This window comes from Polypterus senegalus, chromosome 8 (genome assembly GCF_016835505.1).
Source record: "Polypterus senegalus isolate Bchr_013 chromosome 8, ASM1683550v1, whole genome shotgun sequence".
NCBI lineage: Eukaryota > Metazoa > Chordata > Cladistia > Polypteriformes > Polypteridae > Polypterus > Polypterus senegalus.
Window position 1 is genome coordinate 61,704,780 of NC_053161.1, and position 72,089 is coordinate 61,776,868.

The 72,089-nt window shown below is 38.6% G+C and overlaps 1 protein-coding gene across 1 annotated transcript; it reads right to left on the minus strand.

The window, feature by feature from the left end:
• Positions 1 to 16,935: 16,935 nt before the first annotated feature.
• Positions 16,936 to 57,342, minus strand: LOC120533982 (prosaposin receptor GPR37-like). Its single transcript, XM_039761158.1, has 2 exons — positions 55,496 to 57,342; positions 16,936 to 18,639 (listed from the first exon to the last, which is right to left on the minus strand). Exons 1-2 carry the CDS (start codon positions 56,429 to 56,431, stop codon positions 17,824 to 17,826), a joined length of 1,752 nt encoding a protein of 583 aa, XP_039617092.1. The 5' UTR covers positions 56,432 to 57,342; the 3' UTR covers positions 16,936 to 17,823.
• Positions 57,343 to 72,089: the final 14,747 nt, after the last annotated feature.

Here is a 72,089-nt window from a genome sequence, read left to right on the forward strand (position 1 = left end):
GGATATAGTGGGTTGGATAATGAATGGATGAAGTACTGTATACATATAAATTACCGCTCTATTTCCAACCATGTGGCACAAATGGTGACTGTAGAACCAGCATGTAGGTGAACTAACCTATTACGCTGCAGGTCAAAATTTGCGTCACATATTGCATGTCCAATGGGGAAAAATATAAAGTGGCCTTGCGAAAAAAAATGTTTTCTTAAAAATTAAAGCAGAGCTTCACCGCGTGCTCATGTCAGCAGGGGTGCAACTTAAGCACAAGCAGGCAGACACAGACAGTGCCTGTTTGATTTTACGTTTTTTTTTCTAAATGCAAATAAGTGGCACAAAATTCATACGAAATACATTTTTGTAAAAATCCACTATTTGTGCTTATCTGAATACCGTATTCAGATTCGCCTCCACCCCTACATTACAGGATAAGGCAAAACATTTCATGTGGACCTAAACCAGATCCAGAATGTCACATAAAGCTGAACTAACTCACGTTCAAGTTCTTCACTTGCAAATACTTAAAGTTAGAAAAATGAGCTTGTTCAATGAACGCACTTTTTTGAACTAGTTCATGCACAACACTGCAAACAAGTAGTTTAATGCCAATTGCAGGAGAACCGATAAAAACTGCAAGCTTCCAACATCTCAAAACAATTACAACTAGTGTGGTAGCAGCAAGTGGCCCTTCTATGGACAGTGAATTTACCTGATAGAGCCATGTGTAGAGGGGGAAGCCATTGGTCCTTGGAGCAGGTGAGCACTGGTGTGGTGCTACAACTATAATATTGATAATGACAGCAAATTATATCTTTAGAACTAATGATAACATGATTATCATAAGATCAAAATGAATACACAGAGTATTCTTATGTTTTAGTGCACCTGTCTGATTGTGACTATGCGATCAACAAGGAGAAGGGGGATTGGGCTGTGTTGAGCTATGAAACAAATGCCTACTGGCAACAATGAACATAACCACATAGGGCAGAACACAAACGAGAATAAGGGCTTGGGCTTAGCCATCAGAAAACAAAGTGAGAACTCTCGTAGTCTTATCAGGAGTCAGTCCCAAAAAAGAGAGCTCACAGCAGGCAGTCTGGCTTTTTATAACAGGAGGACTGGAAGGGGTGAAGCTAATTTCCCTCACTAGGTGGTTTCTCAGAGCTGCGGGGAGAAAAGGAGACGACACAGTTAGTGACAGCACCTCCTCTCGCCCTGGCGGGTTATCACCTACTTCAAATGAGCCAGCAAGAACATCCTCAGATGCCCATGGGAGACACTGGTCATAATATATAGGCTATAATATATTAGCCATAATATATGGGCTCTAATGCCAAAAAATAGTGTTCACTGCATGGACAGACTTTTACAATCCACATTCTTTTTAATTACTTTAATAGGCTACATATGCAACAAGTTAACAGTACATTTTAAAGGATCAAAAAACAAAAAAAGAGTGCAATGCCAAAGGGTGCTATGGCCGCTGAAAACAAAATGCACCATGACCATGCCTATATGTCTTTATAATACTTAATGTAAAATACCAATTGTGCCTCTTAAAAAAAAAAAAAAAAGATAGCTAAAAGCATGCATCTTCTATTTCCATTTTTTGACCTCCCTGATTAGAAAGGCAAAATAATATTCTGATGTTTGGTTGCTTAGTAACCTGACAGGTTTAGTTCCATCCTCTCCATGGGAGCCATAATGGGATTAAAGAAGCCTACTTCATGGAGATTTTGAAGGCAGGTAAATGGTCTGTATGCCAGCTTCTTTTTTCTTATTACCATCAAGCTGTTCAGTGTTTAGTGAGGTACTGTATTTTGTCCCTTTAGCAACAAGTGGAGATGTTATTTTTATTTTTTTTTTTTTCACTAATTCAAAAAAGTACACTATGCCTTTACACTGAGTTACGATACTGCAGTCAGGTTAAGTGTTTATTAAAAATTATCTTACAATATCTGTAAGATATTTGGGTATGTACTAAATTTACTTATTTGGCAGATAATTTTATCCAAGACGATTTACAAATGGTGATTTTGGTTTTCCAATTTGACCACAGGCAGGTCAAGTGACTTTCTCTTGGTCACAGTGTCAGTAGTAGGATTTGAACCCACAACCTCAGGGTTTTAACCACTGCACACCACACTGCCTACCTCACTCTATTAATTGCAGTATTCCCATAAAATAATGTTTTTTCATACATAAAATTTTCTAACCTGCTTAATCCAATGCATGGCCATCAGGGGCCAGATCATGTCCCTGATGAATTGGCAGCAAGACATGAATCAGCCCTGAATGAGCTGCCTTTGGCAAAATGATCAGATGGAATTATGTGCGTCTAATGTCTTTATAGATCATGTAATGTTTGGGTCTAGGACAAAGTGGGACCATGGACTGTGTAGCAAAGACAAAGAGTGCACTCCAACACAAGAAAAGTCCTCCACTTGAACTCAGAGTCACAACACAATAACTCATAGCATAGCATTGAACTTCATCTTTAAAGACTTGGTATTAAAGCTTTTTTTCCTTTTTCTAAAGTAATGTTTTCTTATTAACATTGGTGAGCTTTTCGATTATCTGTAACAATGGTCTTTCATGACTCTATGCCTTGCGTCTCAGATGGATTTGTTCTTTCCGTGTTTTAAGCTCATCTCTTATAGTTATGCTATCCAAGTACTTTCATTTTCAGTAGGCTCTTTAGAAATTAAGATGATGGTCTTTTTGTTAGAAGTAGAAAATAAGAGGCATGTTCATTTTTTGGCATAGTGAGATTTGTTGAAAGTAAGGAAATATTCATCATGTGCCTTTCGCAGAAAAAACACATTGGAATTTTACTTAATGTAAGGTAGCAAATTGCAATTCAAATACATATATTGTATCCAAAAGCTTGGAATGACATATGAATTTATTGTATGTGCATAATGCATGTTCTTTACTACATATCTCTCCCCGATGGTTAATTAATCCTTTTGCTGTTCTCATAATACAGAAATGTGCCCAAGGGCAGCTTTTTAACTGTCATAGTAATGACAAGGAACGACCCTAGGTCAGGGGTCTCATAAAATCCTTGGCCATCTGATTGTAGTTCAATAGCCATTAAATGAAAAACAGGCTCAGCCACCTGCCTTGGAGTTCTTCGTTTAAAATACATTCCAATGATTCTTCTAACTGCAGTCTTTCTTTAACATTGTAGCTACTGTCTTCTGACTTCCACGGTCAGGCAATGAACAAAGCATGCGCTCCCCAGGCCTAGGTTTCTTTATTATCCTTTAGAGGTGCACGTGATTGAAGTGTAAACTTGTGGAAACATTATCTGGGATCGTGTTCTGTAGAACCCCTTGTAAGAACAATATGCTTGTCGCTCTGCACTTTGTGGAATATCTAAGCACCCTTATGATGGGCAGTGGTTCCTCAGTTGTTCAATACTACTGAAAGTGTTTATGTGAAGACTTCATCACAGTATATGAAAGCCTCCAGGGCAACAAAACTATGTTGAATTTTTAGCTTTAGAGAACTTTTCCAGTTGTCATGGTACTTTTTGACTTAACCAGTATGTATCTATTCTGTCATTTTTACACCAGGGGCCAGTGGTTTTGCTCAAATGTTTATGTAAAGAATATATTGCTTGCTGTTGTTTTTACCCAAGCCTTAGCCATGCAGCCACAGCGCAAGCCAGTGGAGAGGTACACAAAAATCCAGTACCTTTTGTTTCCTTAAAGGTAGCCACAGTAAACCCCAAAAAAAAAAAAAAACAAGAAAGCTGATCTGTATAAGGAATGCATCGAGCACACAACATTGCATTGATGAGGCGGGGTGACATTTTGATCTTCATCAACTCCCAAGAAGGACTGGCTAATGGCATTAAGTTTGAAAAAGCTACCAAGGAAGCCCGTAAACCTTCCACTTTGTATAAAAAAAAAATAAACAAGCAATAAGACTTTCCTGTTTCAAGCAAGTGCAGAGTCCTAGTGTGTAATGAACAGGTATGTGTTGTCACACACGTGCGCATAGGAAGCAGTCAGAGGGCTTACCTGAGGGTACGATGTTGGTCCGATCATCAGAAGGGAAGCCCAGCTAAACCGCCAGTAACTTCCACATCTCATGTCCAGACCACACCCTACTACTAACCGCACAGACCCTCCTCTTCCTACACACCACCTCCTAACCTCTCCTCCCTAGTTTTTGTAACTGTTTGGACTCAGTCCTTTGTGGTTACTCTCTTGAACTTTTTTTGCTGCATGTTTTCATAATATACGGAGTGGATTCCCAAACCTTTTTCTCTTTTCCTATTTACAGAAAACATTTGTTTTTAATTTTTTGCCCATCCTGCAAACTTGTTGGTCAGTGCTTTTACCTGACAGGCTTGGAGCCTTGTGCTCGACTTGTGCAGTGTGAATAGTCTATATGCTCTTTCCATTATTCTGTGCTCTTTTTCTGTGTTATTGTAGCTTGTTTTTCTTTACCCTTAAAACTGCTTGATTCTAAACTTGAGGTGTTTCCCTTTTAATTTAGGCCATTCATACCCAATATATGTTATGGTGGTTACTAGACTCCCAGTTTGCTTAATGTTTAAATCTATATGGCTGTATGTCAGGTGGTATGACAAGGATCTGATGCCAGTTGAGGCAGGCTAGGCAGCAGCATCCCATTGTTTAATTGATTTTTTGTGACACGATTTGTGAGTGATCTTATATGTCTTGTTAGTCATTAGTAAAACAGTGGCAAATATTACTAATTAGGTAAGTTAAAGTTAATGTTGGAGGAGTCTGCATACATAAAGAAGAATTCCAGGTCTTAAATAAATGTGTCATCTATCTGATAAGTTTTTTGAATGGTTGATCCTAAATGTAAAATGTTCCTTTTGATAATAAAGTGCAACTTGCTGCTTATGATTAAAGTTACACTTTTAGGATCTGAGCTTTAGTCTGCACTCACAGCTCACCTTTTAACAAACACCTTTTTAGGTCAATGTCTCCCTTGTTTATGGCCTTTTCTTATTTGTATAATGAGTGCATTAAATATTTAAAACAAGAACAAAAGAAAGGAAAAATGAGAGGGGGTTGGGGTGCATAAATAGGCTGAAGGTAACATAAGCCCCTGAAATGTTATTCTATGCTTGAGATTGCACTAATGGTCTGTTGGTCAGTTTATCATGACATGTGCTTATTTTATTTTTGTCTCCTATTCAGTATAAAACACTCAAAGCTGGCTGAAAATATTATTAACTTTTTCTGGCCCATCAGTAGATAATATGTATACAAACGTAGTAGCACATGCAGTAAAGCAATGAGCATTGTGCAGAGTGCTTTAATACTGCTTTATCATTTTTCTTTTTATAATGCCATTAAACTCTAAATTCCTATCTTTAGTACTATTGAAATTGTCTTTGAACTCAAAAACCTCTCAAAACAAATATTCTCTAATTCATAAGAATCTTATGAATCTTAACCCATCAGCAAACTGCTTTACCTGTTCAATTGCATGTTTAAATATGTGTTAACAAGGAATAAAAATAAAATGACACACTTTGACACTTGATTGCTTTTTCTAATATTCTCTGTTTCAAGTCAGTTCAAATCTAGTAGCCAAGACAATGAAGAACAAGGACGTGTCACGTGGGTCACCTATGCCCAGATGTTTTTCAGCTCGACTGCCTCATTAACACACAGGAGAGTGTGGGGGTAAAACCTTCTGGAGGTTTTCATGTGTGAAATCCCTGGATATTTCATAGCTAAATGGATTGCATTTCATCTGTGCTCCCAGATATGTGTCTCAGAGATGCAAAGTTACTGCTTATGTCATAATCTAGTTTCATTTAAGAGGATTCTACTACATCTCCCTGAAGCATATACATATTTTTCTGATGAAATATATATATTATTTGTTAGGTTTTTTTTCATGCTTGGGTTCTGGAACTGGCCAATATCAACTGTCATGAAAATTCCTGATATGACCAGTTGAAGAGACAAAAACTAAGGGGACCGTCACGATTCTAAAAGAAGCTGCTCAGATTAATTGGTGTTATGGTATGTGCTGAATGCACTGACATTTTATGCACTTCTGGGATAAGTTCTGGCTGCAAGCAAACCCATTTAAAGGTAAACAGAATTGGTAGACCGCCATTCCTCTGTGATAGTTTAAGCAGACACCTTTTACACACACACACACACACACACACTATCTCTTGATTGTATGCAGCTTTCTTTACAAAATCCCTCTTTCCATTCTAGCAGTTGTATCCCTTTTGCCTTCCTTCATCCCTGATTTGACCTTAGCCATTGTTTTAATTAGTACATCCATCCATTTTCTAACCCGCTGAATCCTAATACAGGGTCACGGGGGTCTGCTGGAGCCAATCCCAGCCAACACAGGGCACAAGGCAGGAACCAATCCTGGGCAGGGTGCCAACCCACCACAGGACACACACAAACACACCCACACACACACTAGGGCCAATTTAAAATTGCCAATCCACCTAACCTGCATGTCTTTGGATTGTGGGAGGAAACCGGAGCGCCTGGAGGAAACCCATGCAGACACGGGGAGACCATGCAAACTCCACGCAGGGAGGACCCGGGAAGCGAACCCGGGTCTCCTAACTGCGAGGCAGCAGCGCTACCCACTGTGGATTTTAAGGAGTATTAAATAAATGGGACCTTTGTTCATATTTAAAATGTACATTATATGAAAGATTAGAACAAAATATTTTGATTATTAGATTTTAGATAGCAATAGCAATGTTCGTGCAGTTGACTGCTCTGATTACATTTGGAAAACCAGATATTGCTGCAAATTGTGCTTTGATGTTTGCCAGTTCAGCCACAGTGTAAGGAAATCTTATATATCTGGATAACAAGTGGATAATACCATCCTATAGGGCTGGTATGGCGAGTGATGTTTGTGAAATACTTGATCGGTGAGCCTGTTCACATTGAAAAGCTCCTGTGGCTAAAAACCCGAGAGTGGACTGAACTTACAAAGGAGCAGGTAGAGCACAATTCCTTAAGGTCCCAGTTCAGCACACAGCTCCAACGGGATAGCTCTTAAAAGCCAGTCATCATCATCTATAAATATACGCTCTCTACTAATTCTTCTATTTACAATGTCTTCTAACAATGCTAAAGCAGCTATAGTAGATGCAATAGTTTGGCCATTCAGTATACTATTATATTGTTACTGAATAATTACAATCAAGTGCCTTAAATGTGTGAACAATATGCAATTAATTTCATTATATTTCATAAATCCTGTGTAATGAATGAGGGTCTGACAAAGAAAAGGACAGCACACAGAAACCGTAGCACTGCTTTGATGCTGGTTGCTACCTGTTTGCAAAACCGAGCAGAAACTTGTGTACACATGGTGCGAGCCTGCCATGAAAGTCTGCATGGCTTTATGCCAAGTTTAGTTTTTGTAAATATAGAAGTGAGCGTGGAAACGGGCATATGCATCTCTCTACATGAGGTTCTGTTGATAAAAGTCTTATCTACTCAGCATGCAATATTTGATATATACTGTATATCTTTAAAAGTATTGTACAACAGATATCAAAATACTGGTGAAGACGTTTTATCCAATCATCAGTACATTTACAATATCATGGGTGTCAGGTGTAAAGTGGGAGCTAATTCTGAACAAGGCCTAAGTTCTTCACATACACAATATATGGCTGACAGTATTTGACACCCTTCCAGATTATTGAGCTCCAGTGTTTCAGCCTCACCCTTGGTTAAACAGAAGCATAAAATCAAACACATAGTCATACAATCTCCATTGTCAGACATTGGCCTTAGAAGGGAACATACTGAGAAACTCATTGACATTAAACGTTATAGGAAACCACCTTTTACACAAGTTAGTGACTGGAATTTCTGCCCTGCTAGATCTGCCCTAGTTAAGTGCAAGTTTTGTTATTGTGAAGTGAAAGTGTCCAGGACCAACAACAGCTCAACCACAAAACTCTGGACCATGCAAGCTCACAGAGCAGGACAAGTGAGTGCTGAAGCACATAAAAATTGGCCTATCCTGTGCTGCATCATTCACATCAGAGTTGCAGGCTGACTCTGGAAGCAACATCAGCACAAGAACTGTGCAGGTTTGATTAAATGGGTTTTCATGCCTAAGCAGCTGCATAAGCCTAAGGTCATGTTACAAAATGGCAGTTGTCAGTTGTACTGGTGTGAAGCATGCCATCATTGGACTCTACATCAGTGGAAACGTGTCCACTCGAGTGACGAATCACACTTCATTATCTGGCAGTCTGACGCATGAATCTGTGTTTGGTAGATGCCAGGAGAATGCCACCTTTCGGACTGCACAGCGCCTACTATAAAGCATGGTGGAGGAGGGATAATGGTCTGGAGCTGGTTTTCAGGGTTTGGGTTAGGCTCCTTGGATCCAGTAAAGGGTACTGTTAATACTGTAGAAATACAGGACATTTTAGACAATTATGCTGTTCCAACTTTATTGCAACAGTTTGGGAAATGGACCTGTTCTGTTCCAGCATGACTGTGACCCGGGTACAATGCCAGATCCATGAATGCCTAGTTTGATGAGTTTATTGTGGAGGAGCTCAAGGGGCCTGCAAAAAGACTTGACCTCAACCCTATTTGACACCTTTGGAATGAATTGTGAAAAAGGACTTCTTGACCAAGCTCAGTAGCTGGCCTCACAAATGTTGTTTTGACTGAATGGGTACAAATTCCCACAGACACTCTCTAAAAACTCATGAAAAGCCTTCCCAGAAGAGAGTTAAAGCTGCAAAGTGTGGACAACACCATGTTAATGACCATAGTTTTGGAGTGGTTGTCCAAGAAGCTTGTATAGGTATGATGGTCAGGTATCCACAAACTAATAGCTATACTCAAAATGGGCCAAAAAAGACTAACTCAGTAAATCTAAAGCTAATATCTTGTCACCCTTTGCACTCAGGTCCCAATCCTTGTGGTTCATCGTGTGATGGGTGCGGCAATGCGCATGCTCCCAATATAATGTCTTTGGAACGTGGCAGGAATAAGAGTGAAAATTTTGTCTAATGCCAGATAAAGAAGTTTATGCATCCTAAGGACTGTACAAGTGTAAATGACTGCAAAATCATTCTGTACGGATGGGACGTAATAATGTAGAGGGTGGGTCATTTATATGGATACACCTTAATAAAATGGGAATGGTTGGTGATATTAACTTCCTGTTTGTGGCACATTAGTATATGTGAGGGGGAAAACTTTTCAAGATGGGTGGTGACCATGCTGGCCATTTTGAAGTCGGCCATTTTGGATCCAACTTTTGTTTTTTCATTAGGAAGAGGGTCATGTGACACATCAAACTTATTGGGAATTTCACAAGAAAAACAATGGTGTGCTTGATTTTAACGTAACTTTATTCTTTCATGAGTTATTTACAAGTTTCTGACCACTTATAAAATGTGTTCAATGTGCTGCCCATTGTGTTGGATTGTCAATGCAACCCTCTTCTCCCACTCTTCACACACTGATAGCAACACCGCAGGAGAAATACTAGCACAGGCTTCCAGTATCCAAATTTTACGTGCTGCACATCTCGTATCTTCACAGCATAGACAATAGCCTTAAGATGACACCAAAGATAAAAGTCTAAGGGGGTCAGATCGGGAGACCTTGGGGGCCATTCAACTGGCCCACGACGACCAATCCACTTTCCAGGAAACTGTTCATCTAGGAATGCTCGGACCTGACACCCATAATGTGGTGGTGCACCATCTTGCTGGAAAAACTCAGGGAACGTGCCAGCTTCAGTTCATAAAGAGGGAAACACATCATCATGTAGCAATTTCGCATATCCAGTGGCCTTGAGGTTTCCATTGATGAAGAATGGCCCCACTATCTTTGTACTCCATATACCACACCATGCCATCAATTTTTTTGTTCCAACAGTCTTGGAGTGATCTATCCAATGTGGGTTAGTGTCAGACCAATAGCGGTGGTTTTGTTTGTTAACTTCACCATTCACATAAAAGTTTGCCTCATCACTGAACAAAATCTTCTGCGTAAACTGAGGGTCCTGTTCCAATTTTTGTTTTGCCCATTCTGCAAATTCAGTGCGCGATCTGGGTCATCCTCGTTGAGATGCTGCAGTAGCTGGAGTTTGTAAGGGTGCCATTTGTGAGTAGCTAATATCCGCCGAAGGGATGTTCGACTAATGCCACTCTCCAGTGACATGCGGCGAGTGCTACGCTGTGGGCTCTTGCTGAATGAAGCTAGGACAGCCACTGATGTTTCTTCATTAGTGACAGTTTTCATGCATCCACATTTTGGCAAATTCAACACTGAACCAGTTTCACGAAACTTAGCAAGCAGTTTGCTAACTGTAGCATGGGAGATGGGTGGTCTCGTAGAGTGTCTTGCATTGAAATCTGCTGCAATGTCCCGGTTACTACGTTCACCAGACATCAACACAATTTCTATCCGCTCCTCACGTGTTAATCTCTGCGACATGTCAATGGCTGTAAACAAAGAGAAACTTGTAAATAACTCATGAAAGAATAAAGTTACGTTAAAACCAAGCACACCATTGTTTTTCTTGTGAAATTCCCAATAAGTTTGATGTGTCACATGACCCTCTTCCTATTGAAAAAACAAAAGTTGGATCCAAAATGGCCGACTTCAAAATGGCCACCATGGTCACCACCCATATTGAAAAGTTTTCCCCCTCACATATACTAATGTGCCACAAACAGGAAGTTAATGTAGAACACTGGAAGTGTGGAGAAACTGTGAGGAAATAATGGAAGGCAAATGCTGATCTCTACAACAGTAATCTTTAAAACTGTTTCGCCCTTGGTAAGCAGATTGAGGTACACAATTGATCATATGTTGTTTCATTTACTCATTTACTCTGTTTCTTTGTAAAATGTTAAAACATGTATGTTTATAATTTTTGTTTATAGTTTTCACGGTGCTCGTGACGGTACAACAATGTTAATAAAGGACGTAAACTTTGATGCGGGAATAAAGATAAAGGCACCAGTCTGAGACTCTCTGTGTGTCGATTCAATTAAATCAAGGGCTGCTACAACAAGTTTCTGACCTTTGACAATACCCAGCATATTTGTGAATATTCAAATGGTTACCAGCAGAGTCCAGGGTAAATATCACTTTCAAGCAAAATGGTGCAAAAGTTAACAAAATTCTGAATCGCTTACCTAATCAAAATGTGTTTTTTACAATTTGCATCATAGTTATTATTGTGGCTCTTACAATGATGCATTCGTTTTCTTATCAGTTCTGTGTGAATTAACAGGAAATTACACGCATTGTGGTTAATTGCTGGTGCCTCCTTCAATGAAAATGTATTAGTTTGAATGTGTGAAATATTCCAGTGCTGCAGCAGACAATGATAATATTCCAGAAGCTCTGAACTTTAAGTGGATTCAGCAGTAAATTATGCTGAGTAAATGTCTGCACTGTATAGGGACGTGCCATACAGAGGCTTACTTTGAAATTTAAAGTTGTCTTGTTGTGGTTGCCGGGGAGTCTTTACTCATACTCATGCAAATGACTCCTGCTGTGCTGTGGGTGGATGTCAAACCTAGAAGAGTGCAGTTACTCACAGATGAATGGATCTGCGCAGCAAAAGCCAGAATGGAGTAGGCACCAGATTAGTCATACTTTTAATTAACTTATTTTATATGCATCTAGCTGTATGGGAGACGGCACAGAGACGACATGAGTACTGTTCAAAAGAAAAGAGCACAGTGCAGAATTTTAAGTACACTTGCAACCTTCAAGACAGAACCAGATATCAAAAATGCAGCCCTCTGTTCTCAAAGATTAAAATCATTCCAGACAAACCCACACTGCTCTTTTCTCCTTATGTTTTAATGGTATCTTTAGACAAATTAAAGTCTGACAAAGCTGCATTTCTTGTTTCCTTGCTGCCAGTGCTTCTACAAATGTGTATCTTTTGCTCACATTGAAAGCAATGCCAAGAAAACTTGTTTCTTTTTCACTGATCACATGAAAATAAAAATATAAGAACCGTATTTTTAAATAATATAGCTGTGTCCTTTTAAATGTAGAAACGGTATTATAAAATTGTAACTGTAGAATACTGACAGCATGAAAGCACAGCAATTAGTATTGGTACGGCACAAAATTGGCTTCGTACTGTAGATTTGTGTTTGTTTTCCCTGGGAATCCTGCTTTCTTTGTCCAGTCTGTAGACATGTTTTCAAGTTAATTAGTGAAACTAAATTGCCACAGCTTGTGTGTTTTTGTCTTGGGATGGACTGGAATGTTGCCAGACTGCTGCCTGCCGAAGCTCAGTTAGACTACAGCGCCCCTCTCCTTGAATGTGTATGGGATTAAGTAGTCCAGAATGTAGACTTGTGGAAAGAATTTAAGAATATATTAATAATAATGAATGTGTCGGTTATTCATTCTTGTATTCTTTGGAACAATAAATAATGTCTTTCCTCTAGTTTTTCATACTGCGTTGAATCTGAGGAGGAAGTCGGCAGACTATATTCACAAAAGACACAACTGCAGCTACTTCAGGTACTTCTGGCTATCAAAAGGCAAAATGTGAATATTAGAAACTGTTTCAAAGACTTGCCAAATGAGAATAATTGGACATCTGGTTTCTGGCATATCATTTTCCTCTAAATTACTTCACTAGGTGAAAACTTAGCATTTTACCTCCTACTGTCTTTCATATTTTTGATTATAGAGTGTATAAATGTAAATTGCAGCATTTTTTGGAATATGTTTCATACTGCATGGAAAAATATTGCATGCAAAAAATGTTAAATGCTTTGTTCACCGTCTAATGCCATCCATTTTTTTAACCCACTCAAGTTCAGATTGGGTGTCAAGTTGGGAACCAAACCTGGATGGGACATCAGGCTGTTCCAGTTTATTTTCACTTATGCTATGCTAGTCATTAGATAACATAATCTTTGAGGTGGGTTTGGTTGTTGAGTCATGGCTGGTGGTCTCCTGTGAATTTCACCACCTTACAACCTCTTGGCTGCTCAAACTGTAAAGACTTTTACATAAATCTTTGCTATGTGATACAACTTCCACATGAAGGTAGTGTTTAAGAACTGTAAGAACTCAGTATATGAATGATATCTCTCAGCCCTATTTTAGAGTCTGTCATAGCGGTAGTTAATAGTTTAGATTGGGTTTCATTCATAGACATGGATCCACTTGTACGTGGATTGTAGTCTGATGCAGATTTTGATGATTAAGCATTACTTTTCAACAGTAGCATGTTTTGCTCTTAATAGATACACCAAAGACATTTTATTCCTGTAATATTTAAAATTGGCAGCAATAAGTTTACAAATATTGACATTTTGTTCCCTTTGAACCATCTGGGGTAGTTTCGAATCAAAAGCGACCAATCACAAAACATCATATTGCTCAGCAGACTACTCTAGAAAGGAAAGGGTGTGAAGCAGAGCATGTGTTACATTTGATTAAGAAAAACTAATGTGTTATATTTTAATGAATGAATACATTAATGAATGTTTTTACTTTGAGTAAATAGTAAATAAAATAAACAGTAAGTGTAGCTATATGATAATGGAGGAGGATGCTGTAAAGTGTGCTTGCAGAGAACTTGGAGTTGTAGAAAAGAAGATTCAGCACCTCCTTGCATGCCATAAGAATCTAAAAGATGATAATGCTTGAAGGCGATTCAAAACACTTCTGCTGCCTGTGAGCCGGTGATGCCATGTCTTCAGTTGGGTCAAACCACGAACTGAATTGACTGCAGAAGCACAAGGAGCACAAAACAGCATGCAGTTCACCTGCATCTTCCCAGCCTATTATGTTTGATCCATCTAGCTCTCCACCCATCTTATCTGACTGTCGAGACCAACATGCTACTGCTGACTTTATTGAGCGCAAACTTAAACTTACTGACTAACACCTGCAAGATGTTTGAATCCTCTTTTCCTGGTGCCCATGTTTTTAAAATTGCAAGGAAGGTCTTGCCAGTTCTTCAGTAAGCATCAAACTTAGAGACTGTGGTGCTGCACGCCAGTGTAAATGATATCAAATATTGTCAGTCAGAAATGCCGAAGAAGGACTTTGCATACTCGTTCATGACATCAAGGAGAAGACCCCAGCCACTAAAATCTTCAACTCCGGAACTCTACCAATGATGTGAAAATCTGATGAGGGTTACAGCAGACTTCTCTTCTTGAATGACTGCCTGCAATTCTTCAGTGAGGGACGCAACATGAACTTCATCAACAACTAGGACCTTTTCTAGGAGAGACCACACTTCTACAGCTTGAATGGCCTGTATCCCAGTAGATTCAGAGCTATTATCCATTCCACCAAAATTTATATTTTAATTTAAAGTAAGAAAATATTCCTGACTACTTTCCATTATCCTTGGCAATAGCCATGACCTCGTAGTAAGAATGTAATAAATATGCAATAAGTCTACCTAAAGAGGTGCATTATGTCAAGCCTATAATTACCAGTTATAGATTTGCTAAAGTGCATTTATTAATGTTATTAATCTAATACATATCTCTAGCTGTACTACAGTTTCTGTGCAGTCAGTGTTTTCAAAAATCCTTAAAAAGGTGTTATTTAATGTTAGAGCATTAACAAATAAAACATTTTATATTACTGACAGGAAAAAGGACTGTGAAACGTGGCTCAGTGTTGATGGATCTGCAGAACTCACTGAGGTAATACCGCTAAACTTTTAATTTGACTCAGTCAGTGTGGGAAGGAAAGAAAGCCGTTGGCTTAGCAATTATTTTCTCAAGTATGTGATGCCTGTGTTGCCCGCAGTATGGGAATTTCCTTGAATCTGGATTGATAGTCATGAAATCAAGGAAGGATTAATACAATGAGCACACAACAACAACAACAAAATTGACGCAAATGTGCTAAGTGCATTTTTATTCCAAGTAATAAACAAAGCAGTGTCCAAATTAGTGTGCTGTGCTGTCTTCAATCAATAAATAAATAGATAAATAATCCACATTAAAAAAATAGCGTTCTTTGTGAGAGTAAAATCAGTCAATAAATAAATCACTATATCCACACAAGGGTTACTATCTTTCCCTAAGCCTCAGTGCTTTTCTTCTCCCTGTCTTTGCCCTGCTCACCCATTGGGTCTCCAAAGCAAGGCAGACACACTGGCATGCATGCGCATCAAACAGAGCAGCTTTCATACCAGCCACCTCAGTTGTTCACCTGCTGGGAAGCCCACATCCCAACCTTGTTGTTTTTTCCAACCATTTCCCTTGATTTTACTTCTTTATTCTTTCTTTTTCCATTCTTAAACCCCGACCCCATCTCTCTATCCATTCTCCTTTTATACTTTTGTAGGTGCAGGTGCTTTGCTTAACTGAGCTGAGCTGGAAATTGGTTCTTTTCATAAAATGCAGTTCTATTTGCTATTTTATAGGCTGGTCACTAATCACGACTACTGCGCCTTTTCTTTTTTTTTTCTCGGTACTCCGGGGTGACACTGTATGCCACTGCCCCCTGGCCTAAATATGCAACAGTCACCTGAGATAACATAAAATGAAGAGAGCCCTACAAGCGTTCTGTTAACAGTGCAACAGTACAAGAATGCTGCTAATGGTGGGACATTCATGGACTGTAGAAAGTCTGGGACACTCTGTGCAGTCTTTTTTGCCTTTGAACCCCCGATGTTTTATTTTATCCAATATCACACAAGCTGGGATTTAATATTCATGTCCTCTCTAACCATAATTTGTAATTAAGATGGACATTAAAACTCCCTTCTGTCATAAATAACGATTCTTCAGTTTTAACTTTCTTTTTGTAGCTATGTTTAGTTATCAATATCGTAAAGCACTTTGAGCTACTTTCATAAATGAAAATCTAATCTCTATATATAAAATCCAAAGCCTAAAAGTGCAACGATTTTGTGTGACATTTTTATGTCACGTTTTTTGTCGGGCTTTATTTTAAAACCTACAGTACATATACATGTTTGGTATCATGCTTTTCAGAATTTATCAAACTTTAATGTGATGTTGTTAGATTTTCAGATTCTTATTCTGTTTTTAAATTATAAGCTAAAAAACTATCAAGAACTCACATCCCGCGAGACGAGACTTTGTGCCAAGATATTTAACCATGCCCAGGGCCGGAAATAAAAGAAAAGAGTAGATGACAAAGACAGCTGCTGTACAGGCTTTTAAATGTTCGAAGCACCATGCAAGATGCAGATCACGTGGCACGGCAGCAGCAGCAAGCCAGCAGCTGATTGAGCAAAGAGGAGGTAAAAAAAACTGCATTTGTTTCCCATTGTATCACCGGTTAGGAGGGGGTTTCAGAGGAGCGACCGCGTCTCCTTGGGGTGCGTTCAGCCTCCCTCTTCACAATGCAAGCAGCAGAGATGCGAAGTGGCTGGCACGTAGTGCAGGCCAGGGGGGTTGGCGAGTGAAGCGAGCAGGGGGTGACCCCCTAGTGTTCTATATAAGTAAATGTTGTTGTTGATACACCACACATATATTGAATCCCTTTAAACTAATTTAAAGTCATTCATGAGCAAGTGTCTATCCTAGACACACTAGATGACAGGTAGGAGTAGACCCCATATGGTTGTCATTAACTTCAGGCACATCATTTTTAATTTTCAAATTTCATGGAAGAGCAGTTATATGAAAAGTCTATTTTATCAGGAGGAATTTTGGGGTGCATATAAACAGAAGCAGAGGCACTTCTGAATGACAAATCGATCTGTTAGAACGTGTCATGGATAGGACTCTCTCCGGAAACAATGTGCAAGACATGTGCATTCTATAATAAAGCCAATCTTGTTGAAACTAAGCAGAGCCACTTCATCATTCATCAAATTAAAAATTTCTAGGTAATCAGAAAAACTCACCTTGAATAGATTTTGTTCCAGTTCTAAATGCTATCATAAAGACAAGAAGAGAAACGTTCAGAATTATTTTTCAGATGACTTTATTTCAAATTAAAAAGTCCTGTTCTTGACTTACCCATTTACTTATTTCCATCTGCTACTATAACCACACACTTTTGTGATAGAAATACAACTGGCCCACTTTTAAGCAATTCAGCAAATGTACAGTAAGACTTTACAAAAAAAGAACCAAAATCACAAGAATCTCAAGAGCAAGTCTCAACACATCTTACCAAACTGGAACTGTTCCCCTGAAAGTGCCCTGCTCTGTTTTGACTGCTATTAAAAAGAATTTGCATGTTACTTCCAAATATTTATTGGGAAAAAAAGGCTCACAAAAGGGGAATTAAAAGTACTTCACCATTATCAAAAACATGTTCATTACAGTACAGCCAGTCACTTTTCAATATATTACTTTCAGCACACAGTATTAAATACATAAGGCAATATTTTTGTTTGATTTCTTGTGTGTTTTTGCCAGTGTAACAAATACAAACTTCACAAGTAACATGTGGTGTAACATTATGATTAGCATGTTATAAGACAACTATCGAGAAGTAAACACGTTCATGTTACAGAGACCTGCTTAAATACAGAATGTGTTTCCCCAGCATGAACTCCTAAAATGGGTTTATTCCAGCAGATACTTTAACAAAATATATGTCGCAGTGCCTTAAAGCTGGGCAATAGCTTACCCTTCCACAAGGCCTGCATGTGTACTTAAGGGGTTATTTATTTCTTCAAATGCCACTTTATCTGCATAAAGCAGCTATAAAGAATTATTTGTACAAAAAATGGAATATTTGCATTAAAAAGCACATTGTAACTTATTTGAATATCTGATCCATAAAAAGTGAATTCTCTTCAGTTTTATTTTTTGTAACTGGAAAAAAAAAAGTAGCTGTGACCAATTCAACAATGAGTGCCTGCAGAGGTATAAACAGACATTTCTCGTCTTATTGTGCTGAAAGGAGACAGTTCAAGTTCTGTAGTATACTCGTTGTCATTGTCATCACTCGTCACAGTTGAAGATTTTTTGACGCATTCATCGCAGCAGCAGCAGCAGCACTCCACAAAGGCTCTGCTGAATGGCTTACAAAGGCAAAAAAGGAGAACTGGGGTCACGCCTGACTTGAAGAACAAAAGAAACTGACTAATAAGGTATAGAAGATCCATAGTCTGCTTAGGCACCCCTGTGGACAAGTAGACAGTGACAATGTTGCAGATGTTTTCAGGAATGATACAAAAACCATACAAAATGGTAAGGGCTACCACTGTGCAGTTCATCTGACTTTCCAGCTGAATTTGCTTCTTGTTTCCTCTTGGGCAGGCCTTTTCAGCTTTTCGGATTTTTCGGGCAGTGATTAAGGAGCTGCCAATGGTGAAAAGAGTCGGCAAACAAAAATAGCACCCGAAGTACCACCACAGTCTAGCTCCATCGTAAGTCAGTGCAAGGACATAAATTGTATCAGGCAGGTCAGGAGAAATTTTGACCACACATCTCTCTGCAATAGAACCAGATGGATCGGGGTCTTCTTTAACAAGTTGACGAAGAACAACCTCAGGGAGAGCCAGAAGTAGCGCCCCAATCCATATAACTGCCAGTTTTGCAGTGGTTGAAGTACAATTTTCTATCATTTCATAGTACATCTGCACGTTTGTTGCTGCACGAAATCGATCTATGCAGAGTGCACACAATGTGAACGTTGTAACTCCAAGGGAGGCAACCTGAAATAAAGCACATAATAAAAAAAGCATTATTAAGATATAGATATTACAAATATAAAAGACATTTAGATAAATTGCATAATGTATATATATATACTGCATTTACATATACTATATATACATTTTGCATTACACTTTCCATTGTTTTTGTGTATGTTTTTCTACATAATCTCCATCAATTTCAGCAGCTTACACCAGTGAGGCACAAGTGAATGGATCCTCTTTTTAAAGCAATCTGAATTGGGCGCTTATAGCCACTTTTTCACAGTTTACCAATTTATATGCATGCACATTTTTAACCACCTATGGACGTTTACCCCTAATTTCTTTTCTGATATGATAAATTCAATATTAGCCTGTTTAATGAATTTTGAAAACCAGCAGTATGTGCATTAGCAAGTGGGACATTTTTTAATTAACTACTGGGTAAGTTGCCATCATTTTGTAAATTTTGATATTTCGAGGTTGTGTTCTAGAAATTCCATCCTGGGAAGACTGTGCCTATTCAAAACAGGAAATGGCCCTGGACAGCGTGCCTGTACATTGTTGTAAAGTTCCAAATTTTACTTAAAAATACATACATAAAATGATATGACCACAGTACTAGTAGTTGTATAAGGAGTATTGTTACATGTACACAGTACAGTGATATTCTTGTCTATATGTCTTTTGTCTATTGACTTTAAAATACTGCTTATGGTTTATAAAGCCTTAAATAATCTCGCTCCATCTTATATATCGGAATGCCTGACACGTTATATTCCAAATCGTAACCTTAGATCTTCAAATGAGTGTCTCCTTATAATTCCAAAAGCTAAACTTAAAAGAAGTGGTGAGGCGGCCTTCTGCTGTTATGCACCTAAAATCTGGAATAGCCTGCCAATAGGAATTCGCCAGGCAAATACAGCAGAGCACTTTAAAACACTGCTGAAAACACATTACTTTAACATGGCCTTTTTATAACTTCACTTTAACTTAATACTGATACTCTGTATGTTCAATTCTTCATAATAACTATTCACAGTGGCTCCAAAATCGATACTGACCCCTACTCTCTCTTCTGTTTCTTTTTCCGGTTTCTTTGTGGTGCCACCACCACCTACTCAAAGCATCATGATGCACCAACATTGATGGACTGAAAGCCAGAAGTCTACGTGACCATCATCATCAGGTCCTTCCATGAAAACCCTAAATACAAAGAGGACTGTTTGACTTATGTTAGGTAGATTGCCCAGAGGGGACTGGGCGGTCTCTTGGTCTGGAATCCCTACAGATTTTATTTTTTTCTCCAGCCTTTGGAGTTTTTTTGTTTTTCTGTCCACCCTGGCCATCGGACCTTACTCTTATTCTATGTTAATTAATGTTGACTTATGTTTATTTTTTATTGTGTCTTCTATTTTTCTATTCATTTTGTAAAGCACTTTGAGCTACATTTTTTTTGTATGAATATGTGCTATATAAATAAATGTTGATTGATTGATTGATGTCCAAGCATATGCAACACGTCAGCAGTCTCAACCACCATGATAAAGAAGAATGTAACGAACAACATAATTCCACTTTATTTAATAGAAAACACAAATTAGCCTATAAAATACAATCATGTTTGGAGGACAAATGCCCGAACATGTTCCAGCTTCCCACAATCCTGTGACAGAGCAAGCTAATAGGATTGATCTAATATGTTGATTTTCCTCATGTGGCTGGACTAATTAAAGAAGAAACATAAAGGAGTGGTCAGTAGGTCCATCAGTCCAAACTCATTCCTCCAAGCGCACTTTGGAGTTACCAGTTAAGCCAGCACAATTGTTTTTTGTTTTTTTTATAGGAAAACCAAAATACCCAAAGAAAAAAACCCAGAAAGATAAGTGGAGGATGTGTGGACATCACACTGACAGTGTTAAGCTGGGATTTGAACTAAACCAAAAGTGCCCATCGATCATCGTCTCCTTACTAAAATGGAGATAAAGACAAAAGAGCAGGAAGTACTTAAAAAGAATGAATGACTCAAAAAATGATGCTGTAAAGGATGGACAAACACAAAGATTAAGGAAATTTTAAAACAATTTAAAAGCAGTCATTTAAAGTTAGAATGCAAAAAAGCAGAAGGCAATCCATATATTACATAGAAGCCAATAGATCATGAAATTGGTTGGCCACAAAGTATTTATAGATGATAATTTAAAGGAAAATGTCACTTTTTAATGGGTTAGTTAAACCATGGGGGTTTTCTCTGAAGATACCCTAAATGAAATTTTAATGTCCCTTCCAGTTTCTGCTCTTTTTACTTATCTTTTACTCTTTTTCTAAATAAACAAAATTCTCATGATTCATGTTTTTCCTTTAATTAATCATTGCAGATTTCTTTATAGTTGTAGGCTTAATTTTGTAGGTTTGTATCCAATGGTTTGTTAAGCAGGTGTTTTTTTAAGACCATAAGTATTGTTATTTATATTATTGTTCATCAAGTGACAGTTTGCACATAACTGCTTCATGATGCAGGCCAAATAGCCTATTTTATATGGCATTTATCAACACTGTGGTTCATGACAGCCAGATAAATTTATCCAACAGAAATGAGAAACTGTTCTCTAGCAACGACTGACGTCAAAAGAGAAAAAGATTGTGTTGCATAGTGATACATCACTTCATTTTCTGAAGAGGGTTGCAGCCAAGCAACTTGTGATAAAGTGTGTACACCAATAGATGGCCCCATCTGATTTACCAGTCACCACATCAAATGATTTACTGCTCATACTTGTGTTATTATTTGCCACACTTTCATCTTAGTAGTCAAAAATCAAATTAGCTTTTTTTTTTTAATATTTGATCACTTGTTATAGCTTACTAATGTGTAATCTCCTATGCAAACAGCTATAAATGGCACCACTTGAGTAAGGTATCTTATTAAACTAACAGACATAAGGAATAGTAGTCCTTGTTTATCTCAGTATATGATTTTCTTTATGACAAGAAGTTGAGGGGGGTGTTAAAGGATTCAATATGAAGGCAGACGCCCCACTCTTATTATTACTCCCTTATTCATGATTCACAAATATCTGGATTTCACATTTGAATTCCGTTAGACATTCACTGAAGACATTACTCTTACAGGGCTAGTCACACATTTTGAACTGGGGGCAAATAAACTGATTAGCTTAAGTGACATGGAACTTAATGTCAATACAAGAAAAGGTCTCTCATCTTTATTAACAGCCAGGCAGGAAGGTTAAAGAGGAGGTGAAGGCTGTTAAGCCCCTGGACACCACCATCTGAAGTACTCACTGGAGGTCAACACATCAGTTATGGGCGAAAAAGCTCATTAGGAGCTGTTCTTTCTGAAGTGCATAATGAAGTTCTGAGTGTCACAGAAAGATATAATGGGCAAATAACCATGTAGATGTGTTACATGGAAAGGTATAAGGTAACAATAAAGTAGAAAAATGCTGGCATTACTTTTTTCTTGCAATTGCCAAGGCCCCTTGATGACCAGGGCCACTAGGACATACACCTGGGTCACCCTGAAGGTAGATCTGCCCATGAGTTACAGAGAGACAATTATGTTTTTTATATCTGATTCTATTAATGTGTATCTTTCATTGACATTTTCCATGTAGAGATATCTGGGCCTTTTCATACAAAATGAATAACATTTACAATAATGACAACCAATCTAATGTAGCCTAACAATTATAATCAATTTTTTAATAGGTTTACATGAGGATATCCTTTTTGCCTGTGATCTGTCACTTTAAATTGTGAGAAATGTGTAGCGCCACAGCATTAATTAATTAATTGCCTGCCAGTGTGCGGCTGTTAACTGGCAATCAGATGGCTGGCTGAACAATTGAGGAAAAACACAAAACACAACACAAGATTAGTTGCAAATTAGTTAAACTGGGTACTGACCTTGTTCTGCTGTTCACTGAGACAGCACTTAGACCTAAGGATCATCTCCTCTTAGTACCGTACTGCAAAGTCTCGTCCTGATCTGCTGCTACTACAGCACTATCTCTATAGGATTCACCATTGGCAGATTTTACAACTACTATTTAAAGTTTTTTTTGTTTAGTTTTTGCATATACATTTTTTGCAGTGTGTTCAGTTAGATAGACTACACTATAATTTTCTGGACCGGTTTCTGAAAAATATAAACATTTATGATAACAAAAGTCTCAAAGTCATTACTAATTTTTTTTTATTGAACATTTGACATATATATATATAAAAAAAAATCATGCTGCTGTGATTTAGAGTGTTGGCAAGCTGTGGTGAATTTAATTAACTCTAATTCCATTCTGAAAGTTATCGATCTCTTTCTTTTGTAACATACGTATACAAAAAAAATGCTCTCCTGTAAGGGGTCACTCACATCTCTTCCACTCTTTGGGGTGCTTCACTCTACGGTACGGGTGTTGCGCTTTGTGCATTAGTCTGGCATGACTCATGAACTGTGGGAGTATGCACAGCAGTAACACAATAAAAGGAACCCACTCATCATTTTAGAAATAGCCCCCTCTGCATCACTCTTTTCAAAAAGCCTCTCCACATTATAGTATAATTATAATGCACCCAATTTAGGGGTCGATACAATGCATAAGCAATCACTCATACCTAAATACAGGATGTAAAAGATGGAATCGGACTTGAAAACACAATAACGTTTTCCATTTGGGTATTATATAAAATCTGTTCTATTCTTCTCCATCTTTGGTTTTTTTTTTTGGATTTTGATTACAAAGTTTTGCTCTAAGAAAGTATATTTACTCACCTACAAAAACACAAACCATATTGACATGGTACTTTGCATTCTTTTTATCGGCATTATGCAATTGCACAAATTGTACAAGCAAATATTCAGTAATAGCAAGGAGTCATGGGCATAAATAAAATTCATGAAATTAATGAATAAATGGATATCGTTAAAAATACATAACTACAATTTGCAACTGAAAGCATTGGAATCCACCAAACTAAAAGACTTTACATTCTAACATATCTAGTCAATTAGTTTTAACTTGGAACTGTACTCTTTTCCGTTATTTCCATCTCTGATGCACATCCCCACTGAAGTATGTGATTGTGAATTTCTTGGTGTTTTGCATACTGAGATACTACCCTCCTGTTAATGACTGTCTAATAATTGATGGAGCTCCTTTCATAGTCAACACAGCTTAATGGAAAGTATCTGTAAAGCCATGTTATCACCTGCAGTTCTTGGAAACCCTGTCTTTGCGTCCTACTAATGATCAGCAAGTTCCACAGCAGAAGAAACTATCATTTGAGGCACAGTGTATATATGCTCCAGAAAAATGGTTGCTCATATTCAAAACAATCAATGGGATATTGTTGTTCCCTGAATTGTGAAATTATCATTGTATTTTGGATGTATTTGTGGTTCCTGATGTTAGGTACTTTGACATTTTCCCTAATTAGTTTCATGCAGTATGCATTACTGAAGTGCAGGTACTGGACACCCATGATACATACATTTATACACAAAGTCACAGAAACACAATGGCATTCAAAAATGTTGTAATGATCCTCCTCTAATATCCAGATGTCCATGTTTACATCTGAAACTAATTTATATTTGTCAATTCTGAGTTTCCGTTGGTATTCTAATCATGGAAATCATAGAAACAGCTCCACCCATCTTTCCATTTATTTTTATTAGCTTGCTTTTTGCATTATCGGGTATTACATCCTGGTAACATCAAACAAAAACTATCTCTGGCTGGGGTGCCTGTCTATTCTAGGGCATACTCAAGCTGACAAAATCTCTCATACACGACCAACCTGGAGTTGACTATCAACTTTATCTGCATATTTTGGGATTAGAGAGAAAACCAGAGTACTCAGCTTTCCATTCCAAGCTTTTTAATCTCTTTCCTAATTAACAAATTATATGTAGTTCTCTAGAGGTTTTTGGCTGCAAGTACTGTCAATCACTGGTTTACTGTATTGTACTTCACAGTTTTCTGTTTAGCATACATGAAAAATATAGACCATAATAAAGACGGCGTCATAAAAGAAAGAAGGCATATTGTATGTATTGATAGTTTTGTAATTTCCAAATATGTTTACCATGTATTTTTTCCAAAGTGTTTTTTCTTTTAGAGATATAAAGGAGGCGAATAGAGAGATCTCTTTATTGCCAGATCAGTAAACAACAGACGCAAGTTGAATAAAAACATTAAAGATCCACAAACACAATAAAATATGACTACTTCTAGGTTTAAATTGATGTCTTTAATTAGCCAAGTCTCTAATCTTGGGTAATCTGCATCCCAAATATTTGTAGAGTTCCCATGTTCATTTTATTCATAGGCTACAGCCTATTTCAATATCAGTAGACACATGACATGACTGAGCAGTAATGTTATTGTGATAAGTGGTCCATGGTGCTGTGCTAATTTTAAATAAATAATCGTGTGTGGGGATCCAATCGGGTGCGGATGTGTACAGGCACACTTTGCTCTGTGGCTAACTGGGGCACTTGGCCAATCTCGACGCATACACATGCAGAGGGTGGCGGATGGGTCAGGTGCCTCAATTGTGCATCTGAAGTAACGGCGTCGCACCTGCATCCAATTAGAAACCAGGAAAGATAAAAGGAGCCAGCACAGCAGAAAATGGGGACTGGGATAGAAAAGAAAGAGAGAACAGATGAAGACAATAGTTAAAGAAGAGACAGGGGCAGCCATGCTGAAGATAATGGAAGCAAATGGATGGGAGTGAACCTCTGCGCTGCTGGAGCCTGAGCCTTAAGATGAGAAAGGTACGATCCTCCTGAGTGTTTGCCGGGGAGTAGAATCGGCCAAATATGCAGTGTTCAGATGCTAAGGGACTAGAGGTTTGGCACACCACCCCAGTGTTGACAAGGCCTGGCAAAGGAGACCCAAGCATACTGTAGACGAGAAGGTTGACTGCACTTGTCAGATGGCCATCTCCTTGGTTGCTGGATCCTATACAGGGTAAGCTGAGAAGATGTCGGCATTTAGAAGGCAGCACTGGGACTCGTGAGTTTGTGGTAAAAAGAGCCATCTCTGTGCTTTTAACCTCATTTTTGAAGGATTATTTATTAACTTATTTTAAACTCCACATGCACTTAGGCTTTTTTTGGACTATTTATTTATTGAATACTATTTGACTCACTACACTATTTGTTTGAACATTGATCCTTTTGGATTTTTTTTTTAATAAAAGCACTTATCACCTTTTTGCACCAACCCCTTGCTAATTGTGTGTGTCTTCATTTGACTATCGACGATCTGGGACCGAGAGACAACAGGGAGTGTGGAGCTTACCTGCACCATCACAGTTATAAACAGTAGATTCATTAGTGGGTACATTCATGAATACAAAACCATTCAATAGTGACCAGTCAGCATCAAAGCATGTGAATGGGAAGTGATCAGAAAGCAATATGAACACTGGAAGACGGTATAAACTAAACAAAAAAGACACTATGTTCAAGCTTGCCACTACGCCCAGGCACTAGTCATTAATGTTTATTCAAATTAATATAAAGCCTCACTCAACATAAGGCCACAATAAGGCCAATATTGTGGTTTAGTAGCTTGAATTTACAAGATTAGAAATTCATATCTTTACCTTTGTAACACATGATTATAACCTGCCTTCACTTCAAGTGAATAAACATGTATGCTTGTCAGATACCTGAGTGGACTTTGGGGTGATGTTATATAAAATAAATACTGATCAACCAAGAACATGACATTGCCAGTCTCTTGATCCCAGGAGCCTTAGACAGCTGACAAAATGAATGACCTTATTAACTGAGTAGCTAAAAACTTATCACAAGCCCATCCTCCTTGTTATCAGGTGTCATTTTTCTTCAGTGTCTTCAATCTGACTGCTTCATTAACACTAAGTTTACTGCACTAAAATGTTGTCTTCCTAAAAATTCACACATTTCTCCAATTATGGTCATACTCTTTTTAAGCTGTGCATCATAAGAAACCAGCATGAAATCAGCTTTGAATATTTAATTTATAAACAAAATGAATAGATCAAAATCCAGCAAAACCTGAAAATAGCATACTTTGTTCATTTGAAGATTTGTTCTAAGGCTTATTGTCTAACAGATCATGAAGACCAACAAAGACTTTCCTTATTTCTTAATTCAAATGAAACATTAACAGACTGTCAGAGTTTCAAAATGCTGTGTGTGAAATTCTGACTTGGACCAAAGCAAATGATGACTGAGTCATACAGATGGAGCAACTACACTGGCTTGTCATCTTATATAAACTCTACTGCCACCTTACAAAGCTTTAAATTGCACAACAATACATTGATACTTTGATTAACCGCTCATTCATTTTTGTGGTCCCTACTCTATGCTGCTGCAGCTCAAATGTTTACTTGCAGTGCCAGTTCCCTCTTATTCATTTAAAAACACTTTTCTTGCTTTTGCTATATAGCAAAGGGTTGAATAATTGGGACCTTTTACCCAAATGATAAAATATCCTAGTCTTTTTATTTATTTATTTAATTTTACTAGACTCTCTATATAATTTTTAAGTTGTTTGGTACTTGCAATACCAATAAAAGTCTGGCCCTCTTTTGCAAAAGCAGCAAAAACATTTTTCAATCTGACAACAAAGTAAATATTTAATGAAAGTTACCGTATGTATACATGTTTGTGTATAAAAGTTAAAAAACAATATTATCATGTAAAACAGATTGAGGGGAGATGGAGACCTAACAGAACTTAAAGTATTAGTGAATAGTGCCTGTCAGTATGACCAGAGTGGTAAGACAATGACAATGTGAAACTGAAGCAATCCAGCTGCATCTATTGTTCAAGTGGGTTTTGAAAACTCGTACTGTCATTTTTTTTAAAGCTATTACTTCGTTAGAGAACTTTGGAGGGCCAAAATCTATCTCAACATCAGGTGCAAGGCAGGATCTATAGCTGAACATGATCATCAGCAAATGCAGGGTACACTCACTCACACAGGACCAATTTAGAGACACTGGTTAACCTAATATGAACATCTTTGGGATGTGCAAGCCAATTACAGCAACTTATGCAAATATAGGAAAGCAGCTTCGAAAGCAAAATTCAGGCAGCAACAGGGCCATAATTTAAAGATGGAATCCTATGGAGTTTATACTGAAGCAATTATCACTGTAGCAATGTGCTACCTCATCAGAATAGCACACAATGTATTTTATATTATATATTAATAACTTATGTTAATATATAACAAGCCAATGAGACAATAGTGGGCACTGAACTGGAAACTTTCTGCTAGAAAGTCTAGTGCATTAGCCACTAGAGTGTGCTTTTTATTTCAGCTCTGTCATTAATCACAGAATAATTCACTTTCCTTAGTTTGAACTAATATAACTTTAAGTTTTAATTTTGCTTTTAAGCAGGTTATGTAACAATTTTGATTAATTTTAATGCTCAATCAACATCATCATCTTCCTGCTCTGTATGCTTGCCCACCCACAAACACAACCCTCTTATTTCCGTGAATGCAACATCTTATTCAGAGACTGCTTTATACAGTAAGCACAGAGGTTAATTCAAGCTGTGCTCTTTCTGCTGGGTACATCTGATTTTTTATTCTGTAATGCCAAATCAATTGTATGAATTAAATCATTTCCTATTTCAGTGAAAGAAACTACAGTAACTTTCAGTAATTAAGAGGCAGAGCTGAATAGCAAAGCAAGGGATGTAATGTTTCATCAGTCCAGGACTAGAAATGTCACCATGAATCAAACTGATTCCTAGTGCTTAAAATAACAGAAACTTCAATGTACTACATTAGAAACCTTTTATCTGAGTTGTGAGAATAAAAGGAAATGTTCTACTAGTCACCAAAGACTAGCATTGCTTTAACATATTTATTCCCCTACAGTATACAGTATTCCCGAACATAAAATGCATCCTTCAAGTACTAGAAAAAAAATGATGTACAGCTAAATTTTTAGATTTTTTACCTTAAGATCATGTAATTGCTTCTCATTTTTAGGTTCCAAAGACTGCCCAAATGTGAAATCCCTTAGGATTTTTAAAATCCTGATCAATCTTCTCATCTCCTCCACCTTGAGATGACTTCTGATACGGAAACAGAAAATCCCCTTTCAGCAAGCAGATCTGACATCATAAAAGCCACCCTAATCCTCAAACTGCTGTTGCCACAGAGGCAGTGACAAAAAATATCCCATGCATAGATAGCTTACACATTTGATAGTCCAATCCAATTTTATAGGCAATTATCTTGTTAACTGATTAAAAAACAAACATGTGGCATATTGGAATACTGTATTAGAAAAATCTAGATGGGAACAGCCCAACAAAGGTTGCCTGTCCTATCCACTTTGTTCTTCTAAAATAACATCAAGTCTAGTTTTGAAAGTCCCTGAAGTCCTACTGTCTACCACACTACTTGGTAGCTTATTTCAAGTATATAAAGTTCTCATTGTGAAGAAATATTTCCTAATGTCCGTGTAAAATTTACTCTTAACAAGTTTCCAACTGTATCCCCATGTTCTTGATGAACCCATTTTATAAAAAGTCTCGATCCACTGTACTACTTCCCTTCATAATTTTATACACTTCAATCATGTCATCTCTTAATCTTCTTTTATTTAAACTGAAAAGGGACAAATATTTTAATCTTTCCTCATAATTCATCCCCTGCAGCCCTAGAATCAGCCTAGTCACTCTTCTCTGGACTTTTCCAGGGCTGCTATGTCCATATGTGACTGTTAATAGAGTCTGCTTGTTTTTTCCATTTCTGCATGGGATTTTCTCTGTTATGGACTGCGGACTGTATATGTGATATCATTGAGTCTCTGCTGCTACTGGAACGACAAGAAAGTGGTTGTTTCAGGACAATAATTCACCTTCATCCAACCAGCTTTAAATGTTGCCTCTGATCTCAAGAAGCATGGTCTGTACAGAAAAAAGGCACATGATTTCATATACTATATTAACAGTTAAATAAATAAATAAACTAACATTCTTGTCATGTCGTGGGTGCAGCTCCTAACCTCTCTCTCATGAAATGATTAGCTTTTATCCTCCACACTTGGAGGATTTTTCCTGCACTTTTGTGTACTACTTCCAACCCCAACCTTGCATCTGTTCCTGCTTTATGAGGCCGGGATAAGAACAGAATCCAATAGATTTGAACAGTCATAGTTCACTTTCTTAATCTGTTCTAAACTTCAATGAAGAACAGATTAAATGTAAAATTCAATCAACTCTGCCCCCCAAACTACTACATTGGTCATATTTGTTACAAAAAGCTACTGTATCTAATGTTTAGGTATCTCCTCCCACTGCAAAGTAAATCCCATACAATCTTTGGAAACCTAAGATAATACTAGCATTTCATTTTATTCACTGAGGCCTGTGCTGACCAACTTTGTGGTATCCTCTGGCACCTGATCAGTCACTGTTGTGGAAAGTATCCTATTGTTCAAGTTCCAAAGAAAGTAGGCACCCTTTTACATAATTATTATTGACCTGTGGCCCTTACATCCCACATCAAAAGGCTCGACCTGGACATTAGAAGTCCGCTTGTGAAAGACCACTTGAACCAACTGCAGTCTGCCTATCGGACATAGATTGAAGTGGAGAAGGCAATTATCTCTCTGCTCCACAAGACCATATGGACAAAGCTGGCAGCACTGTGAGGATTTCTCCAGTACTTTCAGCAGCATCCAGCCATCCCTGTTAAACGGTAAGCTCAGAGTTATAAAGGTGGATGAGCCTATTGTGTCCTGAATAATGGACCACCTCTCTGACAAGCTACAGTTTGCAAAGCTCAAGGACTGTGTCTCAGATATGGATGTAAGCAACACTGGTGTTGAAGAAAAAATCATTCTGTCACATTTTCTGTTTAAATATCAGACTGTAAATATAAAACCAGGTCATGTCACTTGCAGAAATTCTCAGATGATTCTGCACCAGTAGGATGTATTGACAAAGGGGATGCGACAGAGTGTAGGACTTCAGTAGAGAACATTTTTTCTTGATGCAAATAAAATTGTCTCCCACTCAACATCAGCAAAACCAAGGAACTGGTTATTGACTTTCCCTGCACCAAACTGCCTCTATGCTTGGTCACTATTCAGGGGGTGGATGTGGTGAGGGTGCATTGTTACAAGTGCTTGGGGGGCCCACATCGATGACAAGTGAACTGGTCTAGTAACACAGAGGAATTTTATAAGAAATGGCAAAGTAGGCTCTTTTTTCTTGGGTGACTACAAGCCATTAATGGATAAATTCAGAATTTTTTAAGTCAAAGTTATTTCTTCACAATCACAATATATATCAGTTTGCCACAAGAAACTGCATTAGAAAGTGAAGCATATTTTATACATTTTAAAAAATAACTATCTCGCTCTTGCATTTTATAATGAAGCTAATGGGTACCAGGGTCAAACTGTGAAGAAAAGCCTTACAACTCACTGAATGCGACCACTTTAAAGTAGCAATTGTTTCAATTTAACATGCCTTTTATCTTTCTGAGGCATGCCTGTGACAACAAAAGTAAACTGGACATAATACATTTTATCACAGATTCTTAGTACTATTTTCCTGAGGTAAGGATACATTTCTTGCTCACTTCTCTGCTTGCATTGGCTGTTGTGCGTGGAGTAAAAACAAAAAACCCTCAATTACATTCTTTGTTATTATTTTACAAAGTCCTCAAAACAAGATTCTGGCGTGGTGAAAAGTACACACATGAGCTTCATCGTACTTTGCACACATAACAATAAATCTGAACTGAACTGATTACACTGCATTGTATTATTAATAAAAGCCTTATATTTTTGAAATAGCTAAGCCGCACTTTCTATGGGGTGCTCTGTACACACTAAATAAAAAAAATACTTTGAAAATGAAAAAGGTTGTGTGCAATAGAGGAGGTTGAAGGTCATAAACCCATTTTCAAATTTTTACATTTTTTTTTCTTGCTGAGTATATGATAATAAAAGAACTGAGGACAGTATTGAGTGAAAACTCACTGAAACTTGTCAATCAATCTGTAAATACACAGAAAAAAATATGCAAACTCCATGCAGAATCTGGCACTGTGAAGCAGGAATGACAGCTCTGCCATACCACTCTACTAATGTTAAAGAGTCTGTGCTAAACCTACTAAACTTCACCCTGATTAAACTTAGATTAACTGGCGTTGGTAAAGTGGCATGTGAGTGTGTGTGTTTGTTTGCCCTGCGGTGGACTGGCACCCTGTCTGAGGATTCCTCCTGCCTTACACCTAATGCTTGCTGGAATAGGATCAAGCTATATACTGTATATTATGTTCAGGTCTTCTCACTTGATTGCATGTTAAGTGTGTGCTCAATATTCTCTTTTACTGAATGAGAAATATGCATTACCAATCCAACAGCAGAAGAAAATATATCTTTGCAAATTAATGAAATTAGCCTTCGTATAGTGAAAGAATATAAGCTGTATCTGTACTATATCTAAGAATAGAGAGAGCAATTCACATCTAGATAGCAACATTTGTTGTCAATAACAGCACTTGGCAATGACACACACCTGGTGTGGCATGCAGCTGGGCGTGGAGCCCAGCCAGGATGTCCAGGAGGACCGGAGGAGGGCTTGTGCCTCCTCCAGACCACGAGGGGGCGACCACTCTGGTTTTGCTGGGGGCCACAGGTGGAGGGCTTGGAAGCCCAACCCTGTAGGGGCCCGTGGCCACCAGAAGGCGGCGCCCCGGTGCCTGAAGAACCCTGAACTTTAGCACTTCCGCCACACCCGGAAGTGCTGGAGGGAAGAGGACTGGGGACACACGGAGGGTTTCCGAGTACGCAGCCGGCACTTCTGCCACAAGGGGGTGTGTCTGTGGAGGGCTGCCGGGAAGCAGCTCGAGCCCATCCGGGTTGCTATATAAGGGGCCGCCTACCTTCATTCAGTAGCAAGAGTCGGGTGGAAAAGGACAGAGCTCGGAGAGAGGAGTGGAGGTGGCCAGAAGGAAGCCATTTGGAGACTGTAAGGCCTGGACTTTGGGGGATCGGTGCTGGAGGCACTGGGTTGCACGGAAATAATTGTAAATAGTACTGTAAATAAAATGAGTGTGTTGGGTGAGAAGCCGTTGTCCGTCTGTCTGTGTCCGAGTCCAGTCCCACAGTGGCGTAGCCAGCAGGATACTCCGTCTGGTACAAGACGAGGACCTGCAGGAAAAAATCAGTCTGTGGACGGATCCCACACACTCGCCGCGGGAGTGGCGCATGCACAACCCCGCGGTAGCGGTTCTCCCCATGGTCCACCGCTGGTCCACAGAATGGCCATGTTCCCCGGGTGCGGTGGGAGGAGAACGGACATTACCGGAGTGCAGGACACACTGCCACGCAGGATGGCCAGGCCAGCATTGCACCACAGAAAGCCACACCGAGACAAGCGTCTCGGAGTGATGGGATCCGGGAGGTAAGTGCCCTGCCCCGCTGTAATTGGCCCTTCGGGGTCGGACTCACCTTTTGTTTCTTCAGGCAGGGACGATCCGGATCCGCGTCCGTGGCAGGAGCCTGCCGGTCCACACGCCATGGGCAGTGCAAAGGCAGGAGCAGGAATCGCAGCAGCTGCGTGGCTGCCTTGAGGCATGCCACCGCACCTGGAAAGGGGGAGACAAGATGGCCACGGACCGGAGGTCCCTTCTTCTGACAGGCACGGGATTGGGCGGTGTGTCTTGTGTGCCCGCCGATGATTGGTTGGAAGCAGGACCAAGGAATATCCGTCCCGTGCCAGAGACAGACCCGATTAGGCCAGAGGGAGAGGCCCGCAGGAGGCAAACGTGTGCAGCTGACGACAGGTAAGCTGAAGGGGAAGGCAGTTGTGTCATCCGAGACACCGCGTGCTGCGGAGGAACGGCGTGATGCTGGAGCCTTTGGCCAGAGGAGGGCGGCGGGGAAGGTGAGTACAGCCCTCCTCGTACAGCATGAGGGAGAATTCGCTGAAATTGGCCGTGATGTTAATGACCGGCAGAAAGTAAGCGATTCTCCGACAGCAGACGCAGCGGTGCAGGCTGTGCGCGGAGCAAGGAGAGTGAGATCGCAGGGGCTGGCAGGACAAGGGCTGATGAGTGCCCTGGGTCCTAGCGCCCTAGTCGGGTGGAAGAGGACGGAACTCGGAGAGAGGAGTGGAGGCAGCCAGAAGGAAGGCATTTGGAGACTGTGAGGCCTGGATTTTGGGGAATTGGTGCTGGAGGCACTGGGTTGCACGGAAATAATTGTAAATAGTACTGTAAATAAAATGAGTGTGTTGGGTGAGAAGCCGTTGTCTATCTATCTTTATCCAGGTCCAGTTCCACACTGGTCATGAAAGGCAAGGACGCCTCACTGCAGCAAGGACAGTCTGCAGAAAAAGATGAGTGGCAAAGTAAAGAGCACAGCCAATCTGTTTAAAATGGCTGAATCTCACAATTACTTGCCTTTTGATTTTTCACTTCTTTAAAAAACATGGATACATTGCTTGGTAAATATGTATGTAAGGTTAAGACACACATCAATACTCAGTATCATTTTTGGCTTGAAAAAACAACGTATTCAGCAAGTTTACAGGATTTTCTTTATAATAGGACCTCAATACTCATTGGCTCTATTGTAAAATACAAAACTGGGCTAGCTATTTTTAAAAAAAATTTGAATATGCAATTTCATCCTGGAAACTAATATATACCATGATTGTGAATTAATACCTTTGACTTTAAAAAATACTAAAATTATAGGAGTCTTACAGTGTGAGATTTATTTCATTTGTCCCGACACTTGGCATCTCTTGTTAGTAACCAGTTCGTCAATATCAGGCTTGAAATCTTATGCAGTTGCAACTTTTATGAGGGATGGAAGGTGCTCGGCAGTAAGTCTTGAGTGATGTGGGGTTTTTGTAGCTTCTAATTAACGAAAACAATTGCTCACAAAGGTAAGTGCTTCCAAACACGTACAGTACTCTCGATGCCAACTTATGGATCTGCACATACGAGGGTGGCAGGTAAGCATACAAGCCTTGCACACCAACTTCATTGTATTTTGCCATCAGAATAGAATCTGACTGCAGTTCAATCAATTCCATTTGGATATTCTCAGGCGCATTCTCAACGTTGTAAGAGTATGGTGACGTAAACAGCACAAAGTCCTGTTCGTGTGAACTGAAATCGTGAAAACGCTCACTGAATTTATTGCTCAGTAATACACATGTTGGAAAACAAATCCTCCAAAAATCAAATTTTACTTTAATAAGTTTACTTCAAAGTTAATATTGTAAAATAAGCCAATATGCAAAAGCCCCCTGACCTACACTAATTATACAAACTCAAAATCACAAAAATCTGTTCATAAACAACTCCCCAACTTCTAGCGTCCACTTCAGATCTTCAGCTGTAGTCTGCACTTACTGTTCATTACAATACTAGCACAAAATTACATAAAAATATAACAAAAAAACATGAAAATATGCGAGCTATTACTACTCGTGATGGTCAGTTCTGCCCAGTGGCCAGTCTCAGCAGCCCAGCCAGTAGTGTAGCCCAGTGGTCCACAACCTTTTTGACACCAAGGACCGCTTTACTAGAAGCAAATTTTTCCAGGGACTGGTGGGTTGCTGGAGGTTGGAGTTTGTGGGGTGATTATGGGAGGGTTCGTAGGGCAGTTTTATACACAATTTACATTACATTTCTATTATTATTATGTTATAATATAGTAATAGAAATTATACAGCTTACCATAATGCAGAATCAGTGAGAGCCCTGAGCTTGTTTTCCTGCAACCAGACGATCCCATCTGGGGAGGATGGAAGACAGTGACACGCGAAGTGTGTTGCTTATGTTCAGTCTACTCTGTAATCTCGTTTTGGTAGCTGTCACTGCAGAAAACGTGCATTACAAAGATAGGATGTTGGAAATTGAAGCAGCTTCAATAGCTTCTTTCGCGTTAGTTTAATCTTCTCCTATCTACAAGTTATGCTGATGAGAATTTTTCTCAGCATTTCCTTGCGATAATACACTTTCAGGGTGCGAATGATGCCCAAATCCAATGGCTGAAGCACTGTCGTGCAATTGGGTGGGAGGAATTCAACGTGAACATTATCTAAATGCGTAAGCATGTTGTGGTCAGCACAGTTATCCTTTTCTTTTTCATATTGTGAGGTTTCTGAACTCTTTTGGGATCTGGGATCCCCCCACCCAACAGGAACGACACTCTGAAGTGCATCCCGAAGCGCTATTGCCACATGTGAGATTGTCCAAGTCCCAAGAGAGTTTAAAAACCTCATATTTTCTTGAATGAGTGCCGCATTAATTGGAATGTTTCTTGAACAGGCATCACTGCAACCACATAAAAACAGCTTTTTCAGCGTCTTCTAATGCAGCAGTTCGCATACGTTTGCAACCCGAGATTTTTCTTCTTTTTTGTATATAACAAGTATGCTGTTTCTATAGAAGGGTGACTGAGTTAAATTCCAATGGATGTTTTTCAAATGTTGACGAGCAATAAGGAAAAGATATCACTTAAAACCACACAAAACAAAAACAGCAAAAAAATAGTACGAGGAATGTTTGAAGAAAGAACATTTTTTTACAGTATTTCTGTTTTGTGCAAATGTCCACAACTGAGCTGTGACCACAGAACTAACTGCTCTGTGGATGATTCATTCAAGCATTTCATGGTCACTTCTTTGTAATGAAAATATCTGCTGCTGAATGTACTTCGTAGTAACGAGATTTCTGTGGACTCGTGTCATATGGGGAAACTGTCAGAAACATAAAAATACTTTGTTATAATACTCTCTCACCACGGTCTCTCTCCTCTTTCTGCGCCGCTGCAAAGCCCCGCCCGCCTAGCATTCTGAAAAGTGTCCTCAGTGATGGGGGCAGCCTTTTTGCTGTAGCCCTTCACTGAGTGAGTCTCCGTTGCTGGCAGTTCTCTCACAGCCCGGTAGTGGGCTGCGGACCGCAGCCTAGCACTTCAGTTGCAACTTCGCAGCTGCAACTATACTAGCAGATGACGTTTCCAGTACCGTAATGCCATGGGAAAACGTGTTTTTGTCAGAAGGCACAAGTAAGAAAAGTCAATTAGTAGTGCAGAAGATGCAGAATGATTCAGTCACAAATGATAGTAATCATTTTGTACAAGTTTAGTGCTAACTAGGATCTGTCATACAGGCCGTACAGATTTCTGTTGCGGGCCGAATGCGGCCCGGGGGCCGCGTGTTTGACATGCCTGCTTTATATGTATCATCATTCTGTGAGAGCTAGTTTGATTTTCTGCACTTTAGTGTGCTGGACCAGTAACATCACTTTGAGAGGCCCACCAAATAAACAAGCTGACAAAGAGGACAGGTTTGGGATGAATTCTTAACCAGCTGGAGGCAGTACAGGAGGAGAGAAAGAAAACAAAACTGAGGTCTATTATGAATAATGCTACACACCCTCTCTGTGACACATAAGCATTTAGTACTTTCAGCCAAAAAATTATTCCTCAGAAGTGTGTCAAGAAATGCAACTGGTGCTCCTTCATATCCTCAACAATATACTTTTATAATACCTCATTGAGACTGTTCTGTTATCATTAGCCAAGTCAGTTGTTTTTCTTCTTTTTTTTTTGTAATATTTGTATTTTTCAGGAAGGATGTTGTTTGCTAATACTGTACTATACTTGTATAATATAGAGATAATACTATATACTTCTTGAGCTTCTGATAAAGCTAAATTTCCCTTTGGGATAAATAAGGGACTATCTATCTATCTATCTATCTATCTATCTGTCTATCTATCTATCTGTCTGTCTGTCTGTCTGTCTGTCTGTCTGTCTGTCTATCTAATGTACTCAGTATAACCTTTCCAATAGGGATTATAAAGCAAATGTAAAGTTTCTGGCTGTTTTATCTTTGCAGAGAAGAAAGAATATTCAAATGTAATGCAGTTTTTATTTCTAGTTAAATATACTGTATATAGTACATGGGACAATAGACCAGTTCACTGATCATCTGTGTTCTTTATGATGCATCAGCAGGCATGTCTCACCTAACATTTGTGTTAAAAATAAATTGTATTCAGGTTCAGGGAACAATATCAATCTATTAGGAAAAAATCAAGCAGTTCAAGGACAGTGTATTATAAATAGAATTTTAATAAAAGAGGAAAGTAAATTTCAATCTTATTGGTGTAACAGGCAGTAGATTACTTGGCAGTGATAAGCATTGTGCCAGCTCAGTGCCAGGATACAATATACAATTCTACAAAGCCACAAAGCACCTAAACTATCATTTTGCAAAATAAATTAAATTTCTTGTTCTGTTTCCAAAACAGAGAAATCTTTTTCAAAAGGACATTCAGGGCTGAGCTTCTCAGTTACACTGCTGGAAATGAATCCTTTTGATGTATGGTATACTGCTGACTAGGAACAATAGCAATCAAACAAACCAACTGACACAAAGCAGGCGCTTTAGCCCTTTTCTCTTATCATCCAACGAATGAAACTAAAAGTGACCTTGTGCTAGCCCGCAAATTTGCAAAGTGCATAGAGTAGAGTGCACTCAGTTAATTCCTTGTCTAAAAGATTCCTGTTGATGTTAAACAAGAAATTATGTGGGTATTATTTAGGGTTTTTATGTATGGATTTATTCATCTGTTTACTTATGAATGCACGTACATGGGCATTGATATATTCATTTATATTGAAGCTTCAAATGAATTTAACGTCTTCACCTAAGTGTAAAAATACATCACTTTGCTTAAAGGTTTGGGAAAATGTCAAAAGTGTCCTGCAATGCTATGATTTAACTACTGTGTTGGCAAAACAGATGTGATTCAGCTTGGTATTTGAGACAATCTCGTAACAGAACTACAGCTAAGCAATGGTTAAAAACACTAACACAGCTTAAGATATGAATGGATCATAACACTTCTGTTCTGTGAGCAAAATATATCTTTCTATTTTCCTGTTCTTTCTAAATAAAGATACTTTGTAGAACACAAATAAACAAAACATTCTCGAACCGATTTAACACAATTCATTGTTGGGTGGGACTGAAAACTATACTGGTGACATTGGACACAAGACAGAAACAAACTTGAGATGAGGCAGTAGCCCATCACAGTTGCCCCTTGCACAGACGCCCACATTGGCCCAAACTGGAACCTAACAAACATGTTTTTTGAGGATTTGCAAGGAAAACCACAGAGAAAAATCCAAATAGACATGAAGAGAACATCCATGTTCCTAAGAAGCTGGATCCATCAGGCAGCACTGCTCCATTGTACCACCATTTTGCATAACAAAATTAGAAAAAATGGTTTAAACTGGAAAACAGTTTTCTTATAAAATTTACTCAAAAGAAAATTGCAACTATTCATAGATTCAACTTTAAGTATATATTACACAGCTTAGAGTGTGTTGCTTTTCAAATTCAGTAGCTCATTTTATTCACTTCTTAAATGTACTCTATTTAAAGTGGGAACATGATGGAGCTAGGGTCTATATTAATGCCAAACATATATTAACAATAACACCCAAAATGTGGTAGGAACACACCCTTCCATACACTCAGTTAACATTATCAGTTGTTCACTTAAATTAAGTGAGCAAGAAAACTTGAGTGTTCAGAGCAAAAACCCTGCCAATGGAAAGCACTTGCAAAATCTTCTTTTTTACAGAAATGTGAACCCTAAACTTTTAATCTGTGTTTTAATGAAACTCCTGCTACATCACTCTACTTATTTTAATCCATCCATCCATCCATTTTCTAAACCCGCTATATCCTGGGCAGTGTCACAGAGAAGATGGAGCCTATCCCAGCAAATACATGGGGCAAAGCAAGAACAACCTCCAGACAGTGTGCCAGTTCATCGTGGGGCAAACACACTGACACACTCACATAGTTGGGTCAATTTAATATCACCAGTCCAAACGACATGCCTGGTTGATGACTGAAGGAAGAAACTGGAGCACCTAGAGAAAACCCATGGGGAGAGCATGCAATCTCTATACAAGGAGGATTGGGACACAAACCCTGGTCTTCCTGATGCAAGGCAGCAGCACTACCATTGTGCCAGTGTGCTGCCTGCTTCTTTTAATATTAATTATTAATACTAACCTATCCAACTGCATACTTGGTATTTCAACTCCAAAAAAATCCATGATATACAACTACACAGAAAGAAACAGTGAACCATGATACAAAAAATGGTATTCACATTAAATGAAGCTCATCCTAGACAACCCTATAAATAAGTAAATGTGTTCAGAAAATGAGTGGAGTGCTCCAGTGGTTAACACAGCTGCTTCACACTTCCACTAGGTTTGTTCATTTCAGCTGTGATGTAGGTTTCCGCGGTTTCCTTCTTAAATACTAAAGACACTCATTTTACCTTAACTGGCAACTGGCAATAAATTGGCCTTGTAAGTGTTACAATGGCTTACAATAGACTGGCAATCTGTACTGCTGCCTTGTGTCCATTGCTACCAGGATTAGGCCTTAGCCGCCTTATAAATTCATTCTGAAGTAAGCAAGTTTCTTAAATAGGTAAAAGAATTTGACCAAAACAGGTACGAGTTGAAGTAATGTAGAATCAAATAAAATATTATTGTTTTGTTCAGGTATTTAACAAGAATGTTAGTTTTTACATGCAAAAGAAATGGAGAGGGTGTTCAGCTTCGATATGAATTTAATAAGCAACTTTCATTTACTCTTTTTTTTATCAATTTTTAAGCCCATCTAACCCATGCTGTAGTCTGATGCAGGGCAGATACCAGTGCTAGACAGGTTGTGAGTCCATCTCGGGCATCATTCACATGCAGTACACACTCACATGGGAACAAATTATAGTTGCAAACCTGCATGCATTTGGGGCATGGGATACCCAGAGAAAAGCCTTTTAGAAAATGCAGAAACTCTGTATAGTCATTGACTAAATCACAATGGGAAGCCAGAAATCAGGAGCAGTCTTAGCCACTCAGTCACTGTGCCACACTATTTATTTTCAGAACATATGTATTCATTTACAGGAGGTGATGGGGTCAGGGTCTTTTCTCAGTATCACAGAACACAAGATAGAAATTGTCCCCGGACTGGACAGTAGTATATTGCCAGGCTCACTCAGGCATGTTGATTGGACATGCAAGTAAAAATTTCATAATATAATACTACTAACACTACTACTTTTACTCATGCACACTTCCTCACCTTTTGTTCATGTATGCCAAACAACAAAACATGCAACAAAATGGGAATGCTTGGTAAAAAACAAAAAAAACACAGCACCATGCCCTGGGAAAATGGTTAACAATATAAAATAAGTCACCTATTTAGTAAACACTTTATTATTAATTCTTAACTTAAGACTGAATATGTGTTGGCTACTGTAACCTTCTACAATTAGCATGCAGACACAACTGCCAAATGACCTCTTTGTGTAACACGAGTCAACAGCTAACGTAATTTTAAGTATTCATACTCAGTAACCGCATTCATTTTTCATGTATGTGGCAAGACAGTAACACTGGAGAAAAGTAAACTAGAGTTCTAAATTATAAAGACTGGATAAGAAACTGAACTCCTCCTGTAGTGATGGTATATTGGCTATCAAATAAAACTTCACAGGGGTTTTGTTTGCAAAGTCAATTGCAATGTTTAAAACATCAGGGTAAGCCTCTGACTGGCTGCCACTTAACAATTGTATCGCAGTGGATTTGGGATTCAGGTTTGCAAAGGACAGCAAAGCGTGTAGTTTTTTAGAATAAACCTTTTAAGCTGGCCTGCTGACATCTGAAATTTGGGGAGAAAAATAAAACTTTATTATTTGAGAAAGTGAAAGGCTGACAATGGTTTGATAAGCGTTCTTGTTGGTCTTTTGTTCAAACACAAGCTTCTCTTGTGTCCCTGAACTATTTTCTCTTTATAAGGCTGCATTCATGTACAGTTACATCAGTTTTACACATTTTGGAAAACCAAGGAACTGTGGAAAACAGATGTTACTGTTTCATTTTGTTCAAATCTGTCTAATGCTAAATGAATTTATATAAAAATCTCCTTGTGACTGTAAGGAATGCAGTGCTAACAACACACTTTATGCAGAGCTGTCTGAAAGTGAATCCACATGGAATCAAGTAATGGATGCTTTTAATGTGAAATGATTAACATTACTCATTGATGATGGGAAACCCAGATGCTAGTACCTGAGTTATTAATTAATAAGTGTAATGGTCTATTGGGCATCTTTGCTGCACGAACAGTAGGAATCAGGAAAAGCAGACTATTTCTACTTTTCACTATGTGAAAGAGATAGTCAGTACCAGCATTGCAAGCCATTTAGACAAGAAACATGCTAGTGGAATTGGGCCAACACTATATTCATTAACAATTTGTAGGAAGCCACTGAGTTAGACACTCCGGGGCACGACAGAACAAGAAAGCCAGAGGGGTATAGGAAAGACATACTGTATATTAGGAGACGCTCGGTCCAAAAGGGTAAGCAGAATGGGCTTTCAATTTATGTAAGGCTCCCCAAAACACATTGTAATGATCCTTGGGGTTGCCTAGCCCTTTAAATAAGAGAGAGAGAGTATTCAGGACTGCAGGAATCGTTGTTCTTCTTGTATTCAACCTATTTAGTGCAGAGGTTCCAAAATGTATTCCTAACCCCAGAGGTTAGTCTGAGGAAGCTGAAGGTGTTTCCTGGCCAAGGCTTAAAGGAACAATGAGTGTGAAATTGGTAGTAGAATTAGTTGCAAGCACCCAACTGGAAGAAGAAAAAGAGGCCAGGGGGAAGTTTAGAAACTGGAACATGAGAACAGGAGGAGACCACAGGAAAAAACATTATTAGTATTACAGTAGTTCAACGCAAGCATCAGAAACAGCACAGAGCTTACATAGGAATGTCAAAAATGACTAAAAGGTTTTTATTTTCAGTTATATTTTGTATCTTGTGTCTCCAATACCCTGTACCCTTCAACTACATTTTACTCTTGTATAATAAGCCTTTTTCCTCTTGTACTTATTTTATCCAAGCACCCAACACTTATGGAATGTAAGAGAACTCCATTAAGCATATCTTTATTTCCTTCTCACATTATTTGCTATTTATGATTAAAATGTCACGACCAATCCCACTTGTGAAAACTTTTTTGCTGATGACATTATGTTGTGTAGCACCAGAAAAGCGGAAGTGCAGAGAAAGTTGGAAGAATGGAGAAGGGCTTTGGAAGATAGAAGATTGAAGATAAACAGGAAGAAGACAGAATATATGAGATTTAATGATGGTCATTACTAAGAAGTTAACCTGCAGGGAGAGACGTTGAAAAGAGTGGATACATTTAAATATCTAGGATCAGCGGCAGCCCAAGAAGAAAAAATTAGATGCAGGGATAACCCACAGAGTGCAGTGGGTATTGAACAATTGGAAGAATGTATTGGGATTATTGTGTGATCAAAGAATGAAGGTGAAGATGATGCATGAAACTGAGACATTGGCAGTAAAGGGAGCATAGGAGAAAAAGTGAGAAAAAGTTAGATGTGGCAGAAATTAGAATGTTGAGATGGATGTGTAAAGTTACAAAAGAGGACAGAATAAAAACAACATAATCAGAGGTACAACAAAAGTAGAAGTGATATCTAAAAAAGTACAGGAAAGTAGACTGAAGTGGTAGCGGTATATAATGAAGAGAAACAAAGAATATATTGGCAAAAGAGTGATGGGAATTGAAATGCAGAGGAAGACAGAATGAGGTAATCTAAAGCGGAGGTGGATGGATGAAGTGAAAGAAGATCTGAAGCAAAAAGGTTTGACACGGGACGAGGAGCAGGATTAAGCTGTATGGAGAAGGTTGATCAAGCTCATTGATCTTCCACAGAAATGAGAAAAGATATACAGGAAGAAGAAGTCTTATATTTAAAGAAACAATTTCCAAAGCTTCCTCAGTTCAATAAAATATATTTGATGTTTTTTTGTTTTCGGAATCTTGAAAATATATACAATTATTCAAAATCAAATTCAATTATATTATCTTTAGACTTTTTGTCTCAACTCTTTTTATATCTTATTAAACATATCTATTGGTTCCTGCTTTGTGTTCAGTGCTTCTGAGATAGGCTCTGGTCGCCTGCATGACTCTATAATTGGATTCAGTGGGTTTGAAATGCTGAAATGGGAAGACAGTCCAAAAACACACAACCATCAGAAATAACCAAACATAGACTAAATGAGTTTTTGAAAATTGCTACTCAATGGTGCAGTCAAAAACATTTTTAACAAGGCAGGTTACTGATCAATAGTGTTCGCTTTTTACTCTTCGGTAAAGAAAAATAAAACTTTGATCAGATGACAAGATATTATGGAAGCACTGTTTGTACTGTGATATCTTCTCAAGCACACGTTTATAATAAAGATGTTTTGTGATAACTGTGGCCTCTGTGCCACCATGGCTCTGACTTAAAACTATTTTCTCTTTTCACTGTTTATGTTGTTATAAGCATAAGAAGCTTTGTAAAAAACCATACAACTTTTGGCTTTCTTAATGGCCTGTTGATTGGCACAAATTAATCACCATAAAAAAAAAATTGTCTACATTGTCATTAGTGTTTTACATTTTAGCATGTATAAAAAATGTACATGTGTGGCACAGATAGTAGTGCTGCTGCCTTATGGATTCAGTGTCCTTGCTTTTTATTTTATGTTATGTCCTCGCTGGGTCTGTATGGATTTTCCTCTAGGTACTATTGTTTTCTTCCCATATCCATAAAGTCATGTATGTTAGGATAATTAGCAATTTCAAAATGGAATCTGAATGAATACATGTACTAGCACCCTCTCTAATACTGCTTTCTGCCATGCACTTAGTGCTTTCTGTATAGGCACAGGCCTTCCAAGGCCCTGATCTGAATTAAGTATACTTGAGAATGTTATGTTTCAAAAATAATCTACTTCACCTTAAATTCATCTAGTTTGAAGTTTCCTGATGACAGGCCTTAAAGGTGTTACTGAAGTTGTGTCAAGAATGGGCTGGGTCTCCACTCCATTAGCAGTAATGACTATGCAACAGTCCCATCCTGAGCTGGCTTGTAATTTTGTCTAGTCTCCCTGTGATTTTGACCTTTGCTTTATTCTTCCAGTTTATGTGATGACTGGGTGATTTCCCTGCTTTTGTCTTGGATACCTGTTATTTTCTCTGGCTATTTTCAGATTTTGCCTTTGCATTTGGTCTTTTTAGATTTACCCTCATACTATATCTTTTACCTTTGTATGAATGTCTGTTTGCCTATGTCTTTGTTCTGTTTATAGAATTAAGGATTCATTTAAATAAATCTTATTTATTTAATCAACATGTCTACTTTATTGATGCAATATAGTTTTGGTGCATGTGGTAAGCTACACTTTACAGAGTGGTACGTTGCCTTCCTTCAACCAGATCTTGTCATCTGAAGAGCTTGTGATGGTTGACCACATTGCATATACTACTGTCTCTGTCAGTGCAGTGAGCCATCCCCATTTGACAAGGAGCAACTGGCATTAACAATGTCAAAAAATTTGAATAGCGCTACACAGACCATAAGTTTCCACAGATGAAATTTCATAAAATGCGGATATGTTCCTGAGATGAACAGAAACAAGTGAAAAAACACAGAGCAAATAATCATCAAAGCATTATTAAAATTATTCAACATAAATTGAAGTATGCTGTGTGAAAAACTTGAGCATGGTGAATGTGTTATTGGGTCTAGTGTTAGAAGCATTAGCAAGGTCAATTGTATTCTTTAACAGAAACTCCACTTTCCTTCCTAAAGTGAACAAGAAGGTATAAGAATAAATCCAGTGAGATCACTTACAGTATGTCCACCTCCAGCCCCTCCCCTACTGGTACAATCAGATAAAGGAGACTAGAAGTGGATCATCATTTATTTTGACCACCTTACCAGAGAAAATTACTTAGATGGCTGCCGACTGATAATTCCTATTTTTTAGCCTTTTACCCATTGCCTTTGGCTATTAACAGGGTTATCACTGCTGGAACCACAACACTTTGATGTGTTTTTGTTCATTCTTTTTAAAGTTGATAATAACAGTAATCATTTGTACTATGTGTTAACACTGCACAAAACAAGTTTGTACATACTAAATACTCTAGGTCCTAAGTATGATCAAAGCTTAGTACATACAGTACCAAACAGTCAGAGCATTAAAACCACCTGCCTAATTTTAAACTAGGCATAAGGCAACATTTCCTTCTTGTCACCAAAACATTTCTGACCCATCGAGGCATGGACTCCTCAAGACCCCCAAAGGTTGCCTGTGTTATCTGGGGCTAAGACGTTAGCAGCACATCCTTTAAGTTGCAAGTTGGGGCCACCATGGATTGAAGTTGTTTTCCTAGCACATACCAAAACATTGCTCATTCAGATTGAGACCTGGGGAATTTGGAGAATAAACACCATGAACTTTTTTGTCATGTTCCTCAAACCATTTCTAAACAATGTTTGCAGTGTGGCAGAGTATATTGTCCTGCTGAAAGAGGTCACTGTCTTCAGGAAATTGTGTTGTCATGAAGGTGTTTAAATGGCCTGCAACAATCCTTACGTACGTGTTACTTGTCAAAGTGACATCCACATGAATACCAGCACCCAAGGTTACTAAGCAAAACATTGCCCAGTGCATCACACTGCCTCTGCCTTCTTCATAAAGTGCATCCTGCTCCCATCTCTTCCACAGGTAAACAATGCACACACAACTGGCCAATCCACATGATTTAAAAGGAAATGTGATTCATCAGACCAGGCCACCTTCTTCCGTTGTACCATGGTTCAGTTCTAATGCTCACATGCCCATTGTAGCCAATTACAGTGGTGGATATGGGTCAGAATGGGCACTCTGACTGGTCTTGCAGCTACACAGACCCATACGCAGCAAACCGTGATGCATTGTGCATTCTAGCACCTTCTCTCATTGCCAATATTACGTTTTTCAGCAATTTGCGCTAGAGTATTTCTTCTTTAGAACTGAACCTGAAAGCCCAACCTTCAATGAGTCTTGGATGCCCATGACCCTGATCAATGGTTGTCTTTCCTTAGAGCACGTTTAGTAGGTACTATCCACTTTATACCAGGAACACAACACACAAGACCTGCCGTTTCGGAAATGCTCCAACCCAGTTGTCTAGCCATTACAATATAGTCCTTGCCAATGTCACTCAGATCCTAATGTTTGCCCATTTTTCCTTCTTCCAACACATCAGCCTCAGGAGTTGACTGTTCACTTGCTGCCTAATATATCCCACCCCTTGAGAGGTGCTACTGTAAGAAGATAATATTATTCATTTCATTTGTCAGTGGTTTAATGATGTGGCTGATTGGTGTAAAACTCAGTGAGATCTCAGAATATTTTTCATGTGATTGATTTTAACATACATGGTTATATTAATTTTGTGATCCTTCAGTTTTCAGTATAGGGATAAGAAACCAGGCTTGAACCCAATTCCAGTCCACCACAGGGCATACTCATCTATATTGGGGAAATCTAAGAGTTACACACCGAGTATGAAACCAGATACACCAAATGATTGCCATTTCTACACAGGGGAAAAAATGAACTCCACAAAAAGGATCCTGTCTTAATTACAAAAATAAGTGTTTTTTAAATAAACTACGAAACACCTGGACTTCCAGTCCTCAAAGATTCATGAGCTTGTCTTTCTTACTATCAAACCGTTCTTCTGAAAGGTTCCCTTTAAATTCATGCAATTCACTCAGTCCCATGGAGCCTAACCAGAAAGATAATCGGCCATAGTGTTAGTGACCTGTTTGATGATTTTATATTCAACTGAAGTCACAGATCTTGTTGTTTTTAGTGGCATAATGGTATGTGTGACTTGGTTTTGTAATCAGAGTATACTGTATGACTTATGGTTTTGATAACATGTGCAGGCTGCTGTAAAGACCCAAGTAGACATCAATTTGTACAGGCAGCTGTCTGTACTTGTTGTGCCTGCATTGTGTATCCTGCAGATGACACATCTGATTGTCCTGAGCAATGAACTTCACTCTCAGCAGATGTCGCTGCTGTTCTTTTCCTGTCAGCCTTAGTATGTTCCCGCATGGCTATTTTTCAACAGTCAGCCATGGCACTAAACTGTGCTATTGTTTACAATGAGATGGATCCAAGACCCAAATAGTTGCCCTTACCTCCAGTTTTTTTGCTACACAAACGTGCATCACGTCATAAGCTTTCAATTAAGACCAAAATCAAGGTTCAAAGTCCAGTCATTTGCAAGTTTTTGTGTGACTAACATTATTCCAGTAAATCATTTTTAGTGACATTTTTAAGTGCAAGCATTACCAATCTATGACGCATACCCTCTTATGTGAGAAAAGGTATCACATCCAGTGAAAATTGTATCAGAAATTGTTTTCAACACAACAATGAAAACAAAACATCAGGACATTAAAGCACTCAAAATAGGAATCAAATGAAAGCCCCAGCCACTGTAATCACTACTGAGGACCTCTACACCACTAAATCTAACTACACATCATATCAGCCAAGTGAACATGAATTTAAATTAACGATATATGCAAGAATGTATTGTCCATCTTAAGTAGATATATTATGTATAATTGAAGCTTTGGAGCAACCAGTTATTGATACAAACTGTGAATCTTCAGAAAAATATTTTAAAAACTGATTTCCTTGTCAATCAAGTATTAAACAACTGGGCAGAAAATAGCCTTTTTGCTCATTTTTGAGTACTTTTGAACACTGTGCCATCTGTGCTGATGACTGGTAGTGAGATACAAAAGCCATCTATTTAATATGCCATGTAACACAATGATACAGTCTGTTTCTGTGACACAAACACAAATGAATTTATACATTTGCTTTCATTATATGGCCCACAGAAAGATAACAGGCACATGGAAGCATTTATGACAGTCACAGACATCATACCAATAATTTCCCTATGCATTTCCAATGCTTGATAAGGCTTACCTGCTGTATTTTTGCCAAAACAAATAATAAAAAGAAGTCTAAATCTCAAGCACATTTACATGAGATTGTAAATAGTCACAAGTCCTGTTACACTCACAAGGTGCACATAATTTCAAATGTTTAGGCTAATATAAACTTAAAGCCATATTAGTTTTTGTTTAAATAACTGAATTTAAATGATTGTAAGTTTGGTAATAGGGTGGAGCAGCAGTTGGGGCTGCGCTCTCACAAATCCATCATTGTTGATTTGAATCTCATGTTTGTTTGCTGCCTGTACCAAGTATGCATAATTTACCAGCATCTGTGTATGGTTTTCCTCTAGTACTCCAGTTTCCTCCTACATCCCAAAATTGTGCCTGTAAATGTACCAGGAGACTTTAGGCTTTCTCAGTGTTAGTGTGGGTATGTATGAGAGTGGGCTCTGCAATCGCCTGGTTTTCCATGCAGTACAGCTGAGGTAGGATTGGATGAAAGGGTTGTGGGTTTGTTATGACTGTGTTACCCTTCCTCTTGAAATGTGCTTTTAAAACTCATGAAAAAAAAAATCATTCAAATTTCCTCAAAATTCAGCTCTTACTGTATTATTTTTATAGATACAACCAGATTACTTTGGTTTAGAGCCTAGAGGTAATTATTAGTAAACAACCAAATTTGCTCTTTTTTATTTTAATTAAGGAAAATATCTATGGTTCACTAAACAGTTCAAGGCTATAAATTAAACATGTTATCTAGGGATAACATCAATGAAAGCTAAGCATTTTCTATCTCGGATAAATTGAAAAATGGTTCTAAATAGTAGTAAACTGTTAGCTGAAAGGGGAAATAATAATAATGTTATATTATAGGAAATGAAACACATACTTTACGTCACATCCAAGATAGCCCTGGAAAGTCCAAATTGTTTCTTTGCACAGATGCAAATTTATAAAAGCGGGTCCTTATTTGAACTCGATTATTATTCCAAATAACAGTTACATAAACTACCCACCAACAGATACAGAACAGCTCAAAAACAGCTTTTTTAGTAACAAAGATTCTTCATTGTGTAACACATAATGAAACTTTTGCTTAGAATTCTTTTCCTTCAAATTCTGTTTATCAGCAAAAATCCAGTAGCTCTATGAAGAGTGGTATAAAATTAAATACATATTTTGTCTTGATAGCATGAAATAAATGAATATTTTGTGCATTTCTGTATCTTAAAATGTGCTAAACTTCTTATCAAACTGAAAAGATTCAACCTTTCATATAACTTTTAATAACAAATGGAAACGCCGCCAGTGAATTGATTATATATGTCTATCAGACGTACTTAAGGGAGCTATACCTTTAATTAAAATAAACTTCCAAGATTTTGGATAATTCTGCTATTGGTTAATGAAGGGCCTACTGTGGAAAGAGTGCCTATACAGTTTAACAGACAACAATCTTGACAAATGGGGATAGTTTGTGTGATGAAGGCTAAGGCTATCATGCAACATCATCATTTACAGTATACCCCAACACACCAAACGCCATATCCCAGTATCTGTGTCCAAAAAGAAAAGTGCTTCAAGGCACTGATTAGGCTAAATAGGTACGCAAAGGGGTTTGGTAGACTGATTTATTGTGAACAGCCCTTGCTATTGAATATTAGTCTTATAAGACCTCTTACCAAACAAGGGCTTAATCTCTTATAATCTGCATGTCTTCAACACTCTTAACCTAGAACCAGTATTGCTGTTTCTAAGGAGACAAGGAAAGGAAAACTATGCAAATATAAACAACAGGAAACAATCTTTCATAAAGAATCAATTTTATAATTATAAATCATTAATCTGTTCAATTTTGATAGACATTGGTAAGGCAACAAATTTGATGTATATGTTTAATCAAGAAACTGACAATACCTGTAGACCTAACTGCACACAACAGTTTGCTTATACTGTACTATATTCCCTAATCAGAAATAAAGTGATGTTTTTATATTCCTTAGTAACTGACATCAAAACAGATCCACATAAATAACCGAACACAATTTACAAAGCGGGCAAATACATTTTTTAGCTTATCAAGTCACTGTTTATGTGGGACAGGGGTTAGTCCTGCTGTCACACAGTTCCAGGGCTTTGAGTTTGAAACCTGGCTCAATATTTGCCTGAGCAGTTTCAGCACATTCCACTTTTATCTTTGAGGGATTTCTTCTCCTCATGCAGCAGCTAACTCCAAAAGATATGCAAATTAGAGTGATTAGCAACTTTAAATTGACCGAAAGTGAATGAATGTGGTTGGCCAACAGAGTGTACCTCTAGATGGACTGGAGGACTTCTCCAGGGTGTGCTTTTTCCTAATACTAAAATTGTTGCTGGCAGCAACCACCTCAGCTCCCAGAACTGCTATATTGAAGCAAGCAGATTTGGAAAACGAATGAATGAGTATTTGTATTTGGACTGAACATTATTTGCATTCATTTAATTTTTCTATTAAATGTTTATTTTCTGCATAAATAATCTTGGTAGTTATTTGTTTGCAAAACTTTGAGTCCTCATGGCTTTAAGAATGCAGTTTACACATTCAGGATTCTATTACAGTGCTTTGTATTTTCAGTGTACACTTTTAGAGTGTTTATGCTTTTTTTGCACATTACTATATATAATTTAAATATCATATAAAATTACATATAAATGTAATTTTTTTTAAATAATGTTACACACTGTAAATGTATAGCATACTACATTGTATTATATATTACAGTGTATTGATACAGAAAAGGAGATTAAATTGCACTATTCATTTCAGAACACTGCTAAGCAATAGTTTAATTTTAGACACGGACAAATAAAGAAAGCATGATTGCCAAAGAGAGGAACTAATATGTGCTTAATGATCTATAGCGATGTAGTATCACGTTTGATTTTTCTCAACACCTGTGGCATATTATGCAGCCGCTGGCAATTGAAATTAGAACACAATTCCTGCTAGCTGCTATTGTACTTGAAATAGACAGATACTAATAACTTGATTAATATGTAATGGCATACATAGCAGTTGTATAATATCATTGGTCTTAATTTAAAACTGCTGTCTCCTTTCCTATTTTGCTTTTAGAAATAACTTAAATAAGGTAGAATAGCAGGGATGTCATCAAAAATGTGGCTATACTGCTAGTTTATACTCAATTGCTATTTTCTTTAAGTAGATGATTTTTACATGAGATCTGTAAAAGCAATATAAGCATGCAAAATTGGCAGATATCACACATAATAAAACCACGTGCAACTGAGCTACTGCAGCACAGTTTCCAGAAGCAAAGTTGCTGTGACCTGTACTTGAAAAATATAGATCAAAACCAGCAGAATGAAGACGTTAGGCCCTAATCACCTTCAAAGCTCTGTCCTTGGAGAGGTGATTCTTTAAAAGGCACATTGAAAAAAATCACAAAATGTGATACACAGCTGCAAGGGGGTCAGAGAAGTATGAATTCTCCACGACATGGCAACGAGAAAGCACTATGTATAAATCCCAAAGTGATCAGTCCACAGAGTGATACAGAAAATTGGCTGTTGTGTTAGTGTACCTTGGGGCTACCTGTCTGCTTAACTATTTATTTATTTATTGCAAATCATCTTGGGTAAATCTATCTGCTAAATAAAGAATCTTAAAACGTGGATGGCCTATTGGCTTCTTGTTTGATAAAGGAGGGGGGCATTTTAAATATGTAAATATGTAAGGAACTCTGTTCCTTGTGAAGATGTGCTCTATGAAGGGCACTGTATAAAATAAACCTATGTCTGTTTGTTTCATTTATTCACTCAAATCTAAGACATTTACATTTCTGCACCAACTCTGAAAAGTTCCGTTCAGATTTAATAAGATTTTGGAATAGATGCACTTTTAGCTTTTAGTGATAAATGGATGCATACCGTAGGACTGGAAATACTGAACTGTCCCTTGAACTGGAAATAATTACGGCTGCCAGTCTTGACTGATTTCAGATTTAGACACACAACCATATCACACTCTTGACTAGATACTGGTTTAGTCACGTTAATACAATGTATAATGTTTAACAAGTAATGCTCACCCTGGGCAGGTTTTAGGGATGAGGGACTAGAGAGGCTCAAGTGTGTTTATTTTTCAAAGGTTTCCAAAAATCAGATGACAAAGGATACCACTCATTTATCAGGTCTGTGTATTAAAACTAGGATGTTCAACACTATGGTAATTCAGCTTCAGTTCAGTTTATTTTTGTATACTGCTCTTCACTGCGTGCAGGCTCAGACCATTGAACTGATAAGATAATAAGATAGCAAAGAACAGGCTTTATATACTGTAGGCGATAACGACATACTAGGGAATGACATAAGGGTGAACTGCTATGCTTTTTTATTTTTGCTGCTTGTAGAAAAGGATGCATTTTCACAGATTAATGGTTTTTAAAATCTCCCATAAACTACTTATCATCACGGTATTAAACAAAGGAGCTACAAACATGGTTATGCTGATGTTACTAATCCACTGATTTGTATATCTTGTAATCTGTTAAATAGAACACCTTATAATGGCCCCTCACCCTGGACAATTCAGAGTTCACACTTTAGGTAGTGGTAGAAAAAAATGGATGAACTTACACACTAGGCAATTCAACAGAATGCGCAGACTCTAAAAACTGAACATTGGTCTCTGGAGTTGAGAGGATAGCCACAAGTAAAATAATGTAAAATCATTTAATATGAGTTTGCCCAATTAAAAATTTCTTTAGAGACATCACATGTATTTAATAACAAAATCCACAGTAAGGAGACTGAATGAGGACTTGTCTAGTAGATAGCATAAAACACACATGGCGTTAGTGTCTGAGCTCTTGCTTCCTGTTAGTTTTTTGCATGCACAGTCTGTGATACCATGTCAGACCTTGTTATTGTGTACACAGGTATGAGTTTGGATACCTGTTTGGGTCATTATTCTCCATAAACCATCTTACATCTCTTCTAGATCTCATTTGTCAGCGAAAGGCATTCATGCACATCAGTCCGCATCAGAATCTTTGAATTACTCATCTGCACAGCACTGGTCAGAAGCACATTTAATAGCAAAAAATCTTTTGCAAGGACAAAGGCCTTAAACAGAGCTGTCATATGTGTATTTTTTTCATCAGTCATCTTTCATGCATGTCATCCTCTCTTATACTAACCTTTTCTCATGCAATATGCAATATGTTTTTCTAGTCACTGGACCTTCCACTAAGTGGAGCTGAAATTTTAATTTTCCTCCCTAGTGAATCTATTCTTTATCTGAACTGAGGACTTTCTTCTCACATATGCATCTCTAAACTTTGAGTTAAAGCATTTCACCATTACAGTGAGCAATATTACAGTATATACTGAATGAGTGAATTGTCAAGCTTAGGTCATGTATTTCTTTGGAAGAACTTTGTGAAAGATGTAAATGTACAGTACTTTCATCTTTTGTCTCCACAACTACTTTTAGAATGGTTAACATTTTTTGTCTTGTCACATTACCCTGATATTAAAATTAACAGCGGTGGCTTCGTTGTCCTAATCAAAAAGTGGGAACACTCAGCAAACTGTCTCAATAGTGCTACATTATCAGCTTGGAACTCAACACCTCCAAAACCTGATTACAAGGAACCTGCTCCTCTATACATCAGAGGAAACATAGTGAACAGAGTGCCTAACTTTAAATTCCTTCGCACTCACATCTCCCAGGCGCTCACATGGTCTGTTAACACAACTTCTATTGTGAAGATGGCACAGATATGGCTCTACTTCTAAAGGATGCTGAGGAAGTCTAACCTGTGTAAGCACCTGTTGGTGCCCTTCTATCGCTGCTTTGTGGAAAACATACTTACCTGTGGCATCCTGGTATGGTATGCTGGCTGCTCCATGGCTGACAAGAAGGCTCTCCTGAGAGTCATCAAATCAGCACAGAAATTACCAACACCCAGTTATCTTCACTAGATGTCATATATAGAACTTGATGTTCACAAAGGGCAAAAAAAAAAATCATTAGGGACCCATCTCACCCAGAACATCACCTTTTTGCTCTGCTGCCTTCTGTAAGGCGTTCTAGTTCAATTAAGGTGGAGTGGTGGCTCTGAGGGTGGGTATCTGCAGTGGCAATCGGAAGGTTGCTGGTTTGATTCCTGTAAATGCCAAAAGGGACTCTGCTCTGTTGGACCCTTGAGCAAAGCCCTCAACCTGCAATTGCTGAGTGCTTTGAGTAGTGAGAAAAGCACTATATAAATGCAAAGAATTATTAAGACATGCGCTTCCAGACTACTGAAAAGCTTCTACCCAAGTGCTATTAGAGAACTACATTTTGTTAAATAATTGTTTACTGCATTTAAGTACTTTTGATCTTATATCTTTCACTGCCATCCATGGCATCCGTGGGATAAATGTTCAACATCTCAGAGGCTCATTGCAGTCACTGTAAAATAAGACTATTCCACTATTTACTATTTATATTTCCCACCTTCAATGTTTTATTAATTTATAGTAATATATGTGTGTAAAATGCTGAACATACATTGAATCTGTTAAAGCTTACATTTTTATTATATTTTATGTACTATTCAGGGGACACACTAAAATTCTGTTGTACATCTGTGCAATGATAATAAAAGGCATTCTATTCTATTCTACATGACAGTATTATGATGGGGGGCCTCCAAAGTATAAGGTGTGGCTATGAGCAAAAGCAAATCTATAGCACATTTGTTATATAATCTCTTCTGTAAAGAACACTGTGATAAGGCACTCTATGAAATAAAAGGAATTTATTGATCATCATGAACTAGAGTAAACTTTCCGCAAAAACTGGTTCAAAACAATTAAGCAAAAAGCCAAAAGGGAAATTACCTCAACATATGGAATTATTTTGCAGGAAAGCTCCCCCAGAAGCCATTTTTTGGTAAGTTCGTGAAAAATGACAAGTGGCAAGCAAAAGAAAATGTTGGTGAAATCCCAAAAGGCCAGGTTGGCTAAAAGGGAATTAGAAATGCTCCGCATGTAGTAGTTGTGGCACACTATGCACATAATCGCGATGTTTCCTATGATGCCCACCACAAAGATAATCACGGAAAGACACATGATGGCATAAGCGCCGTACGATTCTTCGGTGAGCGGATAAAAGGGGTTCTTCAGATCACTTTTTCTTCCCTTTGGATCAAGGGGCAGCACGGGCGGGGTAACGTGTGCCAGCTCCTCGGTAAGCGTGTGAAGTCCGTAATTTCGAGTATGCTCATTGGTTACCTCTAGGGATTGGTTAAGGGGTAAAGGTTTTGGCACAACTTCCCAAGAAGTAGGGGGCACCCCAATCGAGCCATTGAAATGCCCTATGATGGCGAGTGCACTGTTTGAAGGCTTTCTCGTCCTGGTTTTGTCCCTTTTTAAGTCACTGCCGCGGTTGCCGGTGCCCCTCTTAAGTCTTTGGCTTTCCAGTCGCAGTCTCCAAGAGAGCGCGTCGCCTCCTCGCGTTTCCATGGCAGCGGAGCCCCACTTGTCTGCCCCTCGATGCTGCGCCTTGTGGGGGCCGTGAGCCCCGCGCCCTGCTGCACCTCTCTGTGAGGCATCTCGAAGAAAAGCCGTTGTGTTTCCATATGCAGAACCACCTGTGGCGCGTCTACTATGCTTCTCCGCGTGTGCCGCGTGCCGCTTCGGGGAGCTCAGTAAATTCCAGCCGGTCATCACGACGTCCGCATCCAAGTCGCTCCGGGTGACACCCGTTCTCAGCTTGTCTGTTGCATCCAGGCTCAGAAGTGGCAAAAGTAACCCGAGAAAGAGCGAGGGCAGCATGGTGAAAGCAACAGTTCGTTTAAAGTTGCACTGAAATCCGAGATTGCCCTCCCATAGAAAGCAGGCTAGTGTAGCGCCAAGTACTTAAGAGCATTAAGAGATTTTGTGCAGAAAATCCTGTTCCAAGCGCGCAAGGATGTGGTCCTGTTGTTTTGTACCTTCAGCCTGGCATTGCTGCACTCCGATCTTTGCAAAAGAAAATCAAGAGCACTAAACGGTGTAGTTAGCCGCTTCGGTGGTCAACCACGGATACAGCGCCCTAATTATACTCCCAATAACATTACAGACATCCTTTACAAGTAGTTCCTTTCGTTGTTGACATTTTTGTAGGTGTTTTCACGTACCTTTAAAGCGCAGGTGAAGCACACTGGGTGGCCTGTCATGAATTTTGTGCATTTTGAAGTAGCCTGGAATTTGGAATTGAAGTTCCACCGCGAGGGTGCGGCACGGCGCGAAGCCAGTCTGCGAACTTGTTTATGATCATGTGCGCTCAGGCGACCGAGTGGATCTCGGAAATACAACAGAAGAGCTGCTCAGAATTGCTCCCCGATTCCGCTTCACTCGCATTCTCCTCGCGAATTTGAGCTTAAGCTTGCGTGTATGTGTGTATGTCTGCGCGCGCCCATGACTGCGCGCGCGCGTGTTGTGTGTGTGTGTCTCACTGAGAGATACCGTGAAGAAAACTGTTCCCCTGGCGGCTAACCCGGATCTGTCACAGCAAATCCATCAGGATCAGTCTTTCGGACTCAAGCAGCAGCAGCCTCCTTCCTTTTCCTTATACGGGTACATTCCATCTGCACAATACATCCATCTTTGACAAATGTCACTGTTGGCTGTTAACCTGTCTACAAGTGTGCATCGACTGTGACCAAGAATAGGCATTTACTCTACGCCCTCTTCCCAAAAATATTTACTTTCTCACTATCTTTGGAAACAGAGCCGTTTTGGATTCCGTATTGTACTCCCTCAAATTAATAGACTTTTATCACATGGAGTCGTATAACAGATGAGAAACTGAGCTTCACTTTCAAATTCAATTGTGTCTGAATGGAAATGTAAAAGTTAACCACGCCCTCATTTTAAGTCGCTTTGTACACTCTGCACTGCAGGCAAACAAGCAACCAGGCAGACTTACGCGGAACTGCTTCAGGTTGTCTGTTTGGGGGTAATACAGAAGGAAAATAGTAAGGAATTACTAAAAAAAACACAGAAGACACAATCTAATGATTTCCAAAATTCGTTTTTGGTAAAGAAAACATATACAATAGTCCGCGCCTAAACCACAATTAGAATAAAGACACACCCACTGGAAAGTCGCGCCTTCTTGTAGGCACCATAACCACGCCCATTTTGTCAAGCTCTGAGCTCGCTGGTGAGTCTGAATAGAGGAAAGAGCCACAAGGCTGTCGGGAATAACTTGGTCTTGTTGCATCGATAGACGTTTAACACGCGATACCAGCCTGTTTGAAAATAGAATTTTATTGATTATTATTATTACAATAATTATTGTTGTTGTTGTTTGTTTATCACAGCAATTGAACGGCGGCTGCTGCGGTGTCCGTGTCCTAACTACGGAACTAAGGTTTAACCCCGTACTTTAGGAAGAATGTAAGCGGTTCCCATCAGTGCAGTTTTCTGTACTTCGTGTGCTGTTTGTTGGCAGTTCCTTCAGATCTTCATCTTCTTCTTATTATTAATAATATATTAATAATAATTATTATTATTACCTGGTAGAATTTACAAAACAAAGAACGGAATTTGGAAGACCTCCGACATTTTAGATGTGTAATCATGATGTATAATCAAGATTTGTATTATGATGAGACGTCGTTTAAAAGATAAATCTCAATGCAACAACTGAAAAAAATATTCATGCAGCAAATTGTTAAAAATTAAGCCACGACAGGCAAAACAGATTATTTTTACATCCGCATTTTTGCTAAAATAGAACGATAATGAGATTGGGGAAATAAGAAGGATTTTGATGTTCAGTACTACTGCTTTATATAGTGACAGCTGGGGAAATAACTCCCATGAATAAAAATGTCTGTTGCTTATTTATACTGTGAGTAGTAAATACTGTAAAAATACTGTTTTAAATTCTTGAAAGTTAGCATAACAGTTTGGTTTTAAAAGCTATTTTGACTTAACATAAAATAAAGACGCCCAAATGAGGTCTCATGATACTGTTGTAATATTTAAGATGTATTGTTTGGTACAGGCATTTGTGCTGGGCACCAAAAAGGGGAGGTATGAGAAACAAGCTGGGATGAACATCAGAAATCTGCAAAGTGATTGCTAAGGGTTGGTTGGTCACAAATGAAAGTTAAACAATATAAATGTTATCAGTAGCTTCGAAGAGTAATTTTTGAGAATACATTACATTGGCAACAAGGATGGTGACATGTGGAACAATCAGCATACAGTATTTAATTCAGATATACACAACAACCCAGTATGTAGAATGTTTGGAGTTTTACTTTAAAACCAATGATTGGGATGAGCAAAAGAGAGTGTTTTTTCTCTGTGTGTTCTGGGAATAAGTATATGCAGTCATGCAAAATTTATGCCAATTGAAAAGACTGTGAAGAATTTTCTCTGTCTGAATGATTACATAAATTAAATAATCACTATGCCCCTGGGTGACTTAGCTCCTTAACAGAGAGTTTATAATATTTTTTAAAATGCAGCATTTGGACATTGGGTCTTTAAATGCAGTGTATTCTCATTCATGATTTCTGGATCCAGTTTCCCCATTGGACAACTTGATTTGCAGATACTAAATCTTTTCATCAAGCGAGTGGGGGTGGGTCCCTTTGATTGCTTTGGTTAGGTCACTCTGTCACTTTGATTTAATTGATCAGGTGGGTTGGATTATTGGTAGAAAGGCCCCTTGCTGTCACAATCCCCTGGGAATGCACCTAGAATTCCCTGATAGTAGATTTGCCCCTGATACCTTGACATCAAACATCATATTTCAGAGATACAAATTTCATTCAAAAGTGTGCAAACCTGGCCTGACAATTCCAGAATTTGTAGCTGAGCTGCAGAAACTGTCAGAATTTTACGATTTGCATGCAGTGCTGGATGAAATGATTAAAGACAGACTGACGTGTGGAATAAACGATAAGCGTATTCAAGGATGGTTATGGCAAACTCCGTAGGGGGCAATCTTCTACTGTGCAAATCATCATGGGAAATCTGCTCTTTGTCTATGTGAAAACCCAAGTGGGGCAAGTTGTTCGTGTAACATAATTAATTGGATTATTGAATGAGGGTCTAAGCCCCCAATTAAGTGCTAAAGGTAGCTATGTTCCTGGGCAAGATCTGAAGATCCAGTATAAAAACTCCAACTATCTAAGGAGACAGACAAAGGAGGAAAGTTTTAGATGTCAAGGAAATCATATTCCTACAAAGTGCAGGTTTACTAATGCAGTATGTCATTCTTGACATAAGACTGGAAATTTGGTTAGAAGATGTTGCAGTGATTCATCAGGATACCCAGGGTAGCAACAATTCAGAGGCAAAAGTGTGTCTGGAGCCCATTCTTTAGAGGAAGAGGAAGGAGAGGTAGAATATACCTAGTCCCTGTTTGAAGGTCATGGAGATAAATTGAGACCTTATAAAGTGAAGCTAAACATTTTTGGGCAGAGAGTGGAGATGGAAGTGGATACAGGAGTATGTGCAATATTAGTTAATTAATAAAAGTATAGAAACATTAAGGGATCAAAACTCCACAGTAGCAAGATCAGTCTGAAAGCATATACAGTATAGGTGAACAAGGATAAACTAATAGGGGAACTCAGAACTCAAAGTATGGGTCAGTTATAAAACTCATGAGAAACAGCTGCCTTTGTTGTGGTACAGGGGAGAGGCACTAACCTGTTGGACAGAAACTGGCTGCAGGTCATTAACCTGGATCAGAGAGCATTGTTTACTGTAAGTACAGTTATTTGTTATTAAGAAAACTTGAAAAAGTGTACAGTGGAGAAGAGTTCACTGGTGAATTAGGCACACAACTGGTAGCAATTGCAAAAGTTCATGTTGAACTAAATGCCCCTCCCATATACTTTGAAGGATAAAGCTGAAATATACTGTAATTTGCTGGATTATGTGAATTTCCCCTTGGGATTAATAAAGTATCTATCTATCTATCTATCTATCTATCTATCTATCTATCTATCTATCTATCTACATTGGTGTGAAAAACTATTTGCCCCTTCCTGATTTCTTATTCTTTTGCATGTTTGTCACACAAAATGTTTCTGATCATCAAACACATTTAACCATTAGTCAAATATAACACAAGTAAACACAAAATGCAGTTTTTAAATGATGATTTTTATTATTTATGGAGAAAAAAAAGTCCAAATCTACATGGCCCTGTGTGAAAAAGTAATTGCCCCCTGAACCTAATAACTGGTTGGGCCACCCTTAGCAGCAATAACTGCAATCAAGCGTTTGCGATAACTTGCAATGAGTCGTTTACAGCGCTCTGGAGGAATTTTGGCCCACTCATCTTTGCAGAATTGTTGTAATTCAGCTTTATTTGAGGGTTTTCTAGCATGAACCGCCTTTTTAAGGTCATGCCATAGCATCTCAATTGGATTCAGGTCAGGACTTTGACTAGGCCACTCCAAAGTCTTCATTTTGTTTTTCTTCAGCCATTCAGAGGTGGATTTGCTGGTGTGTTTTGGGTCATTGTCCTGTTGCAGCACCCAAGATCGCTTCAGCTTGCGTTGTGAACAGATGGCGGACATTCTCCTTCAGGATTTTTTGGTAGACAGTAGAATTCATGGTTCCATCTATCACAGCAAGCCTTCCAGGTCCTGAAGCAGCAAAACAACCCCAGACCATCACACTACCACCACCATATTTTACTGTTGGTATGATGTTCTTTTCTGAAATGCTGTGTTCCTTTTCGCCAGATGTAGCGGACATTTGCCTTCCAAAAAGTTCAACTTTTATCTCATCAGTCCACAAGATATTTTCCCAAAAGTCTTGGCAATCATTGAGATGTTTCTTAGTAAAATTGAGATGAGCCCTAATGTTCGTTTTGCTTAGCAATGGTTTGCGTCTTGGAAATCTACTATGCAGGCCGTTTTTGCCCAGTCTCTTTCTTATGGTGGAGTCGTGAACACTGACCTTAATTGAGACAAGTGAGGCCTGCAGTTCTTTAGACGTTGTCCTGGGGTCTTTTGTGACCTCTCGGATGAGTTGTCTCTGTGCTCTTGGGGTAATTTTGGTCAGCCGGCCACTCCTGGGAAGGTTCACCACTGTTCCATGTTTTTGCCATTTGTGGATAATGGCTCTCACTGTAGTTCACTGGAGTCCCAAAGCTTTAGAAATGGCTTTATAACCTTTACCAGACTGATAGATCTCAATTACTTCTGTTCTCATTTGTTCCTGAATTTCTTTGGATCTTGGCATGATGTCTAGCTTTTGAGGTGCTTTTGGTCTACTTCTCTGTGTCAGGCAGCTCCTATTTAAGTGATTTCTTGATTGAAACAGGTGTGGCAGTAATCAGGCCTGGGGGTGGCTACGGAAATTGAACTCAGTTGTGATACACCACAGTTAGGTTATTTTTTAACAAGGGGGCAATTACTTTTTCACACAGGGCCATGTAGGTTTGGATTTTTTTTCTCCCTAAATAATAAAACCATCATTTAAAAACTGCATTTTGTGTTTACTTGTGTTATATTTGACTAATGGTTAAATGTGTTTGATGATCAGAAACATTTTGTGTGACAAACATGCAAAAGAATAAGAAATCAGGAAGGGGCAAATAGTTTTCACACCACTGTATCTAATTGAAATGATTATAGATGTAAGGCATTACTGAGCCAATAAAATTCTTAGAATGGTCTGCTCCAATTGTCCGCTTGATAAAACGGGACTAGTAAATAATTGTATGTTGGGTCTACAAGGTCATGATAAATCAAATTGATGACTATTCTATTCCAAAAACTGAGGATCTATAGACAGTGATAAGTGGTGGGGAAAGGTTCTCAAAATTAGATATATCTCTAGCCTATGAGCAAATAAAGTTACATGAGAACTCCAAGAAGTACACTGCAATAAACACTCATAGAGATTTGTGTAAATATAATAGGCTGTCTTTTGGAGTTTTTTCTGCCCCATATATACCTGTATTTCATAGTGTAATGGACACTTTATTACAAGGCATCACATAATTGGTTGTTAGAATGGATACCGTTTTGGTCACAGGAAATGATCAACCGGCTCCAAAGGTTTACCCCCTAATGGATTAGAAGGGTTCAACATTGCTGTTATTCACAAAACTTTGAGAAAAATGGAAGCAGTAATACAGACACAAGGAGTGTCATTTTATGCTGTTTTTAAGTTTCTGATCACTAATATTTTTTTTATATATATATTTGATTCATTACCAGCTGTCCTAGTCCTCTAAGAGTAACTCCCACAAGGTTAAAAATGTTAAATTTCAAATATAAGTTATGTGGGTATCATATTAGACTATTTCAAGGTCAGTGATTATGGAATCAAAGCCTCGATGGAACTCTATCAGAGAGTGTAAGATTATGAATTTATATTACAATTATGAATATTTAAACTTTAAACATTTACATCGAAGCTCATTTTTATATTTCAAACATTTGACATTCTTGTTTATTATGTACTTCTACATCATGAAGTAAATCTTTACATTTCTTAAGAACATCCTGAATTAGGATGGTTTATTCTAATTCTGACTTTATATTTGTTACAATTTTTCAAAATATCAATGACTATATAAAAATGCATATTTTTTAATATTATTTGTTTTTTTTTAACAATGATACAGATGATGACTTTCCAAAGTATGAAACTACTAGGGTGCTCTGCCCCCTGCTCACTTTGCTCGCCAACCCACGGGCTGAAGCTACACACTAGCCACTTTGCGGATCTACCACTCGCATATGGGTAAGTGGATTTACAATTTTAACAGATTGTTATTTTCATGGGGATTGTTACATATGCATAATACTGTAGAACTAACTATTTTACATTACAGCGAGTAATTAACCATAGTAAAAAATAGTAAAACGTAATAAATTGAAAGAAAATTATGTTTCATGTTGCATTAGAGGTATTCGTTGCGTTATACGTTTTCGTCCTGTTTGGCTTTGAAATTAACACACTTTAATAAATACTTTTTAAACTTACACTTTTACTGTAAAACTTCAGTAAAAACAATTTTTTGAATTAACTTTTCGTCAATATTGCATTGAATTTTGATTTCGTGTTTGGACTTACATCGTGACAACGCAACATATAACTGCCCATGAGTAAATATCGTTTCTTTCTCTCTAATAAATAAACCGACTTTTTTGAATGTTTGTCCCTGTGATTTGTTAATTGTCATAGCAAAATCTATTGTAACGAGAAACTGTAAACGTTTTAATATGAATGACATATCAAGGTCTCCTTTGGTGTATAATGTTATCTACGGAAAATGTACTACATTACCTTTCTTGTCGCCTGTTAAAAATTTATATGTCATTGCCATGTAACCGATTGACAATTCTCACATTAATTCGTTTGACTTCATTGTTTCTCGTTGCTAGGATTGCCCGTGTACTCATTTCTTCTGTTGATAACCCTTCGGGATGAAATTCTTCAATAAGATTTGGACATAATAAGTCTCCTTTTATTGGGAACTTAAAGTGAGGAAAACGTAAACATTTATAAGAGCTCAGAGCGCAGGAACTGTGTCTGGCAAAAGCATTCACACGAATGAGAAGTGAGAGGACCGTGGGCGTGGTTGAAAATGGTTGAGAGGAGGGTGGGACTTGAAAAAAATTCTTGGCAAAAGTCTTGTCTCGTGGGATTTAAAAAAAGTTTGTGGCAATAGTCTTTTCTCAAGATTTTCTTTTATAATTGAGAGATAATTTTATTACAAACTGAACCTTTTATGGAAAACACTATCACAAGGTACTTTGCGAAGCAAACTAAAAGAAAATCCAAAGCACCAAGATAACAAAGTATAAGTCAGTGTCAATAAAATAACCTACATAATCAAGCAGTTAGAGATGACCAAAGTAATATTGAAATAAGGTAGCAAAAATCACAGGTAATTAAAAGCTTTGTCAGTTGATGACTTTGGATGATAGTACAATATCACACACTATGGCAGTGCAGAAGGACCAACTGAGGAATGGTTTGTCCATTATGTCTAATTTGAGCCATGACTCAAGAAGCACCATGTTGGATTTGCTCCTTTGAAGATTAGAAGCAACATATGTATATAGTAAATATTCTGTGCAGAAAGACAGTTGAAAATAGATTTGCATTAATATAAACACTTCATCTTTAAAGACATGACATGGTAACGAGAGTGGGGACAGACTTCAACAGGCAATGCTTCAAATAAATCAGAATAATCAGCACATTACCTTTCTTCAACAATGGACACACAAGCAGGGCAGAGGAGGTGCAATTAGATACAGATTGAGTCACAACTTAAACTCATGGTTTCAAGGACAGTTCCATAGTCACCGAATTAAACATTTTACATACCCATTGTGTCTCTGAGCAGTGATGATGTGCCACCCTCTCCATTAAAACCTAAAGGCATAAAATGATATACCAGTGGAAGAAGATTGTTGATTAAAAGTTTAATGAGACACAACACTAGCAACCAAATGTGAATAATCAGATATTAGTGGGAAGAATATTGCATCAAGAGCAAGTCCAAGAAATTATTACATACTGTAAATTGCGTGCAGCTTACTATACACACATGGGAACAAATAACAATGTTTAGCACTGGCAAAACTCATCAACCATAATACCAGCTTTCAATGCCATTTCAGGATTTCATTGTATAGTTGTATTATCTCAAGGTTGTTTAATTTTCAAGAAATATGGCACAGCATTACATAGTGTTACATGTTAATTAAAAATTCCTTACAAATGTGTAGGGTAATGTCAGATTTATTGCTTCACATCATTTGGATCCTGCTTATGTTCCCAATTGGTGTCTCTGAACTGGCCTTGTGCAGATGTTTAAATATATATCTTCTCCAGTCGACTCAAATCTTATTCAAGTTTAGTTCCTACCATGTGCCCATTGGATTCTCTTGTTTTCTCAAAGATTCAGTGTCCTGTACAGTATTTAAATTTATCTCCTGGTCATTGTCTGTATGGATTCTGCATGTTCTCCTTGTGAGTTTTCCTCTCCCATCCACAACGACATGACAGGTTAATTGGAGGCCTCAAATTGTGTGTGTGTGTGTGTGTGTGTGTGTGTGTCATACATTGGACTGGTGCCCTTTATGAGACTGTTTCCTGCCTTGTGCACAGTACTCCAAGGAGTTAGCCCCCATGACCCGAAATTGGATTAAGTGGTGTTGAGACTGTTATGTTAGTTTAAATCTGGATATTTTTATGTTCCTATTTGGAAGAGGTAAGTAATTATATCAAGCCTGGGAGAGATTATAATGTACAAATATACATCTGCTTCTTTGTTCTGTAAATGTAAGTTAGGATGTTTAACTCTGAATGTTCTTTATATTACATCTATAATAATAAAAGGCAAAGCCCTCACTGACTGACTGACTGACTCACTCACTAACTCACTGACTCATCAAAAATTCTCCAACTTCCCATGTAGGTAGAGAACTGAAATTTGGCAGGCTTATTCCTTACAGCTTACTTACAAAAGTTAAGCACGTTTCATTTCGAAATTCTACACATAACGGTCATAACGGTTGATAACGGTCGACAACGTCCGCCATGTTGAACTTTCCTATTTATGGCCCTATCTTCACGAAATTTGGTAGGCGGCTTCCCTGCGCTAACCAAAACCGATGTACTTACTTATTTCGATGGTATGATGCCACTGTCGGCCGCCATATTGAACTTTCCAACATCACCAATTTTCAAACTTCCTGTTTAGGTAGAAGGCTGAAATTTGGCAGGCCCATTCCTTACAGCTTACTTACAAAAGTTAAGCAGGTTTCATTTCGAAATTCTACGCGTAACGGTCATAACATGATAATTATATTTGAATACTAACCCTCACCTATTCTGTTTCTTTTCTCGGTACCCAAATGTGGCAATTGGTGCCACGGCCCACCTGCCAAGTTGTTTGCCTGCCTATGGTAAAGTCATCCCTGATGGAGGATCACAGGAATCATGGGAAAGAGGGTCCTTTCATCGGAGCAACGTTTCAGCCGTGGCATGGCCAAATGGGGAGGCAGCTAGATTGATGAGGTCTCCAGGACTCCAAAAATATCCAAACCTAATTATGTCATATCATCTACTGTTAAACCGTACTTCTAAAATTTTTATTATTATGCTGTATTAAGGAATTGTTCTGTTCTTTGTATTGTATTGTATTGACCCCCTACTTTTGACACCCACTGCATGCCCAACCTACCTGGAAAGGGGTCTCTCTTGAACTGCCTTTCCCGAGGTTTCTTCCATTTTTCCCTACAAGGTTTTATTGGGAGTTTTCCTTGTCTTCTCAGAGAGTCAAGGCTGGGGGGCTGTCAAAAGGCAGGGCCTGTTAAAGCCCATTACGGCACTTCCTGTGTGATTTTGGGCTATACAAAAATAAACTGTATTGTATTGTATTGTATTGTAACGGTCAACAACGTCCGCCATATTGAACTTTCTTATTCATGGCCCCATCTTCACGAAATTTGGTAGGCGGCTTCCCTGCGCTAACCAAAACCAATGTACACACTTATTTCGGTGGTATGATGCCACTGTCAGCCGCCATATTGAACTTTCCAACGTCACTAATTCTCCAACTTCCCGTGTAGGTAGAAGGCTGCAATTTGGTACTTATTTCGGTGGTATGATGCCACTGTCAGCCACAATATTAAACTTTTAACAAAAACCAATGTCCATACTTATTTCGTTGGTATGACACCACTGTCCCATCCGCCATATTGAACTTTCCAATGTCACTAATTCTCCAACTTCCCGTGTAGGTAGTAGGCTGAAATTTGGCAGGCTTATTCCTTACAGCTTACTTACAACAGTTAAGCAGGTTTCATTTCGAAATTCTACGCGTAACGGTCATAACGGTCAACAACGTCTGCCATGTTGAACTTTCTTATTTACGGCCCCATCTTCACGAAATTTGGTAGGTGGCTTCCCTGAGCTAACCGAAACCAATGTACGTACTTATTTCGGTGGTATGACGCCACTGTCAGCCGCCATATTGAACTTTCCAGCATCACTACTTCTCCAACTTCCCGTTTAGGTAGAAGGCTGAAATTTGGCAGGCTCATTCCTTACAACTTACTTACAAAAGTTAAGCAGGTTTCATTTCAAAATTCTACGCGTAATGGTCATAACGATCAACAACGTCCGCCATGTTGAACTTTTTTATTTATGGCCCCATCTTCTCGAAATTTGGTAGGCGGCTTCCCTGCACTAACCGAAATCAATGTATGTACTTATTTCGGTGGTATGATGCCACTGTCGGCCACCATATTGAACTTTTCAACAATCTTTGTTACTTATGGGCCCATCTTCAAGAAATTTGGTACACGGGTTCCCAACGCTAACCGAATCTTACTTACGTATATATACATCCATAGCCTGCACCTCGGTCACCGTGTGAGGTGGCATTGAGTCCCCCATCCCAATGCCTCCCACGTTGTTGGCTGGCTGCCTGCCTATATAAGACCGTCCGTCGCTCCGGTCTCTACATTCCCTTCCTTGCTTCGCCGTGGGATTCACATCTCCCTACTGATAACTACAGCCTTTTTGTTTAATCCACGGCTTCTCCGCTGTTTTATTGTTTGTTTATTACAATTATAGTTTTTGTATAGGTATTTTACACTTACTTTACATTGCTCGGGTATCCATTTCCTTTATCATTCCAACCCCCATTACCATGTCTATCGAGATGATCACTATCGATCAAAGAACTGTCACTTACCGAGTGGTTTCCATGCCCGGAGATAGCACCTATATTTTCCATCCTCTTTGTTACATATTGCACGGCCATATCAGGCTCACTCTTGATATCCGGAGGAACATTCTGTCTTATGTATTGAATGACTGGGACAGGTTCAAGGTGTAGACTGATGACGGTACAGGAGATAATTATACTACACAGGAGCACTATAAGAGTGAAATGCTTAAGCCCTTCACCTATGGTTCTGCATGTGAGTTGATGGCTGCCGCTGAATTGTTCGGTTGTCGCTTTCAAGTGTACCGAAATGGCCAAATATTTTACACCTTTCGACAACCACCAATGCCTCTTAAACATCTTAGATTCACAGGTGACGATTTCAGTAGTGGACACTTTGATGTTTATGAATGTTTAAACTCTCAAAAGCTGGATGTGATTTTATCGATGACACCGGTTGTGTGCTTACACTTGACAGATGCCAAATGTCACTTCAACACAACAAATCCTGCAAATACTGTCGTAATTGAAACAAGCCATGAAACTCAAACCGATTATGACAGCAGCAATCCAAGCTGTGAGATTTGAGACAAGATTACTGTTCACATGGCCAACTGTAAGTTACATGGTCAAGAGTAAGCTCAGCGCACAGCTTGGTCATGTTACAACCAGAGGGCCGAACTGACAACATGGTGTACAAAGAGATCCTTAACAAATAATTATTGGCATATTTTCCCTCAGTTTAAAAAGGTTTAATTTTCTTCTTAATAAAAATTTTAATGTAGTACTTCGCTGTGAAGCTGGTATTTTGCTAGTTTCAAATAATTTGAAGGAGCACCAATTTGGATCCGGTGTGTTCATCCTGTGGTCCTGTGAGTTTCCTGAAGCCTGCCTATGGTAAAGTCATCCCTGATGGAGGATCACAGGAATCATGGGAAAGAGGGGTCCTTTCATCGGAGCAACGTTTCAGCCGTGGCATGGCCAAATGGGGAGGCAGCTAGATTGATGAGGTCTCCAGGACTCCAAAAATATCCAAACCTAATTATGTCATATCATCTACTGTTAAACCGTACTTCTAAAATTTTTATTATTATGCTGTATTAAGGAATTGTTCTGTTCTTTGTATTGTATTGTATTGACCCCTACTTTTGACACCCACTGCATGCCCAACCTACCTGGAAAGGGGTCTCTCTTGAACTGCCTTTCCGAGGTTTCTTCCATTTTCCTACAAGGTTTTATTGGGAGTTTTCCTTGTCTTCTCAGAGAGTCAAGGCTGGGGGGCTGTCAAAAGGCAGGGCCTGTTAAAGCCCATTACGGCACTTCCTGTGTGATTTTGGGCTATACAAAAATAAACTGTATTGTATTGTATTGTATTGTAACGGTCAACAACGTCCGCCATATTGAACTTTCTTATTCATGGCCCCATCTTCACGAAATTTGGTAGGCGGCTTCCCTGCGCTAACCAAAACCAATGTACACACTTATTTCGGTGGTATGATGCCACTGTCAGCCGCCATATTGAACTTTCCAACGTCACTAATTCTCCAACTTCCCGTGTAGGTAGAAGGCTGCAATTTGGTACTTATTTCGGTGGTATGATGCCACTGTCAGCCACAATATTAAACTTTTAACAAAAACCAATGTCCATACTTATTTCGTTGGTATGACACCACTGTCGTCCGCCATATTGAACTTTCCAATGTCACTAATTCTCCAACTTCCCGTGTAGGTAGTAGGCTGAAATTTGGCAGGCTTATTCCTTACAGCTTACTTACAACAGTTAAGCAGGTTTCATTTCGAAATTCTACGCGTAACGGTCATAACGGTCAACAACGTCTGCCATGTTGAACTTTCTTATTTACGGCCCCATCTTCACGAAATTTGGTAGGTGGCTTCCCTGAGCTAACCGAAACCAATGTACGTACTTATTTCGGTGGTATGGCGCCACTGTCAGCCGCCATATTGAACTTTCCAGCATCACTACTTCTCCAACTTCCCGTTTAGGTAGAAGGCTGAAATTTGGCAGGCTCATTCCTTACAACTTACTTACAAAAGTTAAGCAGGTTTCATTTCAAAATTCTACGCGTAATGGTCATAACGATCAACAACGTCCGCCATGTTGAACTTTTTTATTTATGGCCCCATCTTCTCGAAATTTGGTAGGCGGCTTCCCTGCACTAACCGAAATCAATGTATGTACTTATTTCGGTGGTATGATGCCACTGTCGGCCACCATATTGAACTTTTCAACAATCTTTGTTACTTATGGGCCCATCTTCAAGAAATTTGGTACACAGGTTCCCAACGCTAACCGAATCTTACTTACGTACATATATACATCCATAGCCTGCACCTCGGTCACCGTGTGAGGTGGCATTGAGTCCCCCATCCCAATGCCTCCCACGTTGTTGGCTGGCTGCCTGCCTATATAAGACCGTCCGTCGCTCCGGTCTCTACATTCCCTTCCTTGCTTCGCCGTGGGATTCACATCTCCCTACTGATAACTACAGCCTTTTTGTTTAATCCACGGCTTCTCCGCTGTTTTATTGTTTGTTTATTACAATTATAGTTTTGTATAGGTATTTTACACTTACTTTACATTGCTCGGGTATCCATTTCCTTTATCATTCCAACCCCCATTACCATGTCTATCGAGATGATCACTATCGATCAAAGAACTGTCACTTACCGAGTGGTTTCCATGCCCGGAGATAGCACCTATATTTTCCATCCTCTTTGTTACATATTGCACGGCCATATCAGGCTCACTCTTGATATCCGGAGGAACATTCTGTCTTATGTATTGAATGACTGGGACAGGTTCAAGGTGTAGACTGATGACGGTACAGGAGATAATTATACTACACAGGAGCACTATAAGAGTGAAATGCTTAAGCCCTTCACCTATGGTTCTGCATGTGAGTTGATGGCTGCCGCTGAATTGTTCGGTTGTCGCTTTCAAGTGTACCGAAATGGCCAAATATTTTACACCTTTCGACAACCACCAATGCCTCTTAAACATCTTAGATTCACAGGTGACGATTTCAGTAGTGGACACTTTGATGTTTATGAATGTTTAAACTCTCAAAAGCTGGATGTGATTTTATCGATGACACCGGTTGTGTGCTTACACTTGACAGATGCCAAATGTCACTTCAACACAACAAATCCTGCAAATACTGTCGTAATTGAAACAAGCCATGAAACTCAAACCGATTATGACAGCAGCAATCCAAGCTGTGAGATTTGAGACAAGATTACTGTTCACATGGCCAACTGTAAGTTACATGGTCAAGAGTAAGCTCAGCGCACAGCTTGGTCATGTTACAACCAGAGGGCCGAACTGACAACATGGTGTACAAAGAGATCCTTAACAAATAATTATTGGCATATTTTCCCTCAGTTTAAAAAGGTTTAATTTTCTTCTTAATAAAAATTTTAATGTAGTACTTCGCCGCTGTGAAGCGCAGGTATTTTGCTAGTTTCAAATAATTTGAAGGAGCACCAATTTGGATCCGGTGTGTTCATCCTGTGGTCCTGTGAGTTTCCTGAAGAGAGGCTGTAAAGACTAAACAGCCAGTTATTTAACCATCATGAAGCAGCCAGAAGCAAAGACCACTGTGATGTTTGTAACAGTAAAATTAGATATTAGATAGAACTGTATGACTTTGTAAACAAAATGTATTTTAAAATTATTCAAGAACAAGGAACCTCTAAATAATTGTCTGTGTTATGTAGTTTTATAAGTATTATGTGCTTAAATTT

What these genes read in the sequence shown, in the direction of transcription:
- LOC120533982 (XM_039761158.1), bottom strand. Translation starts at nt 56,431, where the DNA reads ATGCTGCCCTCGCTCTTTCTCGGGTTACTTTTGCCACTTCTGAGCCTG. An exon ending in AAATAATTCCATATGTTGAG is followed by an intron (nt 18,640 to 55,495) that starts GTAATTTCCCTT and finishes GCTTTATTTCAG; the next exon opens with GTTGCCTCCCTTGGAGTTAC.